This window comes from Lepisma saccharinum, chromosome 6 (genome assembly GCF_977018435.1).
Source record: "Lepisma saccharinum chromosome 6, izLepSacc3.1, whole genome shotgun sequence".
Lineage (NCBI taxonomy): Eukaryota > Metazoa > Arthropoda > Insecta > Zygentoma > Lepismatidae > Lepisma > Lepisma saccharinum.
The window spans coordinates 94,962,328-95,034,416 of record NC_139234.1 but is presented as its reverse complement, the minus strand read 5'-3'; the positions used below and the strand labels follow the sequence as shown (position 1 = coordinate 95,034,416).

Genomic DNA, 72,089 nt, shown 5'->3' with positions numbered 1-72,089 from the left:
GACTGAAGTTAAAGATGCTATTAAAAGGCTAAAGAATAACAAAGCACCTGGCATTGATTTAATACCAGCTGAGTTAATTAAATATGGTGGAAATTCATTAATATGTCAAATTCATAAATTAATTTGTTTAATATGGAATAGATGTAATATCACAATCTTTTATTTATCTCTTGTGATAATTACACGTACGCTACTGTACGGAAACAGACCTTATTTGTTCCAAATAAGTTCTCAAATCCGCATAGACGGCAGCACTATTGTGCCTGGACCTTGTCGCCGTCAAGCGGTGTTAATCGAAACTTACTTCCTTCTCCCCCTTTTTTTCCTGACGACTTCGATCGGAGCAATCAGCAGTTCGACACGAGACTCCAGCACAGCAACACAGGAAGCCATTCACAGCGCAGCAGTTCCTTCGTAGGCCTTCCCAGTCAGCGGACACGGGAGACTTTACTTGCCGTAGAGTGTTCCGCATCCATGTGGATCCTATCAACCATAGAAGTGGGTACCCGTGCGGTTGACAGAGGAACATTAAAAAGGAGGCACCTAGGAATATAAGGTAAACCAGAGACAGCATATTGAATCCTGTTGTTTGTGTTGCGATAGAACTTATTGCCTACAAACTCGCCATTAATGTTTTAGGATTGGCGAGCATCGTGTGTTTAATTGGCTAATCATTACTCAACCTTTTTGTGCTAGTGAAATGGACTCAAGCCAATGCAGCATATAAGCACCGAACTTAAATTGATTCGCATGTGAGAAAACGATAGTTAAACCTGATAGTCAAGTGCGGCATCATTCAACTCGTTTCTGATTGAACTCCCCCTCTCCCATATTTTTGAATTGCTTATCTAAGAACAATTGAGGAGTTTATCCTCTTATCTAGGGCACTGTCCTTTACGATTCGATCGTTGGTACCCTTGCCTTACCCAATATGATTAAAAATGGGAAAAGTGACCTTAATAGCCAATGCCTAAACAGTAGCATCAATTCCCATGCACGAGAGGTCAAAGCGTCACTAGGTAAATTTAACAGAACATTTTAGGTTGCTCAATACGCTATTGTTAGAATTTAAATTATTTATGGGATGTTAGCCTGATATAATTACCAAAAGCACACTGTGCTACCTTTGTTCGAAGTCATGCCATTATGGGTCATAATTGTTAACGTTGAGTCAAAAGGGGACATGTGTTAAATGCCGTAATAAATGAAAACAGAGAATTGTTAAAGTTATGAAATTGGCTTGTTACTAATTGATTAAACCTTTGGATAACCTTTTGATGTTCAGAATTAAACATTAAGTGAGAACAGTTCTCAATGTTATTACTTGCCTTTTTTTAAAAAAAATTGTGCCAATTAATTAAAAGGTGAACTACCGAACCGTTGCGATTAGCAATGGCGCATCTTTTGCATCTTTATAAGGAGGTTGGTTGGTAACAGTTGGTATTCTCTATACACTCACGCATATATATTTACGTGTCTGCGATTATGTGTTTGGTGTGGTAAGATAAGTGTTCAAAGTTGTAACGTTACTGATATTCTTATAAACATATCTAATACTGTCCCCTTTGTTGGATAAAGAAAAGAACGGAATCCTCAGGATTAGTCCCGTTCTGTGGGTTTCCATTAACGATTGGAACCTAACGCGACTTCCCTGTTGACTGAGTATTTCTTCGGAACTGACACAAAGCAGGAACGTCGCGTTATTTCTATTTTGTATCGCTTGTTCAGTTTTAGATGTCGATATGGGTACCCTTTGCACACGCTTCCTTTACGTATTATAGAACTAACCTGGGTTAATCGACATCGCCCTAATCAGGCGTTACATAGAGAAGAAATCCCTCAACAGTGGAAAGAATCCATAATTGTTCCTGTGTTTAAAAAAGGTGATAAAATGAACTGCAATAACTACCGTGGAATTTCTCTACTCTCAACATATAAAATATTATCTAACATTCTTTTAACAAGACTAACCCCATATGCTAATGAAATTATAGGTGATTATCAATGTGGATTTAAACGTAACAGATCAACTACAGATCAAATTTTTCACATCAGACAGACACTTGAAAAAAAGTGGGAATATAATCAAAATGTCCATCAGCTATTCATTGATTTCAAAAAAGCATATGATTCGGTCAAAAGACATAAATTATATAACATATTAGTCGAGTTTGGAATACCTAAGAAGCTTGTTAGTATGATAAAAGTATGCACCAGTAAAACAGAAAGTAAAATTCGTGTGGGTATTAATATGTCTGACAAATTTACAATTCATGATGGGTTAAAACAAGGAGATGCATTATCTCCATTGCTCTTTAATTTTGCCTTAGAATATGCTGTTAAAAAGGTAAAAGAAACTAAAGAAGGACTAAAATTAAATGGTGTGACTCAGTTGTTAGAATATGCAGATGATGTAGACTTACTGGGGGATGATGTGAATACAATTAAGAATAATGCTAAAATATTTTTCAAAACTGCTAAAGAGATAGGTTTGGAAGTTAACAAAGAGAAAAATAAAAATATATGCTTACAGGCCGAAACCAAGTGTTAGGTAATAATCAAAATCTAATTATTGATAACAACTCGTTTGAATCAGTTTCCAAATTCAAATACTTAGGAGTAATATTAACAAATGAAAATTATATTAAAGAGGAAATAAAAAGTAGGCTTAATTCAGGAAATGCATGTTACTTCTATCTCTTCATAAACTTTTGTCTTCTCGTTTAATATCTAAGAAACTAAAAGTTAAAATATACAAAACAGTAATTTTGCCTGTAGTATTATATGGATGTGAAACTTGGTCCCTTACATTGAAAGAAGAACATAAATTGAGAGTATTTGAAAATAAGATCCTTAGGAAAATCTTTGGACCTAAAAGGGATGAGGAGACAGGTGAGTGGAGAAGGTTACATAATTTAGAACTACATACATATTCATGTCCAGATATTATTAGAATAATTAAATCAAGAAGACTTAGGTGGGCAGGCCATGTGGCACGAATTGGAGAGGAAAGAGGAGTTTACAGGATTCTTGTTGGGAAACCTGATGGTAAGAGACCTGTAGGAAGGCCAAGACGAAGATGGAGGGACAACATTGAGATGGACCTAAGGGAAATCGGTATGGATGGAAAAGAGTACATAGAACTTGCTCAAGATAGGGAAAGATGGAAGGCCTCTGTTGCTGCAGCCATGAACCTTCGGGTTTAAGAAGGCTAGGAAGTTAGTTAGTTAGTTAGTTTGTAATGAACAACACAGGCTGCAACGAAACTTTGTATCAAGATTCTTTGAGAGTTACTTACAGACATGTACTTAATTTTACATTCATTTTGGAAGACAATATACGTAATGTACAATGTGGTGTGGAAAGATGGGAAAAGTAAGGTTCAACCCGCATCATTTTATTTTTTAAGAAATAAGCTTGAAATGATAGTGAGGAAACAACAACACCAAGAACAAAAAGATAGGTTTGGCAGAAATATTGACCTGCTTTCCTGATGATACATACCACATTTCATTTAACATAACAGAGGGCTTCCAGCCATTGGATGTAACCTTCACTTGAACGTTACATCCATGCATATATATGTATGTATGTATGTAAATATATTTATGCATATTCACTACTTACCCATATTTGACATTTGCAACGCTCTGTAGAAACTAAATATTCAGAGCTTAATCATCGAAACTCAAAAGACAATAGATGTACAATTTGCCAGTAAGAAATTTACTTTTGAGCGAATTGGTGGGGGGGAAAGGGGAGAGGGACCAAAATAGAAAACTTACAACTCTGCTAAGATGGTAATTACTGTAAATTTAGAGCTTTTAGGCAGACTTTTTTTTACAGTCGCTGTATACCTTTGAGGACTAGAGTGATAATTCATTTGAGCAAAATTGGGTCAAGGCCTTTGATAAGGTAGGAGGAAAATAGATTTTCGCTATTTTGCACGATTACAAAATGCTGTAAATTGATAGATGTTTATTTTTTCTTTCGGCGAAGAGACGAACTTGATTGATTGATTGATTTGGTGTTTAAATCCACTTTATGCACAATAAAGCTAATCGGGACTGGACCTACAGTTTAAAGTGGGATCCAAACCATTACGTGCCTCTACTGGGTAGAAGTGGCGAACTTGTTTCAACAAGTTAAACTTATTGTAACCTCTGGCGATATCTTGAATTGTACAAACATTGCCACAACAAAAACAGTGCTTTCATGTAGCACAAATATCTACACTAGGGTGTATCGAAAAAAACTTTTTTTCGAAATGTTAAGGTGGCTAGTGTGGAAAAGTGGCCATTTGTGACCAAAAACACGTCTGATTTTTTGGAGGTCGTTTAGGTGGCGTGCATCGACCTTGAAGTTTTGATAGTGATTTGGTTATGCAACACGCACAACAATTTCACAAAAATTTCATTATTTGACTATTTCATGTCTTTTTTTTCTGCATTATGGTCATTTATTGTTTTGTTTATGGCAAATATGTTACATTCGTGCCTTAGGGGTGTCCTATGCTGTTTACGTATGCTTTTGGTCAAAACTTGTCAATTTGAGACTATAAAGTTCAAGGAGAAAACTAGAAGAAAATCTTGGCCTGCCCCTTAGTAAAATTATGTTTGCCAACATAATTTGGGTGGGTGGGTGGGTGGAGCTCACAGTCCAGCCACCTCCTCGTGGTGAGCTCTGGGTTATTTTCAAAGCATAAGAAGCTATGAAAATAAGCGAAGCGCTGGACAGTAATTGAGGAACTGTTAGCAATTAGAAAGCCAAAATATTTTATTTAGTCTATTATATTGGAAAACTTTCGAATAAAACACAGTCGAAACCAATTGGGAACCAGCAATAGAAAAAATGGAGTTTTTAGACTTAAAATTGACAATTTTTGAAAAACTTTTTTTTTCGATACACCCTAATCTACATATTCAGTTGCTTGCTATAAGCGAGTGGTGTCAAGAGCTACTCTTTTAAACAGTGCATCTACAAGCTGATAGTCGATTTGCTGACTGGATTGGTTTTCGTAGACACACCCGCATAATGTCGTCCGTAGCTGTGCTTCAGGACAACTCAGGGCATTATTAAATGCCTCGATACCCATGGAGAACATGATAAGCTGCAACCCTAGCTCCAACTTGTTCAAACACAAATCTAGAACACATTTTAAAAACGATGATTAATTGCTTCACAATTAAACTACTCGTTACGAGCCCGTTGATTACAATTTTACAACTTTGTTCACAATGATGACAAACAATTGAGGATTTGAGGAATACAAAAGTGGAGAAGCGGCACCTCACGGTCGTACACATGCTTGACACATGCGTACATGAACATACCTTAGCCTACAAGAGAAATTGTCATTTAATCAAGTTTTACCTGAAGTATGCATTTTGTATGTGATATTTAATGGGAATAAAATTTGACTATTCCCAAAAAAATATTTCGGCCCCCCTTTTTCTTCTATCTTTCTCGGCGACACTGTAATGTTGACAGAAGCTCTTTGATATTTTCAAAAGAAAATGTTTCCTCTATTCGGAGGAACGTTGTTGTCCATACCTTACTTTCTTCTGTTGTTAATTTACGTCCTTTTTCTACCTCTCTAGGTTAATCACAAGACAATGAGGATGAAGGATGAATTGATGATGGAACAAACACATATCGATAACCCAAGATTCGAACCTAGGATCAGTGTGTGAAAGTGCAAACCCCTCTTTGAAAGGTCGCCCCCCCCCCCCCCCCAGTCCCTGGTTTCTATCTGGCCCTCTGGATTACTTCCTGCTTTAATCCTCCAAATCTCTCCTTTAACCTCACCCTGGGTGCCAAGCGAGCAGATTATATTTGAGCCGGAAATACGAAAGGCGAGTTTCACATAACAAATTATATTTTAGTCCATGGTTCGTTACGCATGTACATCAAGTGAATAAACAACTGGTTTAAAATGGACAGTATTGTAGTTCTTAGAGTTAATTCAGCAAATCATAACATGTCTATTAGGATTATATTGTTTATTATACATTGTTATATCCAGGATGTTTCTAAAGGTCGTTTACAATGCTTGGGAGGTGATTCCTCACATGAAAACAACCAAAAAGTGTGAGTTCCATTTTTACGACTGAGACTTTGTTTCCGAGATAGGAGCCTCGCAAAAGGTGACAAAGTGAACATCACACCTAACTGGGATGAATACTATCACAGATAGAGAGGCGGTTCCAAGGGAATCATCAAGGAATCGTATGTGATCAGTCCAGAAGTCACTATGAAAAGTTCACTACACGCATGCGCAATGGAGTCCTCAAAGGAACTGGGCATTTCCAGCAAGAACAATGCATGGAAAGGGTATGTAACGCAGCAAGAAGGACCGTGAAGACAACACATTCCAACCTCAAACATCAAAACATGAGCACGGAACACAAAATCCAAAAAGTTGAGCACCGTTGCATACCCCAGTTACATGCGAGGAATGAACGAATCATTACTACACCAGGAGGAGGGAAAGAAAAACACAATATCAGATGATTGGGACAACGTGTATTTTTACACGCGAAAACTACGTAATATCTCCCCCCACACACACACAACAAACAACAAATGCTACAATGTCTTCCGCACAGACAGTGCGTATCACTGTACACTAACTGAAGATGTCACTTTCACCACACAAAGGGGGTGGGGAGCAATACCAAGAGTGTTTGCATGCGTTCACTGTGACGTAAAAGAGACCAGTTTTGGAAGCGCTGCGCAGGCAACTCTGGCTCTCGTAGTCTACGTTTGACCTTCATGACTGCTGTACCCGCGAGAGGAGCTCGAAGGCTTGGTTCTCTCCGGCAGTCGTCCCAGTCGTGTTGCAGGTGCTGGGATATGATCAGCAGTTCGCTCTAGGTTGTCATACGCATTGAAGAGTACTAATATGGTGTATTGAAAGAAGTTGACGTGGTGGAGTGGGCAAGTCAAGTATCACAACAATTGGTCTGTGGTGTTCGTACGGTGATACGGTCAATTTGTGCAGTGTGCCAGTGTTAAACAAAAACGATACTTTGCAGTTCCAACTCCCTATTACACAGATGGCTTCGTATATGACCCAGAAGCTAGCAGACAACAACTGCGTGAAACAGGGTCAGTGTTACCACCGCGGCAAGAAGTTGGAAGACCCCGAAGTGTACACACACATCAGTTTGCAAAAGATGTGTTAACAACGGTCGCAGAACATCCTGGCACCAGTACGCGCATGCTCGCTCGGGCACGAAACACGTCTCATGTGAATGTTTGGCGAGTGTTGTCAGAGGAAGGAATGCACCCTTTTAAACTGCAGAAAGTACACGAACTGTTACCTCATGACTTTCGCCCTCGTATGGAGTTTTGCCAATGATTGTTGCATCAGCTGGACACAAACCCTCACTTCGGGGCAAACGTATTGTGGACAGATGAAGCCATTTTCACCAGGATGGATGTCTTCAATAGTACAAACAGTCATGTCTGGGACTTTGACAACCTACATGCACTTTTTGTGGCCCATCACCAGTACAGGTTTTCAGTGAATGTGTGATGCGGGATAGTACATGATCATTTAATTGGACCATACATTCTCCCTGTTCGCCTGAATGGTCGCATGTATCATACATTTCTTAGTGAGTTCTGCCGGAACTATTGGTGACCGTACCTTTGGCACTGCAGCAAGAAATATGGTACCAACACGATGGGGCACCAGCTCATTTCAATCGTAATGTACGACATTTCCTGCATGACGTGTTTTGCAATAGGTTCATTGGTAGGGATGAACCTGTGCCTTGGCCACCGAGGTCGCCAGATCTCAACCCTCTCGATTTTTTCTTCTGGGGAAAAATGAAAACCCTCATATACGACACACCTGTCACATCAGCTGAGAACCTCACTGCTCGCACCAACGTCGCTGCCGCGACGGTAGCAGAAACACCTGGCTTGTTTGATCGTACTCGACAATCCTTGATTCGTCGCTGTCATCTCTGTGTAGAAGTGAACGGCAGACATTTTGAAAACAGTCTGTGATTATCGCCCTCGGCAAATCCCAGTTAGAACACTCTTGGTATTGCTCCCCACCCCCTTTGTGTGGTGAAAGTGACATCTTCAGTTGGTGTACAGTGATACGCACTGTCTGTGCGGAAGACATTGTAGCATTTGTTGTTTGTTGTGTGTGTGTGGGGGGGGGATATTACGTAGTTTTCGCGTGTAAAAATACACGTTGTCCCAATCATCTGATATTGTGATTTTCTTTCCCTCCTCCTGGTGGAGTAATGTGTCTCTCGTATGCCACATGACATGATTCGTTCATTCCTCGCATGTAACTGGGGTATGCAACGGTGCTCAACTTTTTGGATTTTGTGTTCCGTGCTCATGTTTTGATGTTTGAGGTCGGGATGTATTGTCTTCACGGTCCTTCTTGCTGCGTTACATACCCTTTCCATGCATTGTTCTTGCTGGAAATCCCCAATTCCTTTGAGGACTCCATTGCGCATGCGTGTAGTGAACTTTTCATAGTGACTTCTGGACTGAGCACATACGATTCCTTGATGATTCCCTTGAAACCGCCTTTCTGTCTGTGATAGTATTCATCCCAGTTAGGTGTGATGTTCACTTTGTCACCTTTTGCGAGGCTCCTATCTCGGAAACGAAGCCTCAGTCGTAAAAATGGAACTCACACTTTTTGCTTGTTTTCGTGTGAGGAATCACATCCAAAGTGTTGTAAACGACCTTTAGAAACACCCTGTATATACATATTTACATATTGTTTCCATGTGTGTCTTGCATAAACCAAATTAACAGAACTCTAAATCAACATAATTGCGCACCTATGGCTTACACCATCGGCACTTTCTTTACTGCAGAGTTAGCACAACTATCTCTGCAGGTCTACCCTCAGCTTAAATGATATTCCATTAATTACAAATGCATTTCCTTACGCCTTTATTCTTTCTTTTGGGCATCAATTATTCAATACGGAAATATACAAATATTCAAGACTTTTCTAAAGGGGACTTTGGACACCAAACAGGGATTGGCTTACAGCAAATGCTAAAAGCTAAAGGTAAAGTGCTCCCCTGTGCATAGCACTATGCCATGAAGGCATGTAGGGGGTGTGGGGGTAACGCCCCACACTTCCTTGATCCGGTCGTGAGTGGGGGTGATGTGATCAGCATCACGCCCCTGACCACCTTTACCCCCCAGGGTTTCCCCCAGGTACCCATGTTATTCGGCACTGGGTGGGCACCGGGGCTGCTTCCATCGTTAGAAAAGTTCCCGGATTTGAACCGGCCGGGAATCGAACCCGGGACCTTTAGCATGGTAGTCAGATGCGTTACCGACTGAGCCAGCGCGGCCACCAAATGCTACATTCTTATAATAGTCTCGGCACCAAAAGTGGACTAAACTCGAGGAGATGGGGAAACATTGTTTTCTATAAAAGTCCAACTTGCTTTTTTATAGTCGGGGTAAACATCCGTGGATGTGGATCCCGTAGCATTGGAAAATTACACTGTAACAGTCTTTGGAAAGACATCTTCCCCACTGGGGTGATAAAAAATAGGAGAATCTAATATCCAGTAAAGCACAATCCAATAAGCACATACACTTATATCCGGTAATAACATAAAAGTACACACATGAAAAACATATTAATTAACCCTACACCTTGTAGCTGGCCAGCAATTAATTAACGTATTTTCAAAACCAGTAATGGTCAATCCGACCATTACAAGTGCTCCGAGGTCTTTTTGGCTATGACATTTATGTTACGAAGATTTCATACAATAGATACAAACAACAAGTACGCAGGGGACAAGCTAGTTGCTTGAAGGAACAGAGGGTTTCGTACCAAGGCAACAAAATTCAAGGGATACAACACCTGGATGGATCTTCTTTGCAATCTTCAAAATAGCATTCACTGCACGTGAACGGTGTAACTAGACTATAGAAAAAACAAACCTTTCCGAGAGTCACCCAATTTACAGACAACTGAGCTGCTTATTGCGTCACCTGTGTGGAAGGTCACACTTGCTTCTTAATGTTCATTTCAAATGACACTTGTTTCTTGTTTGCTTCTTCCTCTGAAATCTGCTTTGGCCTGAATCTTCATTAATGCATCAAAATATCTGCTTTTCGAAAATTTTAATGAGCACGTTTTAAGGACATACTAATGAAATGTCTCAACGACCAAAGTCAAGAATTGGTAGAACTTTTGACTGTCTTATAATCACTGGAAATTAACAAATATATTTCGATCAATTGATTGTAAATTGATTATGTACGAGTTACATGTAAATATATTTTGTAAACTCCAAGTTAGTATATTTCATTTATTGATTGATTGATTGATTTGGTTAATTTTACTTCGCATTTCTGCCACTTTTGGATAGTCGCAAAGATGAAGATGAGGATGAGTGATGATTAGACGAAATTGATTAAGTGATACTCAGAAAGAATACTCATGCCCCTGGTGCTGACCACTCCGACGGTTAGTGTATTTCATTTTACATAGAACTTTTAATAATATTTTTCTTCCATGTGCAACAAGTTGTACCACAATTATCTACAGAATTTGGAAACTTCAACATTACCGTTAACGAAACAAATAGTTGATGAAGGTACGATGAATAAAAGTGAACTATGGAGATCACATTTTATGTATTTTCCGTCCATAATTATAATACATGAATAAAGTTAACCCACAGTTTTAAATTTTCACATAAAAATTTGCTTCACTATTCGGGCTGGTGGATTAGAGGATAACAGCAGTGTACGTAAAAATGATCAATGGACCTCAGGTTGAAATTCTAAGTAAAGTATGCAGGTGCGAAAATCCCTCCACTTATTTCATGAGTTCATGATTCATGCTTATGTCACGTCGTAAAAATGTAAAAAGAAATTAGAGCGGTGTTTACAGTGTAACTGCGAATGCTCTATGCTATGGGTACTAATCAGAAAGTAGTATATCCATACGTGAACTCACATTGACAAACAATTTTATCGACATACCAATTATCCCATAATACTAGACTTAAGACTACTTTCAATCCAATTTTGCAATTATTTCTGAGCAATCGACAGATATATGTTGTCAAATTGTTTACCCTAACTCACAGACAGACAAACCATTTGAGAACATTTTACCGAGAGAAGTTGCCATAGGCATAACTTGGTGGGGGCAAGGGCAGGCAACCCACCCCCCCTAAAAAAATCAGGTGTTGAGTGAAAGAGAGGTATATCCCACCCATAAAATGTCAGAGAGAATAGTTCAGAACTCAATGTGTTGTCAGGAATGTGTGAATATAAGAACACTGATCATGAGTTACATCACAGAACTTTTTTGTGTGTGAGGAACAACATTTGCGAGAACATTTTCCAAATTTGAAATGAATTGTTCAAAACATTATTGACAACCTCCGTGAGTTCAGGATGCTGTGAGCATTCTTTCTTGCCCTCGAAGGCTCAGGACCAATACAATGTAGACTGAAAACTACTGGGCATTAAATACTTCACCATCTTGCTGTTCTGTATATTTAACAAACAAATGATATTAATAGGTCCAAAATTATAAATGAATTTTTTAGAACTAGAAGCTTCACTAATACTTGTGTGCTTATGTGGTATGTGGCGGGTCGGATTTATATGCTATATAAAGATCGAAATAGGCTATGCATAAAAACACCTTCAAAATTGTATTATGGTCTATATATATGTATATGACCTCACGGATACTCTTGGGGATGCCACGTCTCACATGATTCCAAATACTGAAGGAATTCCAGTCTAAAGCCTACATTTCTTGCATGGCTGGGTACCATCATTTTTCAACATAGATAGCACAAAACTATTGCATTTCTATCACTTGTATTTGAAGAATAGATATCGTTTACAAAGGAGGAATTGTTGAGTTGCTGGGCTCATTTATATAGGGTGACACAGAGATGTATACCCATTTTGAAATGAACTTTACACAGTAAATTGTACACCAAACTATTATTTTTATTGTATAATGTGTGTCATATATTGTCATTTATTTTACATTTATTTATTTATTGCAGTTACCATGGAGTCGTGGTCAGTGGAACATCGAGTGTTCATGTATGATGCCTATGTGAGAAACTGCAACTCAGTGGTTGCAGCTCAGAGGTTATTCCACCAGCACTTCCACGTTAGGCGGTATGAAGCAGTTCCAACATGCAAAACAATCTTAAAATGGGTTAAGCAGTTTCGAACCACAGGCACTGTAACTTCAAAAACACCACCAGGTGCTGAACCTCTGTGCTGCAACATAGGCATCATACATGAACACGTGATGTTCCACCGACCACGTCTCCATGGTAACTGCAATAAATAAATAAATAAATAAATAAATGTAAAATAAATGGCAATATATGGCACACATTATACAACAAAAATAATACATTTTGTTGTACAATTAACTGTGTAGTGTTCATTCCAAAATGGGTATACATTTCTGTGTCACCCGTTAGTTTTCTTCTGCAATGAGGTATTAACTGCTCAACATGAGTGACAAAACTTGCTGCAAACAAATTGTAAAATAACACGATGTGTTTTACATGCTAAAAATAATTTAACTATACTGTGTTATACTAAATTCATGCAAACCTCACACCGTACTGCATACTTTGCACACCATGGCACAGAGTTTTTTAAGGATACAGGGGTAAAAATGATGATAAATAATTCAGAATCACCCCTTCCCCTCCCCAGGTACACTTTGGACGTCTTCGTGGATACATAGTTCAGCTCTGATTCTTGTTCTTTAAAAAATGGCAGAAATACAAAGAGGGAACTATTGCTCCCTCTCATAGAAAAGACTACAAAATTTAGAAAAGAGAACTACATTGGTAAAATGTCCAATTTAAAGTAGGTATTGACCAGGTTTTCAGGGCTTTGGAAATAATGTGTGGTCCTTACGGCATGGAGGAAGTCCTGCTCTTCACGGCCACCGGAAATCACATGAAACCGTGGAAGATACATGCATGTGAAAATTTCCATTCAAGTCGATAGTTCTCTCCAGCTGAAGTGCTGGGACGTGCAAAGTGGATAGCAGAAAGTCAACGAATCTGAAAAGTTTCATGATGTGTGACGTATAAATTATCTTGTTAAGTTGTTGTTCTAACCTCACTTTATGCACTAATAGGCTAATCGGGACTGGACCTACAGTTTAAAGTGGGATCCGAATCACTATGGGCCTCCACCGGGTATCGAACCTGGGTCCCTTGATTACAGTTTAAAGAATATTGACAACAATTGTATTTGTACAAGTAAATTCCCACGTGAATAACCAGATGTTACTTTAAATATCAAAAATATTAAATTGAATACTTAAATGCGGACAGTTTGCTATATATTAAATAATTCTGGCATCAGCGAATGTGCATGATCATCACCTATTCACTGTTGAAACAGTTTCACCTTAACTCCTTCAACATTAAAATATCTAACATGTACCATTTGAAACAAGTATTTTCAGGTGAGTAAGGCCACCTTAAAACAAGCAACCAGAAAGAAGAATGCTCTTTTATCTACTAAGTTTAAATTAAGTATAACAACAAAAGTTTGCTGTGTGTTTAAAATTTCTATTCGGCTTGTTAATTTTCCAATAAATAACACAGGCCTGCGATGAAAAAAATACAAGGGAAGTGATAGGTGAACTTTATGTATTTTGTCGTGCTGAGTTCGAAAAAAATAAAGAAAAATGTCTATCACGTCACGTTTTCTTGAAAAATTTAATTGTAAGTGGATTTGTATGAACATTTACCATAAATATGTTGTTTCGGCGTGGAATAGCTTTCCTCCCTGCCTGACCATTACAAACTATGTAAGAAAACTTTATCTTATGTATTTTGGCATGAAACTCGGAGACCAGGACAAATCGTGGGCTCCTCATAAAGTGTGTGTGCAGTGTCTCAATGATCTACGCTTATGGCTCAACGGAAAGAAGACGCTCTGGAATTCCTATGACATGGAGGGAGCCGAGAAACCACTGTGATGATTGTTACTTTTGTGCCTGCCATGTCCGTGGGTATAACCGAAAAAATCACAAGCTAATCTCTTATCCTGAGAACATTCTATCGGCCATATGCCCCGTTCCTCATGGACCTTATGTGCTAGTGCCTTTGCCTCCAACTGAATTACCAGTCATCTCTTCAGAGTCTTCAGACTCGGAACATCCAGACGGTCAAGGCTCCGATACCGAATATAAGCCCTCTGGAGGCAATTCACCTCAGCCCTTCTCTCAGGTTGAACTTAATGATCTGATTAGAGATCTGGGCCTTTCGAAAGAGGCAGCTGAATTGTTGAGCTCCAGATTGAAAGAAAAACATTTATTGGCCAAAGGAACCACTTTTTATTGGTACAGGAATCGAGAAAAGGACTTTGTTCAGTACTTTGAGGAAGCGGAGAACCTGGTCTATTGTTCTGATGTTCCCGGATTGATGAGCAAATTTAATATCACCTACGATAAAGATGAATGGAGGCTGTTTATAGATTGATCGACAAGGAGCCTGAAAGCTGTCCTTCTTTATCACGGAAGCCAGTATGCATCTGTACCAGTTGCACACTCGGTACATTTACAAGAATGCTATGAAAACCTGCCTCTCGTCCTCAACAAAATAAAATATGCCGACCACGGTTGGACCATTTGATTTGAAAGTTATCTCCATGCTTCTTGGTCAACAAGACGGATATACAAAGTTCCCATTTTTCATTTGTGAGTGAGACAGCCGTGCAAAGACTCAACATTGGGTCAAGAAAGAATGGGCTAAAAGACAAAATCTTGAACCAGGCACCAAGAATGTGATTTGGAACAGCTTAGTTGACCCAAAAAAGTATTGTTACCCCCGTTGCATATCAAATTAGGTGTAATTAAGCAATTTGTCAAGGCTATTCCAAAAGATGGCGATTGTTTCTAATACCTGTGCAAAAAGTTTCCAGGTTTATCTGCAACCAAGTTGACAGAGGGAATCTTTGTTGGTGCAGATATCCGCAAGTTCATGAAGGATAAAGACTTTGAGACTAGCATGACAACAACGGAGAAAGAAGCTTGGGTTGCCTTCAAAGATGTGGTCAGTAAATTTCTGGGGAATTGCAAGGATCCTGACTATAAAGCACTTGCTATGAATATGCTGGACAAATTTCAAGCGTTGGGTTGCTCCATGAGTGTCAAACTACATTTCCTTCACTCACATGTGGACTATTTCCCCGAAAATTTAGGAGCAGTCAGCGAAGAACAGGGTGAAAGGTTCCACCAAGATATTAAAGATATGGAGTGCAAATATCAAGGACAATGGGACAAGAACATGCTCGCGAATACTGTTGGATGTTAACACGAGAGAGGCCCGAGATTGCACATAAAAGAAGAACGTCAAAAAGAAGTTTCAAAGGCAAAAGGGGTACGTACCTAAATATCAACTTTGTTTGTGTTTGGTTTTGTTGTTTGTTCAGTTTACAATTTGTGTCAAACGTTCATGTACACATACATTGCTCCTCGTGGTCAATCGTCTATTTTATGTACGTTACCTTAATAAACACAAATGAACATAATGCGTTGGTGCTTTTTTTCTAGAAACTTCACCATAATGGGATGTTAAAAGTGTAAACGCAAGGGAACTTTGTGTTTTTCTCTCGACCAGAGGTGTCTCGTGCGATCTGGCAACAGTGGTTTTCTTCCATTTAAACCTATACAAAATAAAATCAATTGCTAATAAATCAATTTGCATCACCAAGCATCGATTTTACATAGATTTAAATGGATCAAAACCACTGTTGCCAGATAGTACATGCAAAATTGTCCGTGAAAATTCTTTTTTACATAGGATTTTAGCAAAAATATCGATATCGATTGTACAAAAAATCCTGACGTGATGGAAAAAAATGGAGGTCATTTTCGAAATCAGCACACCCAATAACATAAAACTCAGCGTACACGTCTCTTGTATTTTTCAATAACTTCAATTACGCAGGCCTGTGTAATTAATGGTTTTAAAAGTTTAATTTAAAATTGATTGTATATTAATATAACTTTATAATTTTACAAATACAGTAGTTATGGGATGGAAAAATTTCGGTCCTGAAAGTTAGGTCCCCAGTTACGCCCATGGAAGTTGCTATTTAACATATCTATCAAATTACACATTCGAAGCTTTAATTGAGTCCAAGATATTTAAGTATAAGAATATTTTCATTGTTGACTTTCGATTCATTGCCTCCCATAAGCAGACGGATACTCACATCCAGATACTTCATACCGCTCCATGCTAGGTCTACCCATCTATGCTTCTATTTTATGGTTTTTGACTATCTATCCAATTATTTCGTGAATAACTACAACAATCAAATGAAAGACCCAATAGAGATTTTTAATAACGTGTTCGGTTGGTTTGTCAAATTTCAATTTATAGCTCAAAACGTTTCGGTCAAGTCACCTCTTTAAAATTCAGGGTGATTCGAAAGTCGAGAAATACCCATATAATTTCTAGATATTAAAAACCATGAATGCAATCATGTGCAGTATGTAGGAGTCTATATGTCCATACCTTACTTTCTTCTCCTGTTTTGTTATTTGACGATATTTTTCTACCTCTCTAGGTTAATCGCAACACAATGAGAATGAACTGATGAAAGTAGATAGAAAGTTTTTTTTTTTCAAACGGGAATAGGCAAATGACATATCAAATTCATGTAAAATTTTCTGAAAAATTGAATGGTAAAATCCGATTTTAAGACATCTGTATTACTTTCGAAGTTACGGTGTGTCAAAAAGTACAGATGTATAAACAGGCAAAAACATGGAACCACACAATTTCATGACAATGCAAAACGTTAAACCAATAATATCATTACCATTATGTCTTGGACTAAAAAGTGCACCAAGAATACGCGCTCCAACTTCAAATCCGCTTATTTCTTTTAAATGGAAAGGGGATCATGTGTCATACCGAAATAACATGAAATTTTCTGAAATATCGCATTTTGAAATCCTTTTTAAGGGATTTTTATTCGTTTTTGAGTGTCTGCATAATATAAAATTACATATTTAATCATGGTTCTCCTGAACTCGAAAACTGTCAAAGATGTTTTATGTGTTACTTACCCCTATTCTCATTTGAAAAAAGGTTAGATCAAATATGGCGAATCCATTATGGCATACGGGGTATCTAACATGCCTCAGAGATGAAGCACTTTATCTCCTAATACCGCATATGACTACATTAATGGTCCATGTTTCAACTCGAGCAGAAAATGTAAATTTTCAATAAAACTTCAAAAAAGCGAACTTCGAGTCTTTATATCGAAAATTAACACACTATAAGTGGGTAAATGTATGAGATATTGAGGATGTCAATACACTAACTAATACGGTTTATGATATTTTATGTGACTGTGTACGATTGAAACGCATCAAGGTACCTAAATATCCTGTGTGGTTCAATGGTGACATTATTAGGAAAATAAAGTCAAAATTATATCATTACAAAAAGTGGAAAAAATGTAAATGCAACGCAGAATATCATGAACGGTAATACAAGATTCTTAGGAAAGAAATAAAAAAAAGGGGGTAACAGCAGTGTACAAAGTGTACATCCGTGAGACGGATGAAAGCATAAGGATAGATGTAAATAATGTATGGACATATATTAGAAATAAAAAGAGGGATTCAGGTAGTAATACTTTTGAATACAACAATGAATTCTTACACAATGGGCACGATATTGTAAATGCATTTACTACCTATTTTCTATTGGTGTACTTCACAGTACTCTGTAGTTGAATCAGATAAGAGCGAAACCGGAGTGCTTTCCCTACTCGACATATCGCATATCGAATTGAACGATATCGAGGAAGCAATTAAAATGTTGAAACGCAAAATAGCAGCCAGGATGGACAACATTCCTCCCTATGTGGTCAAGGGGTGCGCTGAACCGCTAATAAAACCATTGAGTATAATATTCAATAACATTTTAGAACATCACAACTTCCCATCAAAATGGAAAATCACGAAAGTTAATCCCTTCCCAAAAAAATGCAAATGCAAAGAATGTTGATTGCTTTAGGCCAGTGTAAATTCTCTCACTTTTTTGCAGTGTTTGAACAAATACTGTACGAGAGAATAATGGCCAACATACTACAGGCTATATCTCCCATGTAACATGGTTTTATATCGCGGAGGTCGACAATTCCAAACCTAGCCGAATTTACACATTTTGTAGCTTATGAATTAGATGATATGAGACAGGATGTATTGTATGCTGACCTGGCCAAGGCGTTCAATTCGGTAAATCATGACATTTTACTTCAGAAGCTATCGTAATATTTTAATATTTCTGAAAAAGTTATTATGCTGCTAAAATCTTACCTAATGAACCAAAAGCAATTTATCAATTATAGAGGTTACATATCTCGGGATTACCCTAACCCTTCTGTGGTGCCGCAGGGATCCAATTTGGGCCCACTCATTTTCTTACTCTTTATAAATGACCTCCCAAAAATTATTACGAAATCACGTTGACTTATATTTGCCAGAGACCCGTGTTCAAGACCTGGTTGAGCCTGTATTTTTCGTTGAAAAATCTACATGTTATATTTTGTTTCTAATCAATTTCTCGAAAAATTAAGTTTTGATCCTATTGTCGAAATGTCAGAATTAATAAGCTCTGACGATGTAAAAATATAATTTGGTCTGACAAAGACAGCCTTGACTTGCAGGCAGACGTAAATAGATTACTACAATGGAGCGAAAATAATAGACTTTCATTTAATCTTGATATGTGACTGGTAATGTCTATAACAAATGCTGAAATAAAAAGAAACTTCCAGTATCAGATGGGAGGAAAACAAGTAGCTAAGGTCACTAAATTCACGGATGTTGGTGTCACATATGATGCAAATCTATGTTTTAAAGAGCATATGAATCATATCGTTAACCAAGCATATAAGAAATTAGGATTCATAAAAATATGTGGGGAAGATCTAGGAAGTACATTAATATTAATAACTTTTGTATGTCTCCCTAGTACGCTCACTCCTAGAATATGCATCGGTAATATGGCAGCCCTTGGACAAAAAAAAACAAAAAAAAAAAACATATGAGGGACATAGAAATGATTCAGTCCAAGTTCTTGAGGTTCATAAAGTATAGAGAAGACAAAGTATATCCTAAATTCAATCCGTACTCTGAGCTTGTATCGCAGTTTAACATTGAAAAACTTGAAGAAACGTTTAATGTTCATTTGATGAGCACGCTATATAAAATTGAAAATAACAAAATAGACTCTATGGGATTAGTATCTGCATTACAATATCATGTACCTCAAATGAGAAACAGACCGAAAGCCGGGTTGTTTCATGTACCAAAATCTAGAACAAATTTTGTAAAGATATCTCCGATGTGGAAAATGGGTAAAACTTATAATGAAGTCATAGCAAATGATCCGAGTGTTGATATAAACAGTCTGTTACTTCAATCATTCAAAAGAGCCTTACTGGGTCAGTGGAGAAAGGGGTGAGAGGTTTGTCTGTATAGTAATTAGTGAAACAATTTATGTTATGCACAGATATATGTAATGCACAAATATAATGCACAAAATGTATGCATGTCTCAATGGAACAATGTTCTGTGGCATGATTTGTTAAATAAATAAATAGATAATATCTGGAGAAAATATATGGGTGGTTTCCGACTTTTGGATTGGATTGGAGATAATTCATACCGGGATTGTTTAGAATTTTCTTTGTCATAAAATTGTGTTTATTTTTGCGGATGTAGCGTCAACAGATTCTGTGATATGGATGTCTCACCTCGCATTCTCTTGTTCCTCACGGCCAGACAGACGGACAGTCCGATAGAGATGTGTTTACCTACTCTCTGCTAGGTCTATCAGATTTTTGAATTTGTAGCTTTGAGATACTGATCATTCCTTCGGGGCTGATGGACTTGGACAGAAACACTTTACACATTCGCTAACCAGTGTCCTAAAAGGAATGTAAAATAACCCAAATATAATACATATAAAAATAATATGGAAATAAATATCGTGTTTAGTAACTTTACAGAAAATCATGAAAAATAAAGTGGGATATTACACAGCCTTTACCCAGTCAGAACTATATTTTTCAATATATATTAAACATAGCTTGTTTATTGTGATAAATGTGAGGTACAAGGTAAAGTTCCCCGTGCCATAAAGGCACATTTAGGAGATATAGAGATAGGACCCCTCATATTTTCAAACTCTATCTCGGCCATTTGAAAGTGATGTGATCGATCAGCAGCATGCTGCCGCTGCCTTCACCTCTCAGGGTTGGCCCCAGGTAGCAATACATTTGAGATTGTGTGAGCCCAGAGCCACTTTATGTTGGGATAAGGACGGAAAAAATTCCGAAAGCATATCATGCCCCACCCGGAAATTGAACCCAGGTCTCCCGCTTGGCAGTTAGGCATCCTGAGGAAAATAACTTCAAATAATTTTTTATCACATCATTCTTAGCAGTACTTGAAAGTGTAATTATATTTTGTAATATCAACTTTGCAATAAAAGATGTATGTAATTCGACGTTCACAAGATGGGACGTTTGACTTCCAACATACCACACGATACAGTTCACAGTGATTTGAGCGAAGGAACTCAAGGTAGAAATGGAGCAGTGGACATGCTGTAAGCTACTTCCACAGATGTTCTCTGGGGCTGCTGTGTTTTCATCAACAACGAAACACAAGAAATTCCGTTCCAAGCATGTGTGTTGGTATCACGAGTTGAGGCATTGGAATCTGAACTTCTGACTTGTCACGTTTCTCCTTTCCTTCTCAAGTCACAAGGTAGCTCGATTCTGATATCCTTACGTCACGGGGAACGACCTACGTTTTTTTTATTCACGTCTGCTGAGAGGTTATTGGAAACTATGAAGTTAATGACAAGCGGAAAATTGAAGGATTTCTTTTTGATTGGGTGCTTGTTTATTTACTCATCATTGCTTATTTGCACAATTAGCTGAATTGATTGATTGATTGATTTGGTGTTTTAAGCCCACTTTATGCACAGTTAGGCTAATCGGGATTGAATCTAGTTTAACGTGGGATCCGAACCACTATGTGCCACCATTGGGTATCGAACCTGGGACCCCTTGATGACAAGGCGACAACTCTGCCACTGCACCATCGAGGAGGCCTCACAATTAACTGAACAGCGAGGAGAGGATAACGGTGTATAAAAAGTGAAAATGAAGGGCAGGGAATAAAGCGTCAGCGGCACTATCTAGGCAGTTGCCTGAATAGACTCAACAAGGCAACGAGAACTCTTTAGGCTATCGTGAGATTTGAAGCAGTGACCACCCAAATATAAATATACGTATATCCTTTACCGAGAAAAATGAAAAACGTAATACAACTGATAGCGAGTGGTTGAAGGTCCCCGGGACCAATTCCACATTAAACTGTAATTCCAAACACGGTTAAAATATATGCTAACTTACTCTTATTTTATTTACACATACACTGAGGAATTTACGTAGGGGATTCGCCGATAGCACGTTGATCTTGTAAATATAGGTTCCAGGATTTGATTTCTTACGGGGTCACGTTCCAAGTTGTTCTTGTCGCACTTTGAATTTGTAGCTCCAGTTCGATCAGATCGGGCATAAAGTGGACGTAAACTTCCGCTCGATTCGGTCAAAAATAATATGAAATACTGGGAAAATACATCTGCAAGAGTGAAAAAGCAGCATTAGGCTTCTTACTAATTTTCTGGAAGCGCCATTGAATTCATGGCAAAAATAGACATTATTTACTTTTGTTCACACTAAGACTATCCGATTTTATGTTATCTAAATTTAATTTTCCTTCGATTTCTTCCATACTTTTACGTCAACCATAAAACTTTACGTTATTTTACGGAATGAAATATTCAATGTTTGTTTCGTATGCTCAGAATATAGTATAAAAACTTGGAGCTTAACTCATGGGGGGGGGGGGGGGTGGAGCAGAATGTTTTCTTTTTTGCAGCTCATAGAAAAATCATCCAGGACTATTTTGATAAATACATGTTACATTTGCAAAATTATAAAATTACAGGAGGTTAACAAAAGTACCATTAACTCGTGAATCTCCATAAACCTAAAACAATTGAAAGCAAGTATCTCTTTTGAGACCTGATTGTGTGAAAGAGGTCTTGGCCTGAAAGCTGGTATTCTTCTAGAGGTCCTTCTGAATTCTGAGCTGCTGAATTCTAGTACCTACCTTTTTTTAAACTGCTGGCAAATACTTCCTAGCTACATGCTCAGCTCTTCCGTATTTGTCAACCGATGACGGGTTTCAACCCGGTAGCGCAGAAAAATGCCGTGCCTCCTGATGTCATGTGCTTGCGCTATTGCTGGAACATTATTGTGTGATGTTTTGTCGCTTGGCTGAGTACCGATGGCCGGAGATAAATTTTAGCTTTTTACTGAGTCTCCCTTGAATCGTTCCACAAAACAAACAAACAAACAAACAAACAAACACACAAACACACACAAACACACACACACACACACACACACACACACACACACAGAAGTTGCCTGTAAATAATGTGTGTGTATTTTTCTTCTGCCCCTGTCAGAGAAAGAAAGCAGTCATTGAATTTTTTTTTTCTTGTAGTTTACGGTTATTACAAGCATAAGAAAACAGTTTTTCTTTGTGACGTTTCAGGAGAACACACGCTCCTTTCATCAGACATTTATTTTCATTTTGACTAAAGATACAGTTATAACAATTGTTAGTAATTTTTTAAACAAAAAGAATCCGTTATATAATGGATGTTGTCAATGTTACATTGTTGTAATATAGCAACTTAACTGTGAAAAAAGCAGTCTGTTTTATTTTTATTTGAGATTTTTTAAAATTATAACTCCATTAAGCCTTGTTTCCATGATTATGAAAAACTAAATATGCTGACCAAGGCAGTAATTTATTTTATTAAAAAACATAAACTAACGTAACGTTTCAACCTTCTAGCAAGGTCTTCTTCAGACTCTGTATCAAGTACAAAAGTAACCAGATACAGCAAGAAGGGTAATATATATACACAAACATTACTCCCTCCAGACTATTTAGAAAGTTGTTTGGAACTTTCTAGCAGATGACTTTACCTTTCCAACTTTACTTTCACCTAAAAGGCTAAACACTTCCATATAGAATGTGGTTGGACTTTTTAATCTCACGCTCTTTTCCCTTCATTTTTCTTCCTTCTCCTCTCCTCTTTTTCTCTTGTCCTTTCCACTCTTTCCAACATCTTCTTCCATTCTTTGTTTAACTTCAGTCCCCCATTCCAGTTCATTGTGTCTTCTTCGCCTTTCTTCTCTATTTCCTTGGCTTCCTTCCATTTTCTCACTAGCATTCTCTTCTCCCTTCCTATCTGCTTAGCCTCATCCCAACTTTCTAAATAGTCTGGAGGGAGTAATGTTTGTGTATATATATTACCCTTCTTGCTGTATCTGGTTACTTTTGTACTTGATACAGAGTCTGAAGAAGACCTTGCTAGAAGGTTGAAACGTTACGTTAGTTTATGTTTTTTAATAAAATAAATTACTGCCTTGGTCAGCATATTTAGTTTTTTTAAAATTATGAATCCCAAATATCATCAGGTATTAACAGTTTCATAGATCGGAGACACACTTAAATCGGATATTTTGTGTTTCTCGTGGTTAGTACTTACCAATTATGTATTGCGGAACATAGTCAAAGGTGCCATTATGCTTTTTGCATGAAAACAAACACATTTTCTGCTAAAATAAGCCATTTTCCTGAATGCTACGGAAAGCACATCTCGGTGCGATATCGCTTGCTTTGCGAAAAATAACGCTTCTTTTGTTTTCGAATATCAGTGTTTCCAACTCTATTGTGCATGAAAATTCCTATGTTCCACGAATTATTGGGTTTTTGAAATTATACTTTCAAGTCACGAAACATGCAAAGTTAGCCAGGTTACGTTAGTTTTGGTTTGTTTAGGTTACGTTAGTAAAAATTAAGAGATTAACTTACCTTCACAGCATCTTTCACGTATTTATTCCATGACACATCCTTCTTGCGCGCAGCCGGCGCTCCGGCATTCCGTAAGGTAAGTTAGTTTCTTTTTTGTTTTTTTTTTACACTTTCTGTCACTAATCATTCACGGGAACGAGGTATGCCTATGAGGTTAGGTTAGGCCTGTTAGGTTAGGTTCCATTAGCACTCATTTTGCCCCTAAATATGTGCTTCATCATCGAAAAATGTCCTCAGTACGTTCAATCACGCAAAACCATGCTAGAAGACAGCCGGTGCTCCGGCATCCGTAGGGTAAGTAAGTTTTTTTTTTTTTACACTTTCTGTCACTAACCATTCACGGGAACGAGGTATGCCTACGAGGTTAGGTTAGGCCTGTTAGGTTAGGTTCCATTAGCACTTATTTCACCCCTAAATATGTGCTTCATCATCGAAAAATGTCCTCAGTACGTTCAATCACGCATATCCAGACAACATCGGTTTTTCTCGATTTTCTCCTCCAGGATTTTTTTCCTTGCCTTGGGATTTAGTTTGTTGAATTCCTTATACAATAATCCAAGGGATCTTCTACGCCCGATAATAACCTAAAGTCACATCCATGACATGCCATTTTCTGGAAAAAAAAAAAAGTGCACGTTTCTCGAAAAAAATCGCACGTTTGGAAACCCTGATTCCACTAGCGAGATCGCGTCACTTCCAACACTAGAGCCATCTGCAGGTACATCTTGGAAACAACAGCATGATGTTGTCGATTTTCACAAAATGCGCAATATTATTACATGAAAAGTGATTATTTATTGTTCTGCTGCATTGTACGATGAAGTTTTAGGAAGAATATATATCGACGAAGGTTGCAAACCTTTGAGAAACTCATTTCCGTTAAGTAGTTTCTTGTGTAAAATTGAAGAAATGTGTCTCCGATGCATGAAACTGTTACCCATCAGGTAATTCAAATTCATCATTGTTTTCACAAAGTCTCTTGATGTTTTCTGTTACATTAAATTTTAAAGATGGTGGCTTACTCCATTTGTGAAAAAGAAAACTCCATACTGGATCTATGGTTGGCCGCGGTGGCTCAGTCGGTAACGCGTCTGACTACCATGCTAAAGGTCCCGGGTTCGATCCCTGGCCGGTTCAAATCCGGGAACTTTTCTAACGTTGGAAGCGGCCCCGGCGCCCACCCGCATCGAATAACATGGGTACCTGGGGGAAACCCTGGGGGGTAAAGGCGGTCAGGGGCGTTGTGCTGATCACATCACCCCCACTCACGATCGGATCAAGAAAGTGTGGGGCGTTACCCCCACACCCCCTATACGCCTTCATGGCGTGATGCTAAGCACAGGGGAACACTTTACCTTTTTTTTTTTTTTACCATACTGGATCTATGTTAAAATTTTCATTATTTAATTTATTCCAGTGTTCATCTGCAATGAACGAAGCTTCCCAGACATTCAACTCTGTGTTTCCCGTTAATCTTTTTAAAACCCTTCTCTTTTTAATCAAATGATATGAGTTGACAAACCTGTTCTTGGGTTTAGATTTATAATGTCCAAATCGTGTTCCTGCCATCTTATTGCCATTTTCCTTGCTGTTTGTCCCACATAATTATTTGAACATGAACAACTTATATTATATATTCCAATGGTTTCCACATCTGGTACAGAGTTTCTCATTTTGAATTCATTAAATGTACATTCCAAACTTCTTGGTGATTTAAAAACAATTTTGAAATCAAAACTTCTAAAAATTTTTGCAATTTTATGTGGAATGGAATGCACACAAATTTATTTTCAACAGATTTTTCATCTTTGTCTGTATTTCTCTTTTCCTTTAGTTTTCTTGTGACTTGTTTTTTGATTTGGTTTATTCTGTTAGTGTGAAAGCCATTTTCTTTTGCTATATTAAAAAGCATTTCTTCTTCATTTTTGATATCCTCATTATTAGAACATAGTCTTTGTGCTCTCAGGAAAAATTTAAAAATATGTTATCCATTGTTATACGCAAATGTTCTGAATTGGCATGGATGTATTTTTCACCTATTTTTTTTTTCTATGGACTGATGTTTGAATTGTTGAGTCAGTTGTCTTAATTTGCAGATCAAGGAAAGAAATTACATTGTTATTCATGGGTTCGCAAGTGAATTTTATGCGATGATGTGATTCATTTAACAATTTAAATATGTCCATGATGGTGTTCTCATTTTTAGCAATAATTAGAAAATCATCTACATATCTGATGTAGAGTTTGATATCCGCACCTATCGCATTAACAATTGGAGATTCTATGTAATGAAGGAAAATGCTGGAGATGATTCCGGATACTGGGTTTCCCATTGATAGACCATTACTTTGATGATAGATTTTGCCATCAAATATAAAGTAAATGTAATTTGCACATACAGTAAACCATCGAACCATTTCCCATGATTCTACTGGGTTAACCTTCATCTCAATAACCCATCTATGGCACCTTCTATTGGGACACTAGGATATAAATTTTCAACATCAAAACTTGCAATATTTTTTAGTTTCTGTTTCACTTCATATGCATTTTTAACACTAAATGGTGTTTGTTGTTTAATTATAGCAAGTCTTTCAACTAAATACTTGGATAGTTTGTATGCAGGATGTGTGAAAGTTGCAATGATGGGTCGTATTGGAGTTCCCGGTTTGCGAGTTTTTGGTAGTCCAAAGGCAGGGTTGAATTTTTGACAATGAGTTTTTTCTTCATTTCTCTTGGTATCGTGATACTGCTTTCAATTACTTTCTTTACCTCATTTATTATTTTATTTATAGGGTTTCGAGAGGTTTCTGTGAAATTGTTTACTTTGAAACATTCTTCCATTTTTTCTTTATAGTCCTTAATTCGGACTATACAAATTACTAACCATTGTTATAACTGTATCTTTAGTCAAAATGAAAATAAATGTCTGATGAAAGGAGCGTGTGTTCTCCTGAAACGTCACAAAGAAAAACTGTTTTCTTATGCTTGTAATAACCGTAAACTACAAGAAAATAATTCTATAATGCAAGCAATGCGTACATACAAGAAAAACCATTGAATTTTTATTGGCGAGAAATGAAAGTGTGGTGAACATTCACAAGCGATTGTGTTCTGTCTAGGAAAGTGATTCACTCAATAGTAATAGTCGGGCTTAGCAAATCAAATGTCAAAATGGGGAGGAAGCGCAGCTGGGTGATTCTCCCCAATTAGGATAGCCATCTTGGGATATCCTTGTAGTTGTTCTTGTTCTTGCTGTCCCACAGTGTGATGATGAACTCTGACCTTTCCTTCAGGAAAGATATTTCTGCTGTCAGAATCACTGTGGAGGATGGAAAGGGGGAAACGTAGAGTATGTCCGATTTTGTTGAGTTGGGGGTGATATTGGGTGACAAATACACAGGGATTGGTGGCAGGTTTCTTGGTGGAGGAGTATGAAGGAGTTCAGAATATTTTGCTTGGTGACCATGGTGGAAGGATATCCACGGTTGAACCAAGACTTGGTGTAGGCAGAGATTGCAGTTCTGTCGGGAGATGGGTTAGGTGTTGAGGCGTTGACCCTTGAGGGCCAGTCTTTCTTGGTGTGGAATGGAAATGGGCTGGAGATGTGTCAGTATTGCATATAGAAGTTTCCAAATGACCTTCCTTGATGTGCATTGTGCACACCCAGGAATGTGAGTTGGTTGGTGCAGTGGGCGCAGGTGAACTTATGGAGCAGAAGTAATAAGTTGGTCTAGGAAGGTGAATATGAATGGATCTCCATGTGTCCAGAGCATGAAGATGTCATCGAAGAAACAGAGCCAGTGGAAAGGTTTCAGGGATTGGGTCTCCAGGAACTCTTGTTCGAGTTTGCCCACGAAAAGGTTGGCATAGGATGGGACCATTCTGGTACCCATGGCTGTGCCTCGGGTATGAAGGTAGTGCTTGTCCTCAAAGGTGAAATGGTTGGACGTGATGACAAGGGGCTAGGTGCGTCAGGAAATTAGTGCTGGGGTTTTGATCTGCTATTGAGGAAGAATTTCATTGAGTGGAGGCCATGGGAGTGAGGTACGTTGGTGTAGAAGGAAGTTACATCGATGGTGGCAAGGATGGTGTTTGGAGGCAGTGGTGGGAGGATGTTGATTTTCTAAAGGAAGTGGTTGGTATCACGGAGGTAGGGGCAGAGATTTCACAAGAAGATTTAGATGGAAGTCAACAAAGGCTGAAATTATTTTCCTGGGCGAGTTGTAGCTGGACATGATGTGTTGCCAGATTTGTGAATTTTGGGCAGTACGTAAAAAGTCTGGGTGTGGGGGTTGTCTTGGATGAGAATGGCTATGGTAGAGGCTGTAAGGCCTCAGGAGGGGGGGGGGGGCACCCTGGCGTAGATGAAGTCCTGGATTTTCCCCAAATCTCTTCTCCGATTTACTAAACTTCCACAAATATTTTTAAATAAGGAATTGTTCTCAATAGTTAGCTTATGGTTATTAAAGTGGCAGATGGTATACAAACCAGCCCTCTGATTCATGGGATTCTAAAACAATATAAATTAATCACAAGTACTTCTAACTTATATGTGGGAGATTCATGTTCATTAGATCCTAAACTTAATTTGTTGGTCAATTTCCCTTAAATTTTTAAAAAAATATCCATCACCTGTGTGCGATGAAAGTGGTGAACGATGTTGGATTCCATTGTGCAGATAAACATATAACACCATTACTCCAAATAAAGATTTCTCTTTATTTTGCATTATAGTGGTGGTTCATAGATATTAAACATCACGACATATTCGACAAAGAAAATATCTCAACACAGTTTTTGTAGTTGTTGTCAAGCTGCTATTCTCAGCTCATGCTAAAGTGTTAAGTTGCCACATTAACAATTTCTGGACTTAAAAATTTTTATATCTGTCAGATCATTTTTGAGAAGTGGACATTGTTATCACGTTCTGGATGAGCAGATTTGGAATGCTAGACCAGAGTGATTTTACTCCTATTGGTCATATGTATCACAGAAATCCAGTAAAGTAAAGGAGCTATTTTCTAAGGAGCATGCAACTTATCTCCACTATGAAATATTTTACAAAAATTTATTTATTACAAGTCAGATACATGCTAGAACACACACAGCGTGTCCGTAGTATGATTCCTTGAATGTTTTGGAAGAACTGGCTTTTGTTGTGAATGATTTGTTACATGCTCAGTTCAAATGTGGCTTCTCTCTTGTATGAATTGTGGAATATTCTCTTAGATATGCCTTTGTGCAAATGATTCATTACATACATAGAGTCTATCTCCAGTATGAATAATTGAATGTCGTCTAAGGTTTCCTCTCTGTGCAAATGATTGGTTACATATTGAACACACATAGGGTTTATCTCCAGTATGAATTAGTGAATGTCGTTTAAGAACTTCTTTCTGTGAAAATGATTTGTTACATGTTGAACACACATAGGGTCTATCTCCAGTATGAATTAGTGAATGTCGTCTAAGGTGTAGTTTCCGTGAAAATGATTTCTTACAAGTTGAACACACATAGGGTTTATCTCCAGTGTGAATTACTAAATGTAGTCTAAGAAGTTGCTCATGTGCAAACGATTTCTTACAAGTTGAACACACACAGGGTTTATCTCCAGTGTGAATTGATGAATGTCGTCTAAGAACTTGTTTCTGTGCAAATGATTTGTTACATGTTGAACACACATAGGGTCTATCTCCAGTATGAATTAATGAATGTCGTCTAAGAACTTGTCTCTGTGAAAATGACTTGTTACACGTTGAACACACATAGGGTCTATCTCCAGTATGAATTACTAAATGTTGTCTAAGGTGGTTTTTCTGTGTAAATGATTTGTTACAAGTTGAACACACATAGGGTTTATCTCCAGTGTGAATTACTGAATGTCGTCTAAGATCATCTTTCCGTGCAAATGATTTGTTACATGTTGAACACACATAAAGCTTATCTCCAGTATGAATTAATGAATGTCGTCTAAGAAGTTCATCATGTGCAAATGATTTCTTACACGTTGAACACACATAGGGCTTATCTCCAGTGTGAATTAATGAATGTCGTCTAAGAACTCCTTTCCATGCAAATGATTTATTACAAGTTGAACACACATGGGGTTTATTCCCAGTATGAATGATTGAATGTTGTCTAAGTTGTTGTTTCTGTGAAAATGATTTCTTACACGTTGAACACACAAACAATTTTTCACTATTATGATTTTGAATGTGAACCACATGTTCACATTTGCGATGAAACAAATTTCTGCCATCGTTGCGAACAGTACAGCCCTTAGAGTTTGAAGATTTTGTATATTCTGTTTCCTTTGTAGATTCTAAATTGGTTCCACTATTCTTTGTCCCAGAGCAGAGTATTGTCGGCAGTATTGAGCTGCCAATGGATCTCATTGGTAGTGATTGGAATCCCGAGTTCTTATTTGCAACAAAGTTAGTCTCCCTAAGACGTGAATCTTTTTCACTATCCATTTTTTCCTGTATAAATTCACTTCTAATTGATGTGCATTCCAGTGATAACCTGGAAGAAGATAGACATGTTTAAGAAAACTTACACAGGAATATTTCACAATATGCTCAATACTGAAGAATTAAACATGTATTCGAAGTAATAATACTTCTTGTGAAACAATAAAAGTAATTTCTCGAAATGGACATTTCCACTACTTTTTTAACCCATCCACTTACCTAGTCGTCGAATCGACGGCCTGACTGGACGTTCGCTTCCCATACCTAGTCGTCGAATCGACGGGTTCCCGATTTTCATCATGTAGTTCCTTTTTCATTCAATAGATGGCAGAGGTTGTATGATCTTTCAAATCTATGACGTGTACGTTTGTGCTGCTAAGTTTTTCATACCATTTCAAGCGTGTTTTGTTCAGTAATTTCTCATGTAAACAAACATTCATTTGTTACGTCTTGCAAACATGTTGCATAAGAATGTTGTAGATGATTCTGCAATTGAAAAGTTGCTTTTCGATAGCGATGAAAAGGAAAATGTGGATTTTGGAAGGGGAGATGAACACGGGGGTTCATTTTATGTTAGTGAAATTGAAGAGTGTAGTGAAAGTGAGGAAGAGGTGGCTGTGGCAGGAAAAATATAAAAGGTTGAGGAATGGAAATGGAATGCAACGATGTGTGATCAAATTTATTAGGTGAGTTTCTAATTATCTTTCAAGTAAACTGCATATGTGCATACTTATTACTATACTTCCACTTCAATATATAAAATTTTCACGTAAATTGCTTGGATAGTTTAAACAATATTTGACATCTTGTCTTGCTGTGCAACCTTCATGCCAAATTTAAATGGTATTTCATGGCAAAAAAATTGGCATTTAAATGGTAAGCGGATGGGTTAAAAGATCATTTTTAAAATCTACACCATTGACAAATAACCACTGCAATTTCCATGTTCATGTGCGTTCATTTTTAGGTAAAAAATCGAGTTTCTAATTCTCGAGCCGAGCATTGTGCACAAAACACATCTGTGCCATGTTGTGACATTGTCGTTCGGCTCGTTCTGTCATCTACACTTCGAGTTGGCTGCATTTGGTGTTAGGACGTGTCTGTGTTTGCTATGAGATAATGGATTGGAAAAGATACGTAACTACTAGAACAGGAAATGGTCGTTACCACTCACCAAACACTAAGTCAGTGCTTTACCATGATTTTATCTGCTGAGTTAGCATTACAAATAAGATTTTTTGCTGCCTTCAGGTGAAACAAGTATCCATCTTGTGAGATACAACAGCAGAGCAGCCCGAATATTATACATGGTCAGTGTTGTGGATATCACAGTGGAAAATAAAGATTTCACCATTGTGCACAAATATGAGTACCAGATGCGCCAATAAGATATTTCTCAATGTAGCCACAAATGAGCGATTTACATGGTGAGGCCACATGAATGATAAGCTACAAGAGCAATGAAATTGGTCTGTGAAAGCTATGTAAAAGTTACTAAAAATACTGTTCTATTTGATTAGTGTATTACCATGGGCGTAGCCAGAAATTTTTGTACGGAGGAGGGGGTTCAGGCTCTGATAAAAGTTAAAACATTAAAAATAATAATAATTGTTATTGCACAATAATAACTATTATAAACTAATAAAATAAAAAAGTTCTTATTTCTATCATAATTGTATTACATATTTTCTTGGCCAGGCTGTTCTATTCGGTCCACCAGATGAGCGAATATGCAGCACAACTATTTTATTTATTTATTTTTACATATCAAATACTGTTAGTGTACTGAAATGCAAAGTACTACATTTTGTTATTTACATTCACATGCCTTGTTCAAGAAAAAAATTAAGTTAGGAGTAAATTTTGGTCATATAGTGTGACTTCTCACATAGGAAATCTAATTTTTGGAATTTTGAAAACTTGAACCTATTCCTTGGATTAAATAATAAAATTACGGTCCCTGCATTTTACACTCAACTTTTTTGATCATGCGCATTTTCTTACTTTGATTTTTCTGTTGGAATCATGGGCGTCAAAAGGAGGTTCCACAGTTTTCAATATTCCAAAAAAAAATAGTTTTATGGGAGAGGTTACAAAATAAACCTTATGAGCAAAATTTTCCCCTACCATTTACAGCCTTTTCGCGAATGATGTATGCAAAAGTTAATAACAAATACGATAACTCTGAATTTCAGTACACGGAGTGAAATATAAACAAAAAATACATGAAATAACTTTGTACTAGATATTCACTCATCTGTTTATTTTTATACTTATCATTGTAAAATAACAATTTTATTATTATCAATTTTTATTATTGTTATTATTTCTACTATTCATTTTATCATTTTCCGAGCTCCAGCAAAAAATCCTGGCAACATCCATGGTTGGAATAATATCTAACTGATGTATTTTTGTTATTATTATTTACAATAAGAATAATATATTTTGTTTCTTGTAACTTGAAATGAACGATGCCAACTTCTAGGAGCTGGTCAATGGACCAGTTCGAACTCCCGCCCTTCCCGACGCTCATTTGCATTACATACACTTATTTTCAGCTACACAAGAAAAAAGAAAAATATGCTGATTTATACAGTCGTGCAAAAAGACACTGACATTTTTCTGCAGGTAAACTTATTGCACTGCAGTAATACCAGCACAAGGTCCGTAGACCGCTAGTTTCCCCTGCTCTTGAAGGTCTGGTCATAACTCGCTTTTTTTCCAGCCCCCATGTTTTCAGCCCCAGTAGGGTCTCTGTGAAGTCATCAGGATGAGACTTCTCCGAGTGTCTGCTATTTCCAACACTGTATAGCCTTCAATGCATTCAGAGCATCGCAACACAACTTACAAAGAATACATGAATGTGATGGTGCATAGAAAAAATATAAGTGAGCAATATCACAAATTTACCCACGGTTACTGCTGGAAAGAATTGGAAAAAGAGCAGCACTTGATCCATTGTTTTCGCTTCATGGTATTTGTCTTTTTAATTTTTGGATCCTGTGGTTCAAATATAGAATTCGGAATAAAATAATGTTCTTCCTTGACAAAACACGAAGTACTTTATGTTGTTTTGTATTTATGATGATTATTATTTTTTTTTTATTGAACAGACGAATGATAAGACTAATCAAGATTTTTGTGGCCGCGGTGGCTCAGTCGGTAACGCGTCTGACTACCATGCTAAAGGTTCCGGTTCGATCCCTGGCTGGTTCAAATCCAGGAACTTTTCTAACATTGGAAGCGGCCCCGGCATCCACCCAGCATCGAATAACATGGGTACCTGGGGGAAACCCTGGGGGGTAAAGGTGGTCAGGGGTGTGATGCTGATCACATCACCCCAACCCACGACCTGATCAAGAAAGTGTGAGGCGTTACCCCCACACCCCCTATACGCCCTCATGGCATGGTGCTGAGCACAGGGGAGCACTTTACCTTTTTTTTAATCAAGATTTTTGTTCTCGATCTGACAGATACACTTACTCAGAACATTTTTCCTAGCAATCTTGCCTTCACACTAAGGATGGGCAAAAAATATCTCAATGTGCTGTACTTTAAGTATAGTCTTCCTCATTTCACGGTCATATACTCCGTAAGTCAAAGTAAAGTGCTCCCATGTGCTTTACACAACACCATGAAGGCGTACAGGGGGTGTGGAGTTAGGACTCCACACTATCTTGATCATGGCCGATGGTGGGGGTGATGTGATCAGCACCACGGCCCTGGCCACTTTTATCCCCCAGAGTTTCTTCCAGGTACCCACTTTGTACGACTGGCTGGGTGCCGGAGCAGCTTGAACATGTGCAGAAAATCCCGGTTCTCCCCCACCGGGAATCGAACTCAAGTCTCCTGCATGGTAGGCAGATCATATACTCCGTAAAAAAAAAAAAAGTCCGCATTTGGCAATCCCAACTACACAAGTCTTGCAAGAACACTGTTATCGCCACTAAGCTAGTGTAACTGGGATTATCATCGTAGGAAGTGCCTTTCTTCAAGCTCGTCTTTGCTGTAATTCCTACTAATTCAGATTTTAAATCACATTCGTAACACATTGGTATAAAAAGAAAAATAGCAACCTGAAATTTGTCTTTTAATAGCATTTGCTCGGAACTTCTCATCGGATGGAAATGTAAGGTAAACAATCTGGGAATTTTTCTGTTTCTTGATATATTCATGCACTTGCAGAGCAGTGAGACATTATTTATTGTCACCCAGTCACTACAATATGAATCACATAAAAAAATTACTGGGGAAATACATGAATACAAGCACAAGGAGAGAACAGAGAAACAAGTTTCCCTTGCTAAAACTAGCAGATACCAAACTTCCCCAGCGATCTGTTATCCCTATAACATCACAGTTTTACAACCACCTCAGCTTGCTCAAAACGGGAGTTATGAACAGACCTTCCAAAGCAGGCGGCAAACAAGTCAACAGACCTTGATACCAGCACTACTAATAATAACTGAAAATTAGGAATTATTGCTACTGAGAAAAATCTATCAACAGAATAATATTAAATGATCTTGAATAAGCTGTCCATGAAAGTAAACATCATGTCAAATTTCCCTTGCAAAACTTAAGTTGCTGCTTTCGCTCCTATTATCTCTGCTCCATCCAATATCAGTTTTGCAATATATGGAGCTGCCGTGAATGCATCTGCACATGTTAGATTGCCGGAATTGGCTTTCGTACATCTCTCGCATGTCATAATCGAAACTTTAATTTTGAAAATCACAGAGAATCCTCTTCAATATTCAGTTACAAACATGAGGAGCAACGAACGCCTTCGTGCATGGATTTCTAGAGCGCTAAGCAGATGAATGAGTTCACTGCCGAACAAGAACGTCATAACTGGAATATCCAATCACAGGCCATTCAGTTTTCGTGACGTAGAGCATCAATTTGGTAGAACTTCTAAGTAAAATTTTTCGCAAACTATTTTGCACAACGTTAATATAAAATGAATGGAAAGCAGTGATACAGTTAAAATCATATTTTAGGTTAGAGTGGAAATGTCCATTGTACTTGTAACCTATAGTAACGAACCTTGATATCACAAAAGAAAAGGTGCTCCTTCAGTAGCAGCAAGATGAGTATTCTATAAATAATATTTTTTTACCTATATGTTCATATGGTTTTGTATTCTTGTGTGATATTTAGAATTTCAGATAGATGCATTACACTACTGTCGGATTAAAGATTATAGATTCTTGAGTTTGGACAACAATTCAAAATTAACCAGTAGACCTACACAAAAACGAGTTACATAAAAATTTATCTTATTCAATTCTTCGTTAATCTATGCTAACAATTTTTTTTCGGGTATGCCATATATTTTTTATCATCATGGAAACAAAAAAGGGCCCATTTTTATTTAGTTTTGCAAAATATCACTCCTTTTCAAATTCTATAAATCAAAAATGGGCTGTCCGACCACGATGAAATTTTTAGTATGGTGTAGGCACAAAAGTTTGAAACACAAATTTTTCATATCAGATTCTTATAATTTGTCAAAAAACTGTTATAAATTTTGTGAAATAACTTTTTCTTCCCTTTGGGTAGTCCTACAAATACAATATTGATTTATCGTGTTTTGAAGCTCTTTGCAACTGTTATTAAAATAAATTATTTTTGTGAATTCACATTGCAAAACCGATTATATACAGATTTTTATTCAGTGGAGTAAAGATGTATGTAACATGTGGCAGCAATGCAAAAGCAGACTCGCAGTTTCTACAGATCAACAGACATCGCTGTGTGCCACGTTGCATGTGTAAACTAATAAACCCTGCAGAAGAAATGGCTAATATGTGTCTTCTAGCTGCCACATCATACAAAACTATTGAGCTAGTTCCAAAATGTGACATTATGAACCTCAAAACCCGTAAATGACACTACAAGTGAAATAGGTTAACCATAATTGAAAAAAAAACAACAAAATATCTGGGTTTTTTTCTTTCAAAGAAGCCAGCTTGTTATTGGAAAAAAACATCCATTCAAAAAAGCCAGCTCTTTTGCAACTCTAATTGAAAGCAATTAATTTTTTTTCCAGACTGTTCTTCCTAAAGTAGCTTCTACAGGTAACAGCATGAATAACTACATAATACAATCTATATATGACTGACTCTACATTCTAGCAACAGTGTAAACACACGTATATAATGGCATGCTCATTATTCTGGTTTAATTTTATATGTGATACAGGGAAGACATAAACATAAAAAAACACATACTGTACTCGTCATTTAAAAAAAAAGGTAATGGAAATTTACGTAAGGGAACTCGAAATATTGTAAAAAATAAACATTATTTTAGAACTGAATTTGAAAATTCAGGTGCTAGGTGAAAATTTTCAGGCAGCAAGGCGAGTGGGTGCACTTTACTGATGAAAGTATTGTGGTACTCACTTGAAAATACTTCCTGCACTCACCTTTGTGTCTCTGCAGCTGGATATTCATCTTCAACTGTGAATTCACTCTTCACATCTTCAGACTTCACATTAACATTGTCACTCTCATCACTTTTGCATGTAACAGCACCAAACTGACCGAAGTCTTTACTTGTATCCAAATCTTCACTATTCTCTGGCAAGAATTCACTCATCTCAGCAAAAGAGTTCAAATATACGTGAAAATAGCTACCAGCAACATTCCCTGGCTCTTTGACTTTCATTTGTTCCTCCTTTGGTTCAGATTTATTAACTGATGACAATGATGCTGGGTGCCAAGCATCTTCAATTGACTCTTCAGGAAGAAGAATATCTTGGGATTCACCCTTTATTGAACAAGTCATGAAGTAAGGATCTAGATTCAGTAGTGGGGGCAAAGGGGCAGACTCCATTTGTGATGATGAGGGTCAGGCACTTGAAATCTGAAAATACATTTTACACACAAACTTTAGATGGTGTTGAACATGGTGGATTGATTTAAATTGCGTTAAATAAATAATTTATAGAATAATGTACATAAGGATTTTGAAGATATCAGAATCACTTTTGGTGAAAGTACATTAATCTCGTAACCATTTCATGTGTTTATTAGGTTCGAAGGAAGGAAACAAAAAAACATATATGTACTAATGGGTGAAACTCACACAAAAAGAAATGTAACATGTAAACTGTAAACATACTTCAATTTATCTTGATTTAAAATTCAATAATTATTGCAGACAAAAATAGTAAACATTTTGTGTAGAAAATTATACAATATACTAACCAAGTAAAACCGTAAAATAGTGTCATCATTAAAAAATAAACACGGCAACTAATATCTTGCAAACTATACCATTTAAAAAATTGCCAAAATTCAGCTACAAACACTAAAACAATATTTTAAGTTACAATTATATAGCACATTCATATTTACTATGTGCGAATTACTCACAAGATTAACAATATAAATTCAGTTTTACTTATGTTATTTGCGAGTATAATTCGTTCTTCAATTACGACGTTTCAAGAGATAACTTCTCTCTTCTTCACGTTATAAGCAATTCATAGGGTCTTAGCTTCGTCAAAATATTTCTTCCATAGTCAACAGGATCAAAGATTAGGTGAAATGTGAGCAGGGATAAAATATAGGAAGATCGATTACACACTGACAATTTGTAATAGGTAACGATGGTTTTCAAGCACGTAAATTGTCAGTGTGTAATTGATCTTCCTATATTTTATCCCCGCTCACATTTTACCTAATCCTTGACTATGGAAGAAATATTTTGATGAAGCTAAGACCCTACGAATTGCTTATAACCTGAAGAAGAGAGAAGTTATCTTTCGAAATGTCGTAATTGAAGAACAAATTATACTCGCAAAAAATGTAAGTAAAACTGAATTTATATTTATAATTATATAGCACATCCAGAATGTTTTATTTTCCCTGTAAGAAAAGTTCGTGAAATTAATATATGTTCATTAACACACTCAACAAACATTTCCATACTAAGCTCATATATACAGTATCAGAAACAGATAAATGTATATTTATTATATGTATTTTTTTTATTTGCTTTAATCAAACTGTTGTAATATTTTTTGGGGCATTTACAAGAAAAAAGCTTTTGTATAAAAGAGAACATATATCTATATGTATGGTGCCCAAAAACATAAAAGTAATTTCATTATTTTTAAAAAAAAAAAAAAAACGATTGAAAGAGAAGATGCCTACTGGCAATCGAACAAAGGATTTTAGGATAATGCACCACATTCATGGATTGCTAAGTCTGTACCATCTACTTCAATATTAAATTTACCTTCTGATTTCACAGAAGAATGGAAAATAAAACTATCTGAAATTCAACTGTGATCTGACACACCATTCATAAGATTCCAATCAAAACTTGAAGAACATAAAAATTAATAGAAGAAAGTAATGATCGCAATCTTCTAGATTTGGGTTGAAATTCAGGATTATCTTCTGAACGTGTGCCCTGTAAATAGCTATTCTAAAAAAAAATACACATCAATTTGGGTTTGTATGTTGGTTATTCAATAAAGATAAGCCTCAACCTGTTTCACACATTTGAAAAAGACAGTATTTTTTGTCATGATATGTGAAGTGATGAAGGGTGATGCATATCTGTGTACTACATACAGGGTTCCCACGCAAATTCCAAATCCATTTTCCCTGAGATTCCCCTGAGTTTTCCAGAATCCTGATATCTTTTCCAGAGTATTGAATGCACAGTAAATGACTACTATAATTTTATAATGCCCTCCTCCATTTCCCCTCATAGCTATACCATCCTCACCTTCTTTATTACTGTTGTTTTCTGATGCAAATAACAAAACTAGTTCAATAATAAAAATAAAATTACATTTCTTTGCATGTAATTAAGAACAAAGATGACCAGTTTTCTAGAACTTTAAAAGAACTCTGAAACAATTTCTAACATATCTGATATAGAACATTGAAATATTTTCACACTTTTCATACATGTTTATAAATGGATACAATATCAATTAATCTGTAATGCGTACAATAATATTTAAGACAAACAAATTATTGAAATTTTTAAAACATATAAAAATGAAGTGACAATTATTATTACTAATTTAAAAAGGAATAATAAGTTACTGAGACTGAAATATAAAACAAGAAATGTACTTAATGTCTGATACAGCAAATTAAGAAACTTTACTTCTCAGAAGCTTCAAGTTTTTTTTAATTGTTCTGCAATAGCCTTTGCTTCTTCTTGCATCTTTTGTTGTTTGGCTTGTAAAGCACGGATCTCACTTGCTTTACATTTCATTTCTTTCCTTTTGTCTTCTTGTGATCACATATCTTTCTCATCTTCTGCAATGCTTCTTCGTATCTAATACGTGCACCTTTAACACTCTGGATTATATCTTTGCTTACTTCTACATTTGACACTCCTCCTACCACATTCACTGCATCATAAACTTGCCGAATAGCCACAACAGACTCTTCATTCAACCTGCTTATTTACAGAAAACCCACTTTCCACATATGCATTGCCATGTGAAAGGCATGTAAAAATTCACGTCATGTTATGACTATAACAATAGTTGAACATGATCAAAAACTTAAAATATGAACAAGTATTTATGAACAATACATAATTCATATATGGCACTAGTAAGTAAATATTTAAAATTCTGTTCTAAATGCAGTAAATACACAATCAACAATATTGTACACAAAAGATGGCAGAAAATAAATATTTTCATTTTTTTTTACTATTTTGTAAAAAAAGAAGGAAGAAAAAACTTAAAACTACTTTCTAATAAGGGAAATCAGATGAACACTGGTTAACTTCGGACATCAGGTTATCTTTATTATGCGTTTTCCACATCTTGAAATATATTTTACGCCATGTAAAAGATCGAAATCGGCTAATTAAATTTTACAAAGCGCAAAATTTATGAGGGTATACACTTGGTCACCAGCCCTGGAATCACATTTAAAAACAAGAAACAGACAAACAAATAGATAGGAGTTCCTTGCTGAAAGAGAAATGCTAAAACAGCCTGGATTATCCACAGACAGGAGCATATTATGATCCCTCAGTTTTGCTTCATTGGGAACCATTAATCAATTACAAGATTTTCCCTGAGATTTGTATTTTTTTCAAATTCCCTGAGATTTCCAGGTTTTCCAGGTGTGTGGGAACCCTGTACATAAGGAAATTGAAGCACTGTACTTCATCTAGATTGTCTCTTAGCTGAATGTACATGAAAGCAGTATGATGGAAAAAGATAAAGTCAAGTTGTTCCTGAAGGGGACTTGTCCAGAATAAATTTGCAAGGAGATGTTTGCTATGTAAAAGCATAAAGACCCATCCTATGACATTGTGAAGTGCAGGCATAAGATATTTTAGATGTGGTCAAAATCCTGGTTCAGTCTGATCACATTCCAGGGCATTCCTTCAGTCATTGACTGATTGATTGTGTTGGTGTTTTAAGTGCGCTTTATAAACCATAAGGCTAATCGAGACTGGACCTACAGTTTAAAGTGGGATCCAAACCACTAGGTGCCCCCACTGGTTATTGAACCTGGGTTCAACCTTAATGATGCCACCACTAGGTCATCTTTCAGTCATTGATAACAGACAATAGAAAGATGGAGTTTTTATCATGGAAGGTCGCAGAATACCAATGCATCAATTGCCTGAGAGGGGTGAAAATTAGTATGTGATCAGTGGAATCATTCATGACTATTTTCATATACAGAAACAGAGTTCCAGATAAATTCCCAGATTATTGACAATTCTCCAGAAAACTCTAAGACAAATCACAAGATCTGCTACCCCTGTCCAAAAATTATTGAAATAATTTTTCTTCCATCTAAGTACACACATAGAAAGCTTGCTGAATATTGAAAGTGAAAGGGAGCCAAATGATGGTGACAACATGATTCTCTACCCAGGAAGGAAAGTGTCCAAACAGCAAAAGAAAATGTTCTAGTGTCAGTGTTTTAGCCTTTTAGGTAATAATGATTACCTGATTACCTGCCAATAGATAGTAAAGTTAGGCAAAATGTAATAGCATGTTTAATATTTTGATTTAATGATACACGTGATACAGAAAAGACAAAGAAAGACATGACAAAGCATATCCTGCACTTGCTATTTTTTTAAAAAAGGGCAAAGAAACTTTCCAGAGTGAACTTGAGTTATTAAAAAAAATGAACTGTACTTGGAAACTCAAGTGCCAGGTGAAAATTTTCAGGCAACTTGAACCCTGTATCCATCAACCCCTGGCCTGGATTATTGTAAATGTTTGTATATTGTAATTTAGAAATAATATGGATGATGTAATATCTATTCCCAAGAAAATATTCATTACATCCATCTAAAGTGGATATTTTGGGGGGCAGTACTTCGTAACATTCTGTTAATGGCATGAAGTTCTGTTTGTGTAAGGTAAAATGTAGAGCACCATGCCATGATGGCACATTTACAGGATATGGAGGTAGGGCCCCACACATTCTCGATCTCAACAATTTTAGAGGTGAAGTAATCAGAACCAAGTTCCAGCTGCGTTTACCTCGCACCACCGGTACCCATTGACTTGAGACTGAGCAAGCCCCAGAGCCACTGTATGCTGGGACAAGGCAAGAAAAATTCCGACCATAGATCACCCACCAGGAATTGAACTGGGGTCTCTCACGTGGCAGTCAAACAACCTACCGACTAGACCACCACGGATTGTTGCATGATTTCCATTTTTTTTAAATTGTTTTTCAAAATTGGAGCTCGGCATTTCATATCCTCAAAGAGTGTTTTTGTCATGCTTCCCTGCAAATTTGGTCCATCCAACTTTCATAGGACCGATGTCAGAAGTGAAATTTTGGAATCTTTTCCCATAAGCTAGCAACACTGTTGCTCATTTCCCCCATAGAGTGAGAGCTAGAAGGTAACCAAAAAAAGTTCTTGCCGTTTTTGACGTCCCATTAATCATGCGCTCACAGAGAGGAAACAAAATGACGCACGTGCCTCCCAAGGGATCTGGAGTTAGTCTGACGATAGCTAGATAGCTATCGACTGTCAGTATTACAGGCACGTTGCGCACACACAGCAGTCATAGATCATCCAGTGTCGAAGAGAAATGGAGGTATCGAAGCAGCTTGTTCGTGTGTGTTTGTTGTATGACTTTAAGTGGGCCTGTCAGCTGCCGCATCTAGTCGCCGCATTTGACAGGCATTTGGGGAGAATTCCATGAACGAACGCACTGCCAGGCATTGGTTCCAGAAATTCCGTTCGGGAGATGTGAGCCTTTAAGATTAACATCGCAGTGGACGACCGCATGTGTTGGATAACGAGGCCCTGAAAGCAGCCATCGAGGAGGACAGTGGTCTAACATGTGATGAACTTGCAGAAAGGTTTCATGTTTCCGCTGAAACAGTCAGACTCCACATGCATGGGATAGGGAAGTCATACAAGTTAAGCAAGTGGGCAGCCAACAAAGAACGAGTGATAGCCTGTTTTTCCTTGCTCACTCGGCACCTGAACACACCCATATATGATCGCATGCTCACTGGTGACGAAAAGTGGGTCCTCTACGACACTCCAAGTGTACCAGACATTGGTTGTCGCCACGTGACCCTGTTCCTCACACCTCAAGACCACCTCTGCACCCATGAAAGGTTGTGCTCAACCATGCAGGTGGAATTGTCGGCAAGTGGTGCATTATGAGCTCCTTCCATCTGGTCAGACCATCACTGCTGACCTCTACTCTCAGCAGTTGCAAAGGGTGCACTGTGCATTGTGGCAGAAGGAGCAGGCAATGGTGAATCACAAGGGTATGCTGTTCCTGCACGACAATGCCAAGCCACATGTGGCAGAGGGCCCGGGAGACCCTTCAGCAACTTGGCTGGGAGACACTGTGCCATTCACCATATTCACCGACCTTGCACCAACAGATTACCACCTGTTTCATTCACTCGACAACCACCTCCGTGAGAGATCCTTCGCAAATGAGGGAGACCTGCGGAACGCACTCACGTACTTCTTTGCATCCAAGCCTGCTGAGTTATATCACCAAGGTATTGTGCAGCTGCAGGAACGTTGGCAAAAGGTGTTGGATGCTTATGGAGATTACTTCGAAACCTAAAGGTACATACCATCCACTGTATTTTTGTTTGTTTATTACTGCTCTAGAACAGCAAGAACTTTTTTGGTTACCTTGTAATTTTCATTGAAACTTTGCATGGTTGTAGGAATGTAATTTAATTTAATTTAAATACTACATTCTTTTCTTTCACTTTGGTCTATTGTAGTATAACAAAATTGTTCATAATTATCTTTCACCAACAAAAATGCACAGTTTTCACTTCCCTTCCCCTTTTCCAGCTCACAATTCCTTTTTCAGAAACATTTTTCTTTTTGGTCCCTTAATTGGAGTTTTTCAGTCCTTATTCCCCCTTTTTTCCCTTTTTAAAAAGCACCTTCCTTGGTTCCTTTATTGGCAAGGTATCATATATTTTGTACAAGTGTATTATCCCTAAAGAAAACATTCAACGATTGTCTATTTGGAGGAAAGAAAGAACCAGCGCCTTACCTTGTTGGGAGTATGTTGCAGCGATTATTGCAGTGAAATGGCAAAGCAAGGTGCAAGTGGCAGTAAGCTATGGAATGTGGCGAGCTGTTGCAAGGAAGATTTCATCAAAATGATGGTAAGATTATTTGCTTAAAAAAAGAAAACGAAAAAGGACTATATTGTTGCACTGCACAAAAAAAATATTATTTTAAATTGAAGCACAATATGTACCATTCATGTTGTTACCCTGTCCTCGTGTTAGGTCAACAGTGTTTTTTTTCCTTATTTAAATATTTTATTAATATGTTAATTAATTAGGTAATTACGTGTATATTATGAGATAAGGGTATCTCTATTTATTATGCATTTTTAGGTTTGTATATATTCCATGTATAAAAACCTTGAAGCTCTGTTCTTTCTTCGTGTTTCGAATGTTCAAAGACAGGGTGGGCAGTTTAGCTGTTAAAGATTAAAAATTTTTAAAGAAGGACCGTTGGCAACAGATGCCAACCAAACATATATAAACTCCCAGATGAGAGTGGGGGAGGTCGGCTGTTGGAACTAAGACTTGGAAGGGAGAGGCTCTTTTTGCTTCGGTCAGCTCGGATCGGAGAACAGATCTCCCGTAACGGATGCTGTAAGAGATTGGATTGCCGGGAAAGCTAGTGCCTTGGTGTCCAATATACAGGTAAAAAAGGTAGTTTGTACTGGATGTTATTTTGAAGATTTCCAACATCAAAATTAAGAGTTTTGGCCCGATATTTAGAGAAAAGAATGTTCGGATACGACTTGTATATACTTAAAATTTTACGTTAATTAAACTTTAGAAAATATCCAAAATTTCAGTTTTTAATTTCACAGATGCTGGGACAAAGTAATTTATCCCCTATAGCAATAAGGTTTTGCAAAGGTTATCCATTGTCTCTTGTAGTTAATTATATAATTATGTTGACTTGTAGCAACCCACGTGCATTGTCGTACAAAGTAAGCTAACCCCTAGACAAATCAGAGCCGAGTACGAAGTGCACCAAACCTCGAGTGTGGAGGTAAAGTGTGTGTGTGTGTGGGGGGGGGGGCGTAGGCAAGTAACAATGTGAATCTTACAATTCTTGTATTTTTTACTTCACTTCATTTGAAATTTAATGTATCCCTTCTTACATGTGAATGATGTACATTGTGCTTTCAAATAAAATAATATTTTTAGTGAAGTGCAAAAATAAACTGTAGTCATTTTCATTTTATTTTCTTGGCAGTAACATTCCATTTTTTGTCCTTGTTAGAGCAAAATTTTTCCCTTTAAAATGCTGTCTCTACTGATCATATGTGCCACATGTTATTTCTTCATCTTTTTCCCACGATCAGCTGCAGTTTTCTGCTGCTCTTTGAAAATGACAAAATATTATAAAGTTGACGACAGTCGCATGCTTGGTGCCACATGCCTAAATATATAACCAAATCAGGTATGTTCACTTTTGGTCACATGGTCAGTTTCATATTCACTTTCGGCACTAATACATAGCTACGTGTCCTCCCTTCCCTCACTAACACATTTCTGTGTAACATCAGAATGTGCAGTGTGTTCTGTCTTTCAACATACTGATACTTTTTCTGTTACATGTTTAGGTACACCAAACACACGACTGATGTTAACATTGCAATATTACGTGGTTTTGAAGTGCAGCAGAACTGTGCACCTGTGTTAAGAACAAAGACAAAGAAAGAACGTTCAGCTACACAAAAGCACTTATGTGCAATATAGTTCACAGTGTTGCAATCTCAAAATGAATATTGATGGGGGACATCCTTCTTCTCTTGCCTTTAACTTTCTTTATGCTTGGGATGTACAATGTGTAAATTTCACCTCCTCTAAAAATAATAATATCTCTGCAAATATTAGTTCTTGAGCTACATTTTTTTTAAAATTGCAGCTTGTCTGAAAATTGAACACTTGAAACATTTCCAATGGGAGAGGTTGTGCCCAATAAGTATAAAAGGGGTCATTCCATGTCAAATCATCCAGAATTTTGTGAAAATGTCACCCACCATCTCCGATTTTGATGAAATTCAGTATACTTATAGAACTTTTGATGCTGATTACAAAAAGGACAATTTTTTTGAGATTGGTCAAGGGGTTCAGAAATTACACGATTTTAAAAATCTCCCTGTACGCCACATGCGGCTCTACTTTGAATGACACGCATTAGGCTATAAATTATAGTATCTTCTCTCAGGTTTGCCGTAGAAACTTCAAGTTTGATTTCTTTTGCTCAGGATAGTGTAAGCTTTCATTTAAATAAGGTTTCTGATCAGTGTATCAATAATCATGTATTTTATGTATAGTTTCATGTATTTTTTTAGAAAAATAAATGACTAACTTCTTGAGCGAATTTCGTGCAATGCCCCCCCTTCAATTTGACCCAAATTTTATATGCAGGTAACTGAGAGTGGGTACTAATGATTGATGGAAAAATTGGGATGGGCGGTTCAGAGACAGGGTGATAAAAAAATCATTTGCATTAAAAGTTAATCTTATTAAAAATACTTATGTATTTAGCACAAAGTCTGAAGTACAATATGTTTTGAGGTATAATATTCAAAATTTCTGTTAACTATGTGTGAAGGTAAGCATAGGCGTAACCTGGTGGGGACAAAGGGAAGCATTTCCCCCCTCCAAAATTTATAGATTAATTAAAACCTACAAATAATAATTGCAGTGGAATCCAGATTTCAAGTTCCTCGATTTTACATTTTCCTGCATTTTACATTCAATCTTGGTGGTCCCAACATAGAAAATTGCTTAGAAATTTTCCTCGGTTTTACATTTTCTCGCAATCAAGATTTTTTCAGCTTGGTCCCCTGAACAACGTAAAATCGAGGTTCCACTGTATCTAAGTTAGTTTCAACTGTCTTCAATTTTTTAAAAAAATATAATCCTCATCATTAGCATTCCCAAGTTTAGCAAATTTTCTTCGAGAACATTCTTCTTTTTGTGCATTTTATCTCAATATGGATTTTTTTTTTGCTACTTTTCATGGAGATACGTAACATGAAGTAAGAATTAATAATACACATCTGTGCTGATTGAAGTTTTTCCAAATGGAGCTTTTTATGCCACATACCACAGAAAATCTCCTTGTGATGGGGTGGTTGGAACACTTAGAAGACTTGTACAGACATCAACAGTATAAAGTCACAAGTTCAGCAATGAAGTACCAATTCCATAGAAATAGTATTAGAGGCATACATTTCTTATTAATCACGTAAAGTGAAATGACAACAACCTGCAGTACAATGTGTCAGCGATTGCAAAGTACTATACAACAGCACCAGGAAGATTAAATATGCACTATTTTGAACTTAGGCTACAGGCTATTTACAGTGTTCGGTAAGTTACTTTTTATAAGTATCCGAGTTTCAGTTACTTATTTAAAAAGTAACTCAGTTACAGTTACTGGTACTTTGAAAGTAACTGTGAGTTACTTTACAGTTACTGTAAAAGAAACTTACAGTTAATGATCCTTGATTTGTGTAAAAATTACAAATTGCATTTCTAGTACATAATATGTCTTCATATGCTTACATTACTACTGCAAATAAATGATGAAACACAGAATCAACTTTGCTTGAACGATTTTAATTAAGAAATCATTTGAATGCTGACCACGGTATTTTGAATATGGTGTCATTGATTCCACTTCCACCTATTTCTTTCTCCTCCATTCCAAGTTCAACAAGATCCAAAGATCTACTCCTTCAACGATGACTGTTTCCTAGATCGACAGTCCACCTAAAACACTGAAGTTTTCACATACAAGTAGATATAAATTGAAGTAAAGCGAGGATGAAGTTAGCATGCAACAAAGCATAGCTTCCTTGACAGGCCAGCAATTCCAAGAAAATCCTTTTACGTAGCATCCAGAGAAGGTACAGGTATATATTTTTTTTACAGTTGGGAAAAGAAAATGTGAACGGCACAATTTATAGTGCATGAAATTTTGGCAATGCATAGAATACAATCGAGTAAGTATTTTTCAGTACTATCTTCATGGGCGTAACTTGGGAACTATCTTTGGTTGAGAGAATCAAAGTTTTCAGTCCCATAAAAATAGATTATTTGCTAAATACATTTGATAAATCACAATAATTAATCTATTTTTTTTTCTTCCTCAAGTGCCAGGAGGTTCACAAAATATATTTAACTTGTAGGTTTTAATTAATCTATAAATTTTGGATAGGGAAAATGATTCCCTTTGCCCCCACCAGGTCACGCCTATGCTTACCTTCACACATAGTGAACAGAAATTTTGAATATTATACCTCAAAACATATTGTACTTCAGACTTTGTGCTAAATACATAAGTATTTTTAATAAGATTAACTTTTAATGCAAATGATTTTTTTATCACCCTGTCTCTGAACCGCCCATCCCAATTTTTCCATCAATCATTAGTACCCACTCTCAGTTACCTGCATATAAAATTTGGGTCAAATTGAAGGGGGGCATTGCACGAAATTCGCTCTTGAAGTTATTCATTTATTTTTCTAAAAAAATACATGAAACTATACATAAAATACATGATTATTGATACACTGATCAGAAACCTTATTTAAATGAAAGCTTACACTATCCTGAGCAAAAGAAATCAAACTTGAAGTTTCTACGGCAAACCTGAGAGAAGATACTATAATTTATAACCTATTGCGTGTCATTCAAAGTGGAGCCGCATGTGGCGTACAGGGGGATTTTTAAAATCGCGTAATTTCTGAACCCCTTGACCAATCTCAAAAAAATTGTCCTTTTTGTAATCAGCATCAAAAGTTCTATAAGTATACTGAATTTCATCAAAATCGGAGATGGTGGGTGACATGGCCTGGATGATTTGACGTGGAATGACCCAAAGGTAGAATTCTGTAGGTTAAGGGTTATTGGAATGTATGTTAAACGGTGTGTTCAGTTTGGCTCTGGGTTGAGATAGCACATGACTGCAGACGGCGAGGCATGGCACAGATCCGTAACGTTCTGCTTAAGTTTACGCACATTTCTCTAGCATGCAGATAATTACATTGACATTGCATAACGGATACTAGCCTGTGTTACAAGAGTTGATCAAAGTAGTGGGCAACTGCATTCACACATATTTTGATGACATTTTCATTGGCAATTTGTTTTCTTGTTATTGTTAACGCAGCAAGATGCATACCAGGTAAAAAAAATACCCAGCATGTAAATAATAATATCAATAATGATTAACCTAATTTTATTAAGTTTGAACATTTTTATTTCATTTTGAATAAATTGTGAGCACTGAACTAGTCATGTCTTGTTAACTTCAGTTGTCCAGGAGATTTTATTCTCACTGATTAATGAGCTGCAAATATAAGATGTAGCCCTTCTCACCCTCTTTTTATATTTTAATTAAGTAATAAAATTCTTGGAGATTTCTTTACAGCTTTGTTCTGGAAGATAAATGTCATGAATAACAGCCGATAACTGTTTGTGGTCCTGCTACCATGAAGAAAAAATGGAATCAAACTGATTAAAAAAAATGCAAGTACAATATACAGATACACAGACTCTTCCCAAGCCCTAATACTACAACAAATACTCTTCCAAAGCAAATACCATCAAACGATAATAATAATAAAATATTAAATCTGGTCATTCTGAGAGATAATAAAGATTTTCCATAAGACCGGAAGAATAGTGAATTTGAGAATTTTGGCTCCTGCACCTTTTCCATTTCTTAAAAGAGAACAGGGAAATGGATGCATTCTAAGCAACATAGGTGTGCGCAGACCCTCTGATTAGGGGTGGCAATAGCCTTGATGAAAGTTCAGTCAGGAAAGAAAAACCTAATTTTTTTTCACTGCTTAAGTTTTATCGCATTGATGGGTGTGTGTATATATACACACACCCACCCCCAAATATATACAGGGTGTTTCAGAAATACTTTTACAAACTTTGAGGGCTGCTTTCTCAAACAAAAACAAGAAAAAAGTTCATGTAAACATATGTCCGAAAATCCTTAGTCTCCCAGTTATTAATGAAACAACATAATGACACATCTGTTAGACACTGTCAGCTTATTAACAAGTGCTGAAACTCCCATCAACTCAGAAACTCATAAAAATGTTCAAAATGACCTCTCCTTGCTTCAAAACATGCATCGGATCATGGACTGGTGCACCCTTTCACATACTCCCACACGGTGTCGAACGGTTTTGCAGGCTTCCATGACATGTTGATTAAGTGTCTCTGCATTAGGAATGTCAACTGCATAAAACTATTGTTTTAGGTAGCCCCACAGATAGAAATCCAAAGCATTGAGGTCGGGGGAACAAGGAGGCCATGGAACTGTTGCTCTCCTACCTATCCATCTGTCATGGTAGATATCAGCCATTACATCTCAAACAATGTGACTGATATGTGCTGGAGCTCTATCATGCATAAACCACATGCTTCTTCTTCTCTGCAAGGGCAAATGGTGGATTGTACCTTGAAATGCGTTGAACGTAAACTTTCATTAATAACTGAGAAACTAAGGACATATGTTTATATGAACCTTTTTCTTGTTTTGGTTTGAGGAACCAGCCCTCAAAGTTTGTAAATGTATTTTTAAACACCCTGTATATATATATATATATATATATATATAATCAATTCATCCGCCCCTAACAAACCAACAGCAAAAATCATAAATTGTCTCTCATGCTCAGTTTCCTCCACACAATTGTTCATGCATTTAAGAGGAAACACTTTAGCAGCAGTACTTTTCTCTCTGGTAATTTACAATACATGACAAAGAAGAAATTGCGAGCAAAGCGAGCAAGAAAATCTTCCGATCCAAATTTTTGCAAAATGAAAACAACATGATTTAATATGTCACAAAAATTTTCATGGAGCACAATGGCATTCTCTTTTACAATTTTTATTTTCATTTAGATCTTCGGTGCCCAGGGCCAACTCCCGCCAACTCCTAGCTAACAGTTGGGCTGAAAAGTTCGTAGGCTGACTCATAGATGGCGTTACTAGAATTAAATCCATGTGATTCATACTTAGTACTAACCTTCAAAAGATACGTGTATAAATTTCACAGCTGCCGGATAATTAGTTCGTGAGATATAGCATTGTGTGTGAAGCAGCTTTTGTTATTGTGAAAAAATGGATAAAAAAGAATTTCGTGTGTTAATAAAGCATTGCTTTTTGGCGAAAAAAATACTGTTGAAGCCAAGGCTTGGCTTGATAAACATTATTCGGACTCTGCACCAGGAAAATCAACCGTTGAGAAGTGGTTTGCTAAATTTAAACGAGGCGAAATGAGCATCGAAGACGATGCACGCAGTGGATGCCCCAAAGAGGCTGTTACCGACGAAAACATAAAAAAAGTCCACAAAATAATTTTAAATGATCGTAAAGTGAAGTTGATCGAGATAGCTGAGACTTTAAAAATATCAAAGGAACGTGTTGGACATATTGTGCATGAATATTTGAACATGGGAAAGCTGTGTGCAAAATGGGTGCCGCGCGTGCTCACTATCGATCAAAAGCAACAACGTTTTGATGATTCGGAGCAATGTTTAGCGATATTCAACCGTAATAAAATTGCTTCCCCATCCACCATATTCTCCAGATCTGGCCCCCAGTGACTTTTTCCTGTTTGCAGACCTTAAAAGAATGCTCGCTGGAAAGAAATTTAGCACTGATGAAGAGGTAATAGCCGAAACTGAGGCCTATTTTGAGGCTAAAGAGAAATCGTACTATAAAAATGGCATCGAAAAATTGTATGACCGCTATAATCGTTGTATCGCCCTCGAAGGCTACTATATTGAATAATAAAATCGAATTTTGTCAAAAAAATATTTTTTACTATGTTAGCCTACGAACTTTTCAGCCCAACTGTTACAGCTCTGAACTTGACAAAACTGCAAGAAAAGTAGAAATTGTGAGCGAAGCGAGCAAGAAAGTTTTGCGAAATCTATTTTTATTTGTATAAAATTTGAAATCGAGGGGACAATTGCAGCTCTGTGCCCCTGCAGGAGCCCTTAGCCATCGGGAAGAACTAATGCAAGAAAAACGTGAAAACTAATTCAATCTCTAGTATCCTTTCTTTTGGCCCGCTACTCTTAGATTCTGCAAGTCTTGCATTCCTTTACTTCCATGTTTGCCCCCTAAAATGTATTTCTGTCCAAGGTTGGGGGGGCAATGACCCCTGCCCCCTGTGGTTGCAACTCTGCACCCCCTTTCCACGTAGTTGCTTTGAACTTTCATCAGCTTGAAAATATTTCATTTTCTTTAAGGGTATAATATCGTCCATACGTCAAGACGTCCATACGTGTGGAATAGGGCAAGGATGGCCACATCTCCCTCTAAGAAAATGAATGAATACCAACCACAAAGTACATTTTCACACGTATAATTTGATTTCAGTCATAATAATTTACATTAATTATTATACTGGGGATGCGATAATTTCAAATTCAAGAGGTGTTTTTTGTGGGGCTACACTATTATCGGGGTAAAATGGTAAAAGCATGGTAAAATACCTTGCTTGTCCCTCCATGGAAAAAATCTGCCGACGTCCATGATTAGGGGGAGCACTTGCACTTTTTTGGCTTTTTACCAATTATCGCTAACCTATGTCATTTGAAGTTACTGTTATGCGTTTACAGGTTTGTAGTGACATATTTTACAACTAGCTAAAATAATTTACATGATGTAGCAACCAAGAGACAGATATTGGGCAATCCCAGTGGACACATATTGCATAGTGGTTCAGATACAATTTTAACACTAGCTTACCAAAGGGGTCTTGCACCTCTATTTTTTAGATTTTTCAACTGTTTGAAAATAAATTACATTGTTCCCTAGGATGTTCTCAATATTACTGTTTTACTTTTGCACATAAAAACATACATGTAATGTAAATAGGAGGCAAAATGCACTTGGTGGGCATATCAGGCATCATCTCTGTGTCTCATTCGGGACACTCATGCCAGTGACAGTGTACAATTGGTTGGTAATGATGTTAACTATTGTAATTATTATATTTAATAAACAACTGCACCTCTACAAACAAAATAGCATTAATGAAAAAATATTATGGATTTTGTGAGTTCTAGTGAATGATAAAATATATGAGAGCCACATGAAATAATTGGTTATCTTTTTTAAATGATAGTAATTTTTGTAATTATTATAATTAATTGCACATATGTAATAAGCAAAGGAAGCAGTGATTCAATAATAAAATGGTTTCTTGAATTTCAGTGATAAAAGAAAAGTGTGGGCTTGTGAGCCAGCGGTCTTGTAGGTTTCTTGTACAGCATGGGTAAGCTAGGGTTAAAACTAAACTTACAGTCCTGATGAGCACATCTGACCATGAAATGGACTTAAGACAAGCTTTTGCACGTTTGTCTCTCAATTTACATGTTGATGTCATAAAATATGAAACAAATGTTATTATCAAAATAATCGACGTTTCGGGACCATTCAAAATCTTTACTGTTCACAATATATATGCAGAAGTATACGTATTATGTGAATGTGTATATATGTCCGGTTTAACGGAGCTTTGAGACCAAAGCGACACGTGACTCGGACACCAAGCCTTAGAAGTATATTGGTCGTTTCATGCCAACTGACCACCACCTCAGATTTTGATGAAATTTGGTACAGGAGATGGTCTGAGGCCTAAATGAAATTATGCAAAATTTTAGCTCAGTATCTCCTATACTTTGCCCAAAATGCCCTCACCTTGAGACACGGCACTGGCAACGTTACCAGAAGGCATGTTTAGCTGCCTCCTGTGCAGCCATAAACGGTCTCAGAGGTCCAAAAATGACATCTCTTATACAACGTTTTGTGTAGATTTCAAAAATGAAGTCAATTTGACTCCAAGCTCTGTAGTTTTCTTGCAAATGTTGGCTAAAAATAGGAAAAAATTCACGGTGACATCTGGCTCAACAAACAGCCTGGAAAATAACAAGTCTACGGTTGCTGTATTTTGCAGTTTGATTTAGAGTTACATAGAGAGTACTAGATGAAAATCACAAGTTTCTCAATTTATTAATGTCCAACTTATTAAGGTGGAAAGATTGACCGGAAACTGAAAAAAACACAAAAGACGCCATGTTTGAAGCTCTGGATGGACATGATGGCAGTTAAATATTGTCCTTTAATGAGTTTCACTGAAAAGAGCAAAGAAAAATACCTTAATGAGCAAAAATTCATCATGGTGACCTCCCCATTTTCTAAAAATAGAACACCTTGAAATACGACAATATTTGTTATTTCGGAGAACTATGTTTATGGCCATGAGTATGATCAATTCTCCTGGCTGCAGTTGTTCCTTTAACCCCTTTAGATGTCCTGCTTGATATTTAGCAATATAATGATGTGCAGATAAGTTGTAAATTTTTGCCCTCAAATCAGCAACAAACTCCTCAACTGTCAGCTGATTTGTCATCAGTGTGTGTCTGTCTGTGTGGAACTACTGCTTAAATTCAACTATATCTTCTGGATCTGTGCTTTCAGCTTGAAGCAGCTGCCAAAGGTAATCAACAACTTCATCTTGCCCTGGACATGCTTCACAAGGATATAACTGTTTCACAACGATATAACATACATTCCTTTGACTCCATATTGCAAACAATTCTGCTGATGAGTGTTTTGTATTCTCCTGGTTTCAGTGATATTCCAGCAAGTATGAGTTTCACATTCTGATGCATCATGCACACACAGGTACTGTGTGTCCCTGCTGCTCCAACAGTAATGCACCATTCAGGTCTAAGCTGACAGAACTTTGTAATGCCAATTTCTACATCAGGATATTTATTCCAAAATTGCACATGCAGCTCATTCAAATTGCATAGCAAGAGCTGTTTCTGTTTTTCCATTTTGACACCATTTATACTCACAGTTACTTTATCCTTCATGCCTGGACACATCCTCCTGTACTCTTCATCCTGATAGAAACTCTGAACAAGCTCTTTGGCAAGAACTCCATCTTTCTGGTGGAACTCCTTGGCTGTCCTTACCATTCTCTCTGAAACTCCACGATTTACATCTTACAATTTTTGACAGATTTTTTGGTTACCCACAACAAATGCAAGTTGTAAGGTTGGCACATAAAGGTTAATCTCTTTGTCCATTTTATACTGATTGTCTGTGACATCATATTAAATATTAAAAATGAACAAACACAATATTTTAACTGAATGATACATAATTCTAGTGCAATGTGAATTATAAAAACGAACATATGCAATATTTCCAATAATGTCAAATAATTGCAATGTAATGACAAGGGCATAACACTCATAGTGGCTTCATTTTTTAAATTCAGACTAGTGTTTGTCCATAAAAGTTTAGGTAACAGTTGCTCTACTGGATTAGATAACGTAGGAGGGCTTCCAAAAAATAAACGTAGTTCTCCGAAATAACAAATATTGTCGTATTTCAAGGTGTTCTATTTTTAGAAAATGGGGAGGTCACCATGATGAATTTTTGTTCATTAAGGTATTTTTCTTTGCTCTTTTCAGTGAAACTCATTAAAGGACAATATTTAACTGCCATCATGTCCATCCAGAGCTTCAAACATGGCGGCTTTTGTGTTTTTTTTCAGTTTCCGGTCAATCTTTCCACCTTAATAAGTTGGACATTAATAAATTGAGAAACTTGTGATTTTCATCTAGTACTCTCTATGTAACTCTAAATCAAACTGCAAAATACAGCAACTGTAGACTTGTTATTTTCCAGGCTTTAAGGCAGTGAAGTTTGTTGAGCCAGATGTCACCGTGAATTTTTTCCTATTTTTAGCCAACATTTGCAAGAAAACTACAGAGCTTGGAGTCAAATTGACTTCATTTCTGAAATCTACACAAAACGTTGTATAAGAGATGTCATTTTTGGACCTCTGAGACCGTTTATGGCTGCACAGGAGGCAGCTAAACATGCCTTCTGGTAACGTTGCCAGTGCCGTGTCTCAAGGTGAGGGCATTTTGGGCAAAGTATAGGAGATACTGAGCTAAAATTTTGCATAATTTCATTTAGGCCTCAGACCAACTCCTGTACCAAATTTCATCAAAATCTGAGATGGTGAGGCGGAGCCGATTTCCAAAACCTTTCGAACCAAAGCAACTTAAGCTGCAAGTGTCGCTTAACACTTGGCCTGTACCATTTTCTCAGGGAACTTTCAGAACGAAGCAACAAGTGACATGTGTCACTTGAAAGCAGACCCACATTAATCCATTCAACCTTTTGAACTGAAATGCAACAATGAGCTAAACATGTCACTTGCATGCTGCTTGGAATATACTGTTTTCTCATGACGTGCATCGTGCCGTGCCGCTTTGGTCTGTTGTTCTTGCATGCATGGCAAATTGTTTTGTTTTATACTGAAAAAGACTATCTCTTGTCAGCTGTGACTTCAATCTGAATGCTCCTTCAATGGTGTTCATCATGTCGCCTCGGACTTGTTTGTGCATGTGTGGTGGCTGTTTTCTTAGACTGAAGGGGCCCTTGTCACTTCGATGTTTCACCCCCACTGTCATGTGTTGTTTTGGTCTGAATGTTCTCTATACTTAAGAAGATCCTTAGCTACTTCGCCAGAGATTAAGATATAATGCAGCCTGTAAATCACAGAGAACAAATTGCAAGTACTGTTGTTGGAAAAAGGCCAGCTTTTTGATAGAAGGTTTCTTTCATAATCATGAATGGGCCTCTGGAGTGGAATAAAATAATGGTTTTGCCTTGTAATAAGAAGGGGTCTGAGGTTCAATCCTCAGTGGAGGCAGAGTGTTTCAGGTCTCATTTCAAACTGTATGTCCAGTCCATATTTCTTAAATAGACTTTTTGCCATTTGCAGCCAGACTTATTTGCTTCTACTTCAGTTTTAGTGCCAGTGTTTCTCAACCACCAGGCTGCAAAAGATCCGTTGTCCAGGGGTTGATGACTAATTTAAATCTAATTTTATATTTGACGGCAAGTCTACACATAATTGAACTATTTATTATTACTCTTTATAATTATGCCATAGTTGATATATTAATATTGTATATTAATTAAGGGTGCATATTAATTTCCATATAAACTTTAAAGGTCAGAAATGTATTTATGATATTTTTGGGTTCAGGGCATCGACTTGTAAGAAATAAATTTACTGCGCGGTGGTCTCAAAAAGGTTGAGAACCCACATCGGTGATGTTAGCACCGAATTGAAATGAGAAGTAAGCGACATGAACCCAGCTGACGCAAGGGCAATAGCTGGTAGCGCAGGGTTGCCAGGAGTGCCATGTCGCTTACTTCTCATTTCAATTCGGTGCTATAGCTCGACCACAAGGGAAAAAAACTTCCGTCCAAAGCGTTCGCGCAACTTCCCTGCCGTTATCGGTGTTCGGGGCAGTGTTGCCAGGTAAGATTTGAAAAATTCGGGAGATTGTTCCTTGGGAAACCAGAAGATCTGCTACAAAATCCGTTGATCTAATAGTAGCGGATGAAGGACGTTCTTGGGGGCGGAGGGGCGGCATAGTAGTGCGCACTGGGGGGGGGGGGGGGTGAAGGCGAGTGACGCGCATTGTTTACGGTGTAAACGTGACAAATACTTTTGTAACAATGGTGCTAAACCCAGCACCCTGTTTTTGGCGAAAATATACCGAAGATCTCCATTTCAGGAGTGGAAAGGTTTCAAACAAAAGAAAGTAAACCGCCCGAGGGAACCGACCAACATCTTTCATCTCTTCCGCATTTTCCGGTTAGAGGGTGCGTGGAAAGACCCTCAAATTTGCCCTTTCTCAGCACCGACACAAGGGGTTTGCGATGCCTCTATTATCGCGAGGAATTTTTATGACAGGAAATGGTAGAAAGTTGTGTTCACAGATGAAGCTAACGTGCCGCCTTTCGTTGTCGGCGATTTTCCACAATCTTTCAAGTCGAATGCTAACAATAACAAATCAGTTTGCCTTCTGCTGGTGTTCGGTGTACAGCTATCGATAGGGGTGGGCACGCGTCCTGCACCATAATGAGAAAATGCATTACGTATGTGAAATATATTTGGTGAATTAGACAGCATGTCTTCCTAAATAATTCAAGATAGCAACGCTTATGCTAGGGTGCCACCCATCCTAGATATATATATACACACACACACACCCACAAACACATACATGTATAACAAAATTTGCCCACGCTAAGAAGTCAGTGTTTCTACCTCGTAAGGAAAGGACGGTTCACTGTGTTTGCGTCACTTCATCCATTTCATCAGTTTTTCATTCATCCATATTGTCGTACTTACCCGTAGAGGCACAAAAGCGACGTAAAATAACTAAAATAGAAATAGAGTTTAGGGTGGGATAAAATACAGCCATCTAAAACAGTAATGTAGTACAAGTAATAAAATAATGTCCTAGTACAATTGAGTAGCGTTTGACATAATTTCACAGTTCAAACAGCACTTTTCACGGCTGAGTGGAGTTCCACTCCACATCTCTCCTTCGTGTTCAACTAAGATGAGCAGGAAACGTGTTTTTAAGCTGGCCGTTGGAGGTTTCATAGCAATAGTTTATTAAGGAATTCTCCCGAGAAATCAAAAGGCCTGGCAACGCTGACGTGAGCCAGCACGAATGTTGCTTCCCCCTGCTCTTTCTTGCACCCGCCGGCGCGATGTGCTTCTGCGCAGGTTTTTTTGCTTGTGGTTCCACTATAACATCACCGACGTAAATTTACAGGAGAAAGTACTTACGCAAATGACTTTCTGTAGTGTTGTTGATGTTCGGTAATGTAGTTTTGAACCATTTTAATGCGAATGCATATGGTTTTCTACGAAAATCTCTTTCTGACGCGCTATTGCTGCTGCCGCCATTTGCTTTCTGCATGAGACCACAATGTTCCATGTGTTAGATGACGTAAACGCCGCAGTCAGTGTTTCAACACATGCAGTCTTTTCGCTATAAGATGACGTGCCGTTGTCCGTATATGCTAAATTGAACGAAAGGAATGGAACCTAACCCAACAGGCCTAACCTAACCTAGTAGGAATACCTCATCCCCGTGATGGTTTGTGGGGCTATCGTGAATTTTTGGGCTAATGTCAATGGTTTTTGGGGCTACCCGTGGATGGTTTTTGGGGCTAACGTCAATGGTTTAATAATTACTCTTTATGTCGAAAATTGAACTTTTCATCGTGAAAAAATTCCGAGGTGTTTATAAATTTTTTTTAAAAAAAATGTAGGTATTTTTCAGTGAACAAGGTTGCAACACTGCATACACACGGTAAAAATTTACTATCCTTCAGACACCTCTATTTTTTTGGTTTCGTCAATTTTTGACATTGATACTTACGTATCTGCTTCGCGGAAGATTCCTGAAGGTGTATTAACGTTGTTTTGATGAAATTAATTGCAATTTTTCACATTACCAGAACGTCTTTCTGTTAGGTGTTTTTCCTTGCCTGAGACACAATATCGCGAGTACACCTTCCTACATAATTGCGCGTCCGGCTTCTCTTTTGCCAAATTTTTGACATTCGAACTTACGTATCTGCTTCGCGGAACATTCCTGAAGTTGTTTTGATGAAACTAAGAGCAATTTTTCACCTTACGACTACTTCTTCCTCCTACCTTTCCGTTTGCCTCACACACAACATGGCGCGGACACCTTCGTAAATAATAACGCGTAGGAATGACGCATCGGCCTTGTTTTTTCTCGATTTTCAATTGTTATACAGTGTTTCAACCTTCGGAACCCAAGAAATGCCCGTCGACAAACTTAATCAGATCTATTTCTTTTTAACTTTATTTTTCGCATTCTGACACCAAATTTTAACTATGTATCCCAACCTAACTGAACTAACCTATCCACGCACCAATGGTTCGTGGGGCTAGCGCCAATGGTTCGTGGGGCTATCTTTTTCACTATTGAAACCTTAGCGTGGCCCTACTAACCTATCCACGCGCCAATGGTTCGTGGGGCTAGCGCCAATGGTTTGTGGGGCTAGCACCAATGGTTCGTGGGGCTAGCGCCAATGGTTCGTGGGGCTATCTTTTTAAATATTGAAACTTTTGCGTGGCCCTACTAACCTATCCACGCGCCAATGGTTCGTGAGGCTAGCGCCAATGGTTCGTGGGGCTAGCGCCAGTGGTTCGTGGGGCTATCTTTTTCACTATTGAAACCTTTGCGTGGCCTACTAACCTATCCACGCGCCAATGGTTCGTGGGGCTATCTTTTTCACTATTGAAACCTTTGCGTGGCCCTACTATAGATCGACCACAAGGAAAAAAACCTTGGGACGAGAAGTCCCCGCGCAACTTTCCCTTCTTCCCTCCACCTCGGGCCATAAGGAAGCATGGTGAACTTTCCCCCTCCCCTACTCGCGGGGGTACGGTGCACATGACTCGCGGGTCTGCGCAGGTTGTTTTGCTCGTGGTTCCACTATAACCTATCCACGTGCCAATGGTTCGTGGGGCTAGCGCCAATGGTTCGTGGGGCTAGCACCAATGGTTCGTGGGGCTATCTTTTTCACTATTGAAACGTTTGCGTGGCCCTACTAACCTATCCACGTGCCTATGGTTCGTGGGGCTAGCGCCAATGGTTCGTGGGGCTAGCACCAATGGTTCATGGGGCTAGCGCCAATGGTTCGTGGGGCTATCTTTTTAACTATTGAAACCTTTGCGTGGCCCTACTAACCTATCCACGCGCCAATGGTTCGTGGGGCTAGCGCCAATGGTTTGTCCACACCCGGCACAAACTTTACAACACACCCACCACACGTCATTCTCCAAACCCTCGATCCACAGTTCTAACTCTCGTCGCAAACGCAGGCAGTTCGAAACACTGGATACCAACAAAACACAATCACGACACGTCATGATAGTCACGACGGTGTATGAAGGTGATGGTGTATGAAGGTGTACGAACTTCATGGTATACGCAGATGTACGCGCCAAACGCTATCTCTGTCGGAGAATTAATTTTCAACGAACAACATGAATTTCAGCTCTGAAACATTCCCAAATCACACAAAACACCTTCCTGATGTTCGACAATGCTACAGGAACTAATTACGGTAAGTAGTTTCTTCTGTAAAAATAAATAAATGTGTCCGAAGGATAGTAAATTAGTACCTAAATAAATGTTCCGGAATGCAGAATAGTACATTAGCAATGTAAAAAAGTGCGAAATAAATCATTGACAGGTGTCTCCGGTATAGTAAAGTAGTACCCCATTTTCCGTAAGGTTAGGTTAGGTTAGGCAAGCATAGTTAAAAAAAAATTAAAAATACTCGACACGTCATGTTATAGTGAAAACACGGCGAGTTTGAAACATTGACTACGGGTTTTAAGTCATCTAACACACGGAACATTGTGCTCTCGTGCAGAGAGCATAGGCGGCAGCAGAAACAGCGTGTCGGACATTCGCATTAAAAAGGATCAAAACTACATTCACGAACTTCCACAACGCTACAGAAAATGATCTGCGTAAGTACTTGCTCCCGTAAAAAGTAAGAAATCCGTCACCCCTATAGTAAAGTGTTACCATTAACTGCATATTACTGATTAGGTCTAAATTAGTTAGTACGCGAAGTTTTAAAGAAATTGGAGAGGGGGTCCGGTATTATAAACTCGTTCCCATGTTAATATCACTTACAATTGGTGAGACCGTTAAATATTTACTTGAAACATCTTGTAGTGCAATTTAGGTATGTATGAACTTCCCTCCTTTCGCATCTCTATAATGTTCAATAATATTTCAGCTCCTTTGAAGTTCCATTCATAATAATGTAATTATTTTGTTCACATGTACACTCATCTGTAAGTACATTTGAAAGTCGTTTCTCGAATAAAAAATGTCCAAATAGAAACACTTGGTAAAACAAAGAATGTAATTTCTTTGGTTCTTGGTAAAGGAAATATATGCAGATCCCCGCTGGGATGAGTGTTTCACAAAATATCCTCTGCTGTGAATAAAAAAATTAAAATAAAAAAATATATATAATTTCGACTTTCTGGGAAAATTAACTATGCTAAATTAACTAAAATTTTGCTAAATTAACTAATTCTGCACAAATAAATGGCACACTAACTCCTTTAACATGTAACTCTTTTAATGAAATTACATCCTGAACGTCAATAATGATCAATTCTACATTGCAATGTACATTTCGCTGGGCAAGTAACGTCAATCTCGGCGCTCAGGCCGGCTTCTGCTGTGCTCGGAAGTGGAATGTTTAACTCATAGGCGTGCGCAAGGGGGGAAATCGCCCCCCCTAATCACGGACGTTCGCAGATTTTCTATCTACGAAGGGAAAAGCAAAGTATTATTGCATGGGGTATATTACCCCGATAATAAATAGTGCTGCTCACTCAAAAACACCACTTGAATTTGAAATTATCGCATTCCTGCCCCCCATTACATAATAATTAATGTAAATTCCTAGAAATTTAGTGTAGAGGAATCTTATCGCTGTTATTGAACAATATTATAGGACAAAATTAAGTATTTTCAAGCCCATGAAAGTTCAAAACAACTACGGGGGTGCAGTGGCGCAACCACAAGGGGCATTGCCTTTTCCAAACCTTGGACGGAAATGAATTCTAAGGAGGCAAATAGAAGTAGCAGGACAAAAGGATACTCAAGATGGAATTAAATTAGTTTTTACGTCTTTCTTACATTATTTTTTCAAGACGGCCAGGAGCACTTGCAGGCGGACACAGAGGAACAATTGCCACCTCGACCTCAAATTTTATACAAATAAAAATACATTTAGTAAAATTTTCTTGCTCGGTTCACTCGCAATGTCTGCTTTTCTTACAGTCTTGTCAAGTTCGTAGCCGTAGCTAGGGGACGGCAGGAGTTGTCCTTGGACGCTGAACAATCTGAATGAGAAAATGTGTAATAAAGAATGCCATGGCGTCCCATGGATTTTCTTGAGCCCTATTAAATCTAAACTGTTTTCAATTTGCAAAATTTTGGTTCGAAAAATTTTCTTGCTCGCTTCGCTCCCAATTTATATTCTGTGATCCATTGTAAATTACCAGAAAGAAGAAAGAGCAACTAAGTACTTCAGACAGTTGCTGCTGTAACAGTTTTGTCATAGAATAGTTATGAGATAAGGAAGTTAATTTTCTATTTCGGAGGGGACACATATGTCAAGTTAGCCGGGCCCCTCTGGTGGAACCAGAAAGCCCCTGCTTATTATCGAAGATGTCGTATGATATGTTACTGGGAACCAGATTTCTGTCTCTTAAATTAAATTATCATAAGCGACACTGCCTGTTGAATTTCTAAGGTTTATAAAAATTCAGAAGCACAGAGAGAGAGAAAGAACATTTCGGAGCTAATTCTACACCTTGCGACACCCTGCATTTCCGAGCGGCCACTGGCTCTAATTATCATGATCAATTGAGCTTTTGTGGCTCACTTCAGTAGCTGTTATGTCAATCTTTGCAGGTTTCAGTTTCAAATCTTCTGTGGAAAAATAGCGACGCATTGGCTTCGAAAAAGAGGGGGGTTAGGACCAGCCACCCACCCCATGGCCACGACTTTTGTCTGTTCTTTACGAACCAAACTGTTCGCGGATCTGATTCAGGTTTCGCTCGCTTTTGAAGGTCCTGTCATAACAGGCCTTTTTTTTCCAGCTCTTGTGTTTACAACTCCGACACTCTATCTGTGACGTCACCTACGTAGGTAAAACTTCTTCCGAGGGTCGCCATTTCAGCATTGAAAAGGATGTAAGTATGGCTCTTTGATTTGGAGATCAGGTTCACACAAAGCATTTGTGTGGGGGGCAGATTCGAAAGTGTTGAATGCTCAATTGATTGCATTAGATTATTTACGTCGTTTTCTGCCACTTTGTCTAATCACGGCGATGAGGATGAGTTATGATTTGATGAAATTGATGTGAGAACATTCACAATGAACATCCATGCCCAGGCCAAGCTTCGAAATACACATAGAGTGAAACAATTGAATAATGATTGACTACTATAAATATGCAGATGGAAAAAAGGAAGAGCTGGGCTGACATCTGATTGGTGTCGTACTGTCCGAGTCACGAGTCACCAAATAGCTATCCAGGTAATTCATTCTGGTAGAGAGAAATTGGAATTTCAATTATAGTATATCCGTAAGTGATGTGATAACTGTCACTTTTTCAGTTCATGTAAACAAGATATTGCTTTCTACAATGTAAAGTAAGTTACCGCAGTAAGGCCCACCTAAAATTTTTTGCCATTGAAACTGTAAATTTAGAAGAATCGACAATTATTGTTACGTATCATGAAACTTTATTAGGTTGATTACAGACTATCAATATATAGCAGTTGTACAATTCCTCAAAATACAAAATAAAATGTCATGAAAAAATGTTTGCAATGGGTCTTATTTTGTACCCTATTTCACAATAAGGCCCGCGTAGCAACACTCAAATTTGGATGGTAAATTATTACAAAACTATGCTTCAAAGCACAAAAAGCAATAAGATCAGATTCATCAGATTATAAACCACTTACGAAATAAACGTCTAAGCTTACAATTCAGTTTCAGTCTATCTAGCAGTGAGGGCAAGTGAAAATGTCCTCATCCTGAGGAGTATCCCACTCATTACACTATGTCCCGCATACCACACAAGCTCTTGGGCCTTGTTGTGTAACATGGCCCCACATGCTGTTTTGTAATATTACAGCTCAGTACAATAAAAGTATAACGGGAAACACTTTGTTGTTGTAATGGACACGGTTAATGTTACATGCAGACCAAGTATTATCCTACTGTCTACAATACATGAACATATATAAGACGAAATATGTGGTTTGAAAGCTATATATCACTTTTTGCAATAGCATCAAAACTTCTGAATGCTCCAGTTCCGCGACGACTCATACTACACGGGAATTACGGGTAACGTTCTTCCTTGAGTACTTTCAGCTGTCATACAATGTTGCCATCTGGCAGTCGCTCTTCCTAGTTTCAGAGAAACAGTCAGTTGGCTTTATTGTGGTCCGGGCCTTATTGCGGTAACTTACCTTACTTAAAGCTTAAGTTGAAGAAATAAAGATGAATAAAAAAAGAATAGAAAAATTGGCATTTTAGGCAATATTATATAATATGGGGATTCACCCTCAAAACAGGTATTTATAGGCACTTTAAGAATCAATTAGGCGGCTCCAAACAAGTCATTTAGGACATTAAAGCCCATGTTTTAGTACATATGGACGGATTAAAGTTACAGTGCTGTAATTCACTTTCTTTTTCTTTCTTTTTTTTTTTTTTTAAAAAAAAGAGATTTAGACACAGAAACCAGATCGAGATAAGTCAGTCTGTTAACAGAAAACGTGATGAAAGTCAGAGATTCATTCAACTGTCAACAGACGACAGTTTAAGGTCTCGTGATAAAGGAAACAGCTGCTGTGTTGAGCAGCAAAGTGCTGTGAGTCAGACTCTTTTTTTCTAAAATAAAAAGTGACTTACACAACTGTAACTTTAACCCGTCCATATAGGAATACAATAGGCAAAGAGGCCAAAATCCACCCTTAGTAATTACGTTGCAGTGTAAATGAGAATAAACACCACTATATCGTCTTGTTGCACAGATAATCTACCGACGGATAACCTCCATTCGCCCTCGAGTAAATTGATGAAAACAATAATAAAAAATATATATATAAGATTATATTTGGTGAATTATCTGGGAAAGGGATCAACAAGAACCAAACGGTGATTGGTAATTTGTTTAATATTCTGAAATATATTTGTCCTCTTGAAGATCTTCAAATCAAGGACATTTCTTTCGTATTTGGTATAATAGAAATTATAAGAAGTGAGCAGTACAAAAAAGAGCTGGTATCAGAGTTCTGACGCTCTCAATAGTCTAATTTCTGATAGCTTAACGAGCTTTAAATGGTTAAAAAATGGACGATAGTGGTTTAGTTTGTAATATTCTTTTGTGCTCTCAGCTGGTGCATTGTTCCTCCTATTTGAGAGAATATTTAAGAGAATAAAATAAGTCCGAAGAATTTTTTATGAACAAAAGAATAAAACAGGTAATCTGGTAATTTTACTGAGCCAAAAGGGTATTTGATGTCGTGCGTCAACGATTTCTTTAAAAGCAGCCCCCTAACTCCGTGCTGTGACTTCCCTGTGTGATGTAGGCTTTATCTTCGTTGGGATGCATGCAATGGTGTGTCCAGGATTTTCGAAAGGGGTTGCATCTTATTTTTTAGTAGTTCTACACTATATTTTGACATATTTCCCAATGCGTAAATAACCCATCAACGCCAACCCCCCTTCCCCATTTGGCATGCATCTTCTTCAGTCAGTGTACTTGGCAGGTGGCCGCCCAGTATCGTGAGGAAATTGGACAAACGAGTAGTGTAACCCGGCCATGAAAACCTACGATGATGACTGGGGGTTGGTCGTGCTGACCACACGTCACCCCGAAGTGTAAGGAGTGACCCTTCTGATATGATATGATTTATTTGCATCATATACTACAAATATACATCTGTAGTATAGGACATGTCAAGTAGAAGTACATGATAATAACATTTGGTAATTTTTACATAAGATACACGCATATATATTGGTGTGTTATAACCCTTGCATATCAAGATATTATACTATACAATTTCAGTTTGATGTGCAACATCAAGCCCTGCATGTATGGTAACTAACCATACCTTTTAACATTTATTCTGGTTACACATAGTATCATAGGACATGTCAAATAGAAATACATGATAATAAAGTTTAGTAATTTTAACATAAGATACATTATATATAAAATATTATACTTGAAAAATTTCAGTTTGATGTGCAACAACAAGCTCTGCACATATGGTAACTAACCTAACCATGCCTTTTAAAATTTATTCTGGTTACAGATACACAAGACCTTCAAAAGATGAGTGTTGCCTCTGTATATTCTTGTATGCTGTAAAATGAATGTTTAATTAGCATGGTTTTGATTTTGTTTTTAAACTTTTCCACTTTGGGTTAGTGTCTTAACTCTCTGGGCAACTTGTTATACAGGGCAACTGCTGAGTTTTTAGGTCCCTTCTTGTAGAGAGTCCCTTCATTCGAATTTTATCTTTATTTATCGTGTTCAGGCTATGGATATCTTTATTGGTTTTGAAAGTACTTATATTTTGTTTGATGTATACGAGACATTCATAGATATACAAACAGGGTAATGTCAGTAAGCGGAAGTGACGGAAGAGAAGAGATTTCTGCATGAATATTTCCCATTGACCCCTGCCACAATTCGAAGTGCTCTTTTTTGTAGTTTAAACAGTATGGAGCTATGTACCTTGTTTCCCCAGCTCATGATTCCATACCTTATTACTGATTCAAAGTTTGCTACATACAGACTTCTGACAGACCAAAAGCTGGTAATATTTACCATTACACGCAGTGCAAAACAGACTTTACTTAATTTTTGTTGAAGCATGTCGATGTGGTTTGAAAATTTCAAGTGTTCATTTAAAACAATACCCAAAAATGTAGATTCTTTAGCGTGCATTAAGTCTGTATTTTGGGACTTAACATTAATATTTAAGTGTTTCTTTGTTTGAGAGGCAGTAAAATTTATGTAATTTGTTTTGCTTGTATTTAGAATTAACTTATTTCCTTGAAACCAGCTATCAAGCTTTAGCAATGTGTTGTTTACTTTATTTTTTAAGGCTTGCTCACAGTGATCTGTTAATATAATGTTTGTGTCATCTGCATACAATATAGCCTGTACCTCATCCAAAAGTTTTGGCATTTCGTTTACGTAGAGCAGGAATAAAAAAGGTCCAAGTATGCACTCTTGGGGAACTCCACAATTTATTTTTTGAACTGGAGATTGATTATATATTGTATTTCCATCAGCATTTAAGTAATATATTTCTACAAATTGTTTTCTTTCATGAAGATATGATCTAAACCATTTATGTGCTAGTCCTCGAATGCCATAATTTTCTAGTTTGTTTAGGAGAATTTCGTGATTGTCTGAGTCAAAGGCTTTTGTCAGGTCACAGAAAATCCCAAGTCCCAGATAGCATGTAAGTTAACTGTAAGTGTGCACTATATTAGATTTTCTCTTGCAAGACTTGCCTGATGATTCAAGTTGGATGCAAGTTATTTCTAAGTGTGCAAGAAGCATGAGTTTGCAGTTTAAGTCCACATAATTTTGCAGCAAGTGAGCACATGTCAATTTGCTTTTCAATGGTCTGTCACACTTGCGTCAATCCTGCAATGCAATTCACCGTTAGTATCCAGTCCAGATGGTGCATTTTGATTTGGTTGGTGCACAATTTTTATTAATAAGCAGTGACAGGGATTAGTAGGGGCAATTGGGCAGTTATCTCACATTTTTTCAACTTTTTGTCCCACATTATGAGCTCTTAATCCCCCCCCCCAATTTTCTTTTCATCCTGCACACTCTTACTAAAAACGGTATTTGCAAAGTCCTGTAAATTTGTGTAAATTATAAGGGCCGGTTGTACCATCGCCACTCAATCCGCTACTTTACAAAGTGCTGGATAACGACAGGTGGGAGATTTAGGCGGCGGTGGGTTGCACCAAGCATTTTTATCCTCCGCCTTGTAAGGTGGAACTTTCTCCTGCTTGCCGTACGACCTGGCAACAGAAACTGGAGAAAGTTGTGTTTTCGATTGTGTTTTGTTTGTTTATTACGTGCTAATATCTGCTTGACAATACCAAATGCATGCTTTTTCAACCGAAATATATTTCAAAAAACGAAATATTTCTTGCAATAAAATGATACAGTTGATCGAAGTAGGTAATGCATGTGTCGTACTCTCATTTGATAAAAAAAAACTCGTAATCTTTCAAAGTAATGGGTAGTTATTCTTACAAACTCTCCAAATTATTTTTTACGTACTCCAAATTAACATAATGCAAAGAAAGAATAACCCTAGACTTATCTTTCAGTAAGACATACGGTCACTTTTTTTAATATTAAACACTACTAAACAGTGACCAAAATTTTACGAAGTCGTAACAAATTCAAGTTACATTCTTTAAATTTTTAGTGCAAGGATGACATATCTGCTCTTACTAATTTATCATTCGTTTCTGTTAATAATTTATCAATCTGTAACCCCTTTAGAGAATAGCGAGTATCAGTATTATCATCGTTGACCATCTTATACGTTTCCTGTTTCTTATAATGCAGCTTTTGTGCAAGATTAATATTGAAAGTTGGTTGAGTTATAACAATGCATATGAAAATTATTTTTTTGTATTCAAAACAACACAAAAAATCGTTAATGAACGGTTCTATGTACAAGGTACATTTTTGGAATTACTATCATCTTAGCACAAAAGGAATAATCAAATAGTAATGTACCGTAGTACTATATGTACGCATGTTTTATTCTTATTAAGAAAAAATAAGAAACTCCATGCTGTGGGTAGTTTTGTGCAATGTTATATGCTAGTGCAGTGCAAGAACGAATACATTTGTTTAAAAAAATGCTAATATCAACCCGGAAAACATATCTTGCACATACGTACAAGCTGTGGTCGTTTTTGGACGAGCGGCTAGGGACAGTATTAGCACATTGAGAAATACATGCTAATGCACCATTGTAATAAACCTTGCACGAATTTATATGCCTGAAGATGCATAAAACGCGAACTCATGTTTTTCTGTTGTTGCTTTTTTAACAGTTTTTGATTTTTGAAAATAACTGGCCTAAAAAGACGAGACAAATTATAACTTGCGAAACCTATTTACATGCTTATTTATGCTGTTATATGACTACATGGTTAGGTTAGGCAGGCTAAGTTTGGTGGTGTTAGCATGTATTTCTCAAGGTGCAATGCTGTATATCCGCTCGTCTTTTTAGGCCCGTTATTTTGAAAAATCAAATACAAGATCATGTGTATTGCATATGAATGTTAAAAAAAACAATAACAACCTGAGTTCACGTTTTATGCATCTTCAGGCATGCAGATTTGTGCAAGGTTATTAAATGGTGCATTTTCTTTGTATGTACGAAACGTAACACCATTTGGAAATTTTTCCTTGTATAGCTCTATACGTATGAACGTTGTAAAGATACTGCTGTACCTGTGTCTCTATTATTTTTTTCTTCCCAGTTTTAAAGTTAAAGTACAAAATATCGCACAATCTAATTAAAATATGTTACTTCGCATAAAATGTTTCCTGTAAATAGTAAATACAAAAAAACAAAAAAAACTATGTCATTTACTACCATGTACTGTAATTTGTACACACCGGTAGTCCTTGGAAGCAAATAAACTAAACTAAACTAAACGTGTGTATTAGGGTAGGTTAGGTTAGGTACAAAACAAGTAGAAAATTGTTCCTTGTACATGCGTGTCAACATCGTAAGGATGCTTGTTAACAGTAAACTTTTTTTTTGCCCGTTTTGGAAGTTAACATACAAAATCACACAAATACAATATACGTTTCTTTAAAGATTGGTATTACGTCCTATGTACTATTAGGTATGTAGGTTCTTGCAAGGTTATTATTGTAAATGTATGTGTGTTTGTACATAACACACCACCATTCGGAAATTTTTCCTTGTACATATGTATGAAGTGCACGGTATTATACGTGCATTCTTTGCCAATAATTTTTCGAAAACAACACGTTACTTGCTTATTTGCAATGTTACATTCACATCAATGGCGACGGAAGTGACTCGAAAAATATTACATGTGTTATTTTAGAGATTATAAGTTACTAGGATTGCGAAAAAGCAACTGATGCATGGTGTACATTTCGTGTACATCAAACGCATTACTTTAACCTGGAACGGTAGTTTTTATTTATATATCTACACCCGCATTCACTCAAATCCTTCTTACGAAATTAAATTACAGTGAAACTGCTAATATCAATATACATCATTTTCGGAACACACGCGAAAATGACCACCTAATATTCATTTTTACACATATATTTATAAACTTTGCTTTATTCATTGCCTTTCCTGGGATAATTAACAAATCTGCCTTTATTGCAGTTATTTGGCAATGCAAAACAGTAGCAAATTTTCTCAATTTACAACAGCTGATCGAGACTTTGCCATTTTATCAACTATAAAAGTGCAAACAAAGATTATACTAGGTACTGCACGTATCTGTTGGCTGCACAGTGTACTGCTTTTCCATGTTTACCTGGCACTTAACGAGTTAGGCGGAGCCCCGACCGCCACTTACGTTACACGGGACTTTAAGTGCTAGGTAACGTTAGGCGGACATTGACCAACCGCAAAATGGTGTTAAGTGGGGGATAAGACGTTAAGCAGAGATAATAATAATAATAATATTAATAAATTCTTTATTTCCGTAGACCCATATCCATGGGTGTGGAAAACGTCATACAATACTAAATATTACAAATGGAGTAAAGCCCCTATCACACGAAACTGGATTTCTAGTAGGAACGCTCTAGTTGACGCTGGACTGGCTACCCATTTGCTAGTTTTCGCCTCACACGGTACTTGTTATACCGTACTTGTCGATAGTCTTTCGTTCCCATAATGGCGGCCGCGCGAGATGTAAACAACGTATGTATTCACACTTTTAAAATACGATAATTATTCAACCGAGAGGAATATCACTTCGTATTAAATGGTTTTAGGTAGAGAACAACGGCGCTGATAAAATACATACTTTACAAAGTTTACTATACAAGTATAGAAGAATATTTTAGCTTTTTCAATTGTAAACATGCCTTTCGTGCTGTATGCACTCGGAAACCACAGACAAAAAAGTCTACTTTGCAAAATCACAGATTATCTTCACATGGCGAAACTTTGCTCTGATTGGCTGTTCCACAGAATCTAGTCGAAGAAGTTAGTAGCAATGGACATTTCCACTCAATTTTTTTTACAACAATTTAAAAACTACACCTTGGAAAAATGACCCTTGCAAGTTCTCGCGTTTCTCTGCGTCCAGTTTAAGGCAGAAACGAGACTTCCAAAGTTGCTAGGCTAGCGTTGCGCTGAAAACACGCCGCCGCCATGTTACTACGTCACTCCTTAGGGAGAGCTCGTTTGTCGTCTGCTTCGAGCGTCCAGCCGGATGGGTAGCCCACGGTGAGCGA

The 72,089-nt window shown here is 37.4% G+C and overlaps 1 protein-coding gene across 4 annotated transcripts; it reads right to left on the bottom strand.

Moving 5' to 3' along the window:
• Positions 1-28,592: 28,592 nt before the first annotated feature.
• LOC145989497 (uncharacterized) lies at positions 28,593-61,931 on the bottom strand. 4 transcript variants are annotated; one of them, XM_083124854.1, is made up of 3 exons: positions 61,649-61,931; positions 36,941-37,380; positions 28,593-30,556 (listed from the first exon to the last, which is right to left on the bottom strand). In XM_083124854.1, exons 2-3 carry the CDS (start codon positions 37,348-37,350, stop codon positions 29,260-29,262), a joined length of 1,707 nt encoding a protein of 568 aa, XP_082980980.1. In that variant the 5' UTR covers positions 37,351-37,380; positions 61,649-61,931; the 3' UTR covers positions 28,593-29,259. The 4 variants fall into 4 exon arrangements, with proteins under 4 accessions (XP_082980980.1, XP_082980979.1, XP_082980981.1 ...); XM_083124853.1 differs by having other exon boundaries at positions 61,661-61,931; XM_083124855.1 differs by having other exon boundaries at positions 61,675-61,931.
• Between the last annotated feature and the right edge of the window lie 10,158 nt (positions 61,932-72,089).

Excerpts from the sequence above, each read along its gene's own strand:
- LOC145989497 (XM_083124854.1), bottom strand. The coding sequence starts at position 37,350 with ATGGAGTCTGCCCCTTTGCCCCCACTACTGAATCTAGATCCTTACTTC. Across the intron at positions 30,557-36,940 it reads CCAGCTGCAGAGACACAAAG|GTTATCACTGGAATGCACAT; the intron begins GTGAGTGCAGGA and ends ATCTTCTTCCAG.